At 35.1% G+C, this 72,089-nt stretch overlaps 2 protein-coding genes across 2 annotated transcripts; one reads left to right on the top strand and one right to left on the bottom strand.

Moving 5' to 3' along the window:
- Positions 1–32,437: 32,437 nt before the first annotated feature.
- LOC106131201 (U-scoloptoxin(01)-Cw1a-like) lies at positions 32,438–48,562 on the bottom strand. The gene is made up of 4 exons (XM_060944765.1): positions 48,476–48,562; positions 42,355–42,558; positions 33,388–33,530; positions 32,438–32,540 (listed from the first exon to the last, which is right to left on the bottom strand). Exons 1-4 carry the CDS (start codon positions 48,560–48,562, stop codon positions 32,438–32,440), a joined length of 537 nt encoding a protein of 178 aa, XP_060800748.1.
- Positions 48,563–65,955: 17,393 nt separating this feature from the next.
- Positions 65,956–67,584, top strand: LOC132901860 (uncharacterized). Its single transcript, XM_060944764.1, has 2 exons — positions 65,956–66,046; positions 66,545–67,584. The coding sequence occupies exons 1-2, from the start codon at positions 65,956–65,958 to the stop codon at positions 67,582–67,584; spliced, it is 1,131 nt and encodes a 376-aa protein (XP_060800747.1).
- The last annotated feature ends 4,505 nt before the right edge of the window (positions 67,585–72,089 follow it).

The following is a 72,089-nucleotide window of genomic DNA, read 5'->3' as shown; positions in this document are numbered from 1 at the left end:
GACTGCTCACCCCATGCATAGAAAGTGCTGACCACAATTCATTCCTCTCAACTCTGTCATAGGCCTTTTCCAGATCTACGAATGTGCAATAGACTTTTTGACTCTTGGCCAAAAACTTTTCGGCTATGCACCGCAAGGAAAAGACCTGATCAGTACATCCCATTCCCTTTCGAAATCCCGCTTGAGCATCCCATATTTTGTCATCAGTTTCATTCCTGACTCTATTAATCAATACCTTAGCATACAATTTGCCGACGACGCTAAGCAGGCTTATACCACGATAATTTTTGCAGTCCAGCTGTGACCCTTTTCCTTTGTAAAGTGGCACGATAACAGCCTTACACCAATCTTTTGGTACTCGGCCGCTTCTCCAACACAAATTGAAAAGGCAGTACAACTGACTAGCTACTACGCCTTTTCCTGCTTTAAGCATCTCGACCGACACTCTATCACACCCAGCAGCCTTTCCCGCTTTCATACTCTTAAGTGCTTCCACAATTTCGAACATTTCAATTTCGCCTTCCATCTCATTCTCTTTTTCTTCGCTATAGCAGAAATCTTTCTTATTTCCTTCCTTTTTTTCAAATAAACTTTCAAAATAGTCCTTCCATATCTTTAGTACACATTCTTCTCCTTTCACAACGCTACCATCCTGGCATCTGATCCTAGTCAGCTCTCTGGTTATAGTATTTCCTCGGGCTGACCTTACGGATTTCCAGAATACTTTCAGATTTGACTGAAAGTCTTCTGATAGCCTTTTGATAGCCTTTTAATATAAATGTACTAAAAACCAAAAAATAATAAAATAGATACAGTCGTGGGAATTATAAACATATGCATAGACTAGACTAAAATAAAACCGTGGGGCACGTCAATTGTCTACAAATTATAGACTTAATGTGCGATAGAAGAATCGTTTAATTCGTCGTTAGGCAGTTGGCCCGCAGACGGTGCGCAAATTACTTACTATTTTGCTGGCTAGCGAGGAATCGTTTCACTGCTCGTAGTTTGTCTTTAATCGACAAAACTTATGATAAAAGTACTACTCGCTCAACATTATGAAACCCAAAAACTCGCTTAATCGAGCTTGCTAACTTGTTTCCACATTCTAGCCCTACTTATCACACGTCCATCGTTGTCGGTTGAACAACTGCCTAATTATAGTGTAACATTACAAAACTTTACTTTTTATTTTCTAGTTTTTAGTTTTTTTGTTTTTGTAACGAATAAACTCAAAAACTACTGGACCGATTTGAATGAAATTTGGCACAGGGATAGACTTAACCTTCAGGAGTAACATAGGCTACATTTTATCCCACTGCTTAGATTTTAATTTTGAATAGTAAATTGTATTCTACTTGTTGAGACCTTTCATTTGATACCCATGTTGATGGGATTGATAAAACCTAAGTTATCCGCCATTTTGTAGAGGCCGCCATCTTGGATTTCAATTTTTTATAGTATATTGTATTCTGCTTGTTGAGCCCTTTCATTTGATACCCATATTGATGGGATTAATAAAACCTAAATTATCCGCCATTTTGTAACGGCGGCCATCTTGAATTTATAATGATAATGAATAAACATAATTATATTGTCACCAAAATCCAAAGTGTATACAAAATTTCAGATTAATCGGTTGACAGGAAGAGGGTGAAATTTGAATTACTAAATTTGACCCAAGAATAAATAAAACAAACGGGGTGAGCTAAATAAAACCGTTTAAAATACACTGAAACGTATATAATACTAGAGGCCGCCCGCGACTTCGTCCGCGTGAAATCAATCCCGCGGGAACTCTGGGATAAAAAGTAGCCTATATGTTATTCTGGGTCTTCAGCTACCTACATACCAAATTTCATCGTAATCGGTTTAGTAGTTTTTGCGTGATAGACTAAGAAACATCCATACTGCCATCCTGACATACTCACAAACTTTCGCATTTATAATATTAATAGGATAGGAGGATTGTTTGTTTAAAACTTTTTATTGCACATAAAAAGAAATATAGCAAAATATAAAACAGTCATTGGATTTAGAAGAATGGCGGACTTTTCTAAATCTGTCCAGTAAACCAGAATATAAAGGAAAATTCGGAATCAAAGAGGCAGCACATATTAAAAGCATTGATTTTATACTCATAGTATGAGTACGCACATTGTATAATTTAATTGTAAAAATGTTTTCTCAGTAAGTGAAATACCATTGTATTTTTTATGAGAAATGAAGTACTTTTAAACACTCACTACTACGAATAATTAAAAATACATAATTCGGCAAAAGGCGGTCGGCGTCAAGCCAGTACCGAGCTGACGGAAGATCTCGTTTTGACGGAGGTCGAGTCCAACACGTATCGCTCTGATCACACCTCAGACCGTTATCAAAAAAATAGAAGTAAATAATTTAAATGTTACTTAAAAAAATATGAATGTTAAACAAAATAAATATGTAGCAGTATATTTTGTTTCATTTGTATTTAAAAAAAAACCGGTAACATTTTGCCACATGTTAAATGCCACATTTTAAACTGATGCAGAGCAAGATCTTGGCAAAAACAAACCTGAAGAACGATTGGTGGAAAAAAGAAAATCACCAAATAAAAAAAAATTCTAGGCCGCGATTTCTACACTAATAAGGCTAACAGAAAAAAAAGTAAAAAAAAAAAATATTACCTCATAAAATAATATTGTTTTGATAAATCCATAATAAATTCATAAACCTCACATAATTCCGAGACCGAAATCTTTGTTTGCAACAACTGGTTTACGAGTTCTGAACAAGCAAGGGCCCCTTCACTTAAGTCGGTGGATTATGAAAGTAATAAAAAGCCAGAAATGGGAGCATCTCAAGTCAAGACGGAGATGGCTCGTGTTTTCACTTTGGCTGTTTTTTGCCGCGGAATAAATATTTGGTTGTGTACAAAAGATTCCGCTTGATATGCGGAATATATGTGGATAAGAAAAATATTTGATACGTGTTACCCGACCTGTTAAAGATCAGTATTTCTGTATATAGAAAACATTTTTTTTTTGTATGAACATACACTTGTATACTTTATTGCACTACCAAATATTATTTTTGCATGGTTGTTCTTCTGTTTAACTGGTGGAGAAAGTCTTACTTATTTTGTGCATTCAAGTTTTATATAAATAATTACAACTTTTCAGGGCAAACAAAAGTTTCATGCAGTAATAGGCTTCCGTGTATTATCACATATATTTTATATTTAGTATTCCATGAGATGCTGCGAATGCTATTACCAATATAGTTTGATAGAAAAAACCTAACAAATCAGAAACTTTCTTTTTATCCAGTAAAAAAAATATCAAACAACGTGTGTAAAAGTGCTATGACACATTTTACCCGCTCCAAATCTTACGGGTTATTGAAAGGAAAATCTGTGTACAATCTGGTATTACCCCCATTCCTTATCGAGCGATGCGAAAAAATGTAGTGGCAAGGAATACATGAGCTTCGATTTTTCTCGATAGCATCATTAAGTCTTTTGTAGAGAAATGTTTCTTTAAAATTTGAGCGTTATATTATTTGACTATAAACGTTTTACGATTTTATTGTTGACAAGAAATAATTAAATCTAATCTTCTCTATCTATTTCTCTCTTTGATAACCCTAAGAAACAAAAAAGAAGGAAAGTTACACCACTTAACTGAGAACATGAAATGACAGAACTCAGGTTTTCATTATGAACTTGTGCCATTAAACAACACACAATTTGCAGAAAAGCAAAAAACGAAATACGGTCGATTAAAACCAAAACCACCAACATGAAACCTCCATTAAATGATTAAAATGCTCATCATTCCGGACTTTACTTGTAAAAGGGTGGGAGGAAACCAAAATATAAATCGAGGTATAAAAAATTAAGTTGTTTTGGTGCTTCATATTTTATAGACAGGCTTGATGACCGTACTGCTTATCTCAAAAATATCTTTTTAGATCCCTCCAATGGATACAATAATGTGAAAATAAACGACTAAGGCTCATAACTTCGACTTCTTTTTTAAGGCATTCTAACTCTCAATTCCGTCATTCAGCTAAATTTAACCTATGAGTTCTATCTAATTTATACCGTACATACGGCCGCGACTTCAAAACTAAAACAAAATCCCGTTTACTTTCACTACCTGCGACAATTTCAGCTTATCCTTTCTCAGCTAATTCCTACATAATAGTAATTATCTGCTTACCAAATTTCAGCCCAATGGATACAGTAGTTTAGGCACATTCCGATTCCAATTCTAAGTTTGGATAAATGTGAAGTTGACACTGATGAAGAAAATGCTGCAGTGCAGTTTGACACCCCTTTTTCTACACTGACACTTTGGAAGCGACAGTAAGCTTAGTTATATGTAAGTTATTTGATGCCAACCAATATTGTGAAACCAAAACATATGACCACTATTAAGTGATGTTTGAAATGTCCCAAAATAACGATTTTTTTTTTTAAGCATGTATGAATTCTTGTAGTTATTGTTCACCCAAAACTGAACACATTGTAAAACAATTTGTTTTTTACATTTGAATGCTACTATCTACTCAAACCAAGTATTGTGAATAAATGTGACACCAGTCCATTCCATTCCAGCTTTTAATGGGTATCTAAGCGTTAAATAATTTTATTTTTAATTCGCGGCTTTCAGATAAAAACGGGTAAGTTAAATGGGAAAAGTTCTTTGCGTGAAATGAAAGGATCCCCATCATAGCTAGGGATGTTTGATACAAATGTTGAGTTGCAATAGTGTTGGGTTCAAAAGCTAGACGTTTGTAAGGATTTCATTAATTTAAAGCTGTATTACTTGCTTTTTGTGGAGAAATAAAAAAGAAACACAATTTGCGAATATTGCTTACAAAATGATATACTCGTTCGATATTCTGTGACAGTCAATCGTCATAAAACTTGTAAAGATATAAATATTGAAAATCTGATGGTATTTCCAGAAGATAGAAAAAATATATTTTTAGACCACTCTGTCTTATAAATGCTGTAAAAGGCCACAAAAGTAATTAACCACATTCGTCTTGTGCAAGTTTCCATGCTCCTCTGTCGTATTTAGGTATTATTCATGACCACAGTACCTATCTTAAATATTGACTTTCTAAACCCCAATCAATTTTTTAAGGGAATTTCTGTCAAATAATATCTGAAAACTTTTTTTTAGACACCGCCATTAATAGAAAACGTATAGTAGGTAATGAGCAGATTTTCTGCAAGTCTTAATTGTGGCTGAAGTCATTAGCCCTCTCAATTAGGAACACGCAAACAGTTTTGACCACAAACTGGCGTTGCAAACAGGTGATCTCTAACGAGGTATTGTCACAAGATTAAGCCGTGTCAGCGAATCTATTACCAATAGAAATTGGAATGATTATGAGACAATAGAATGCCATATTCGACTTAAAACTAAAAGCGTAAATGCGCAGTTGTAAGTCCGTCCAATAAATTTTACAATTAGAATGCAATATAAAAATGTTATTGAGCAACCATAAGTTTCGACGACATTCACTAGTATTACCACTTCTATAGTCTTATATTATTCCAAATTCTATGATTCGATTAAATTAATATGAACTCTCCAGTATTTAGCTACTACATACCTATAGAGTTGAGTATTTTGTAACACAAGTTTCGAACTAACTTCGTGGCTACCTCAATCTACATATATAATTTGTCCCGTATACATTTATTTCTTACTCCCTCCTGGCTTTGGTCTCTGTTGCATCTTCACCCCTCTGGAGAGGAGCTCGGGGTATGCCTTAGATCATGGATCCTGGATTGGGTAAGTCAGGTTCTTACACGAAGCGACTCCCATCTGACCTCCGCAACTTTTGCAGGTAAACCTAAGCCGCATTGGATCCATGATTACACATTCTGAATGTGCAGGTTTCCTCACGCATATTTATATATACGTCTTAATATATGCTAATTAATATCACTATCTTCACGCGTTGTCTACTGAACCAAACTTCTTCAAATTTTGCGTATATATATTTAAGAGTCTGGAGAAGGACATAGGAACAAATTTATTTTCTTTTGTAGGTGGCGCTAAATCCGTTGCTAAATAATGAACCCCTGTCACACCTGTCAAAATGAAAAATTTGGTTAAGACCCAGCAGAAGACTATGTGACTGAGATGATAACCAACTACTTGATCGGAGAAGATCTTTTAAAAGAGAAAGTATCCCACTATAAAAAATGCCATCTAGAAAAAAGGGAAAATTTGTAGGAAGTCAAGAGAAACTGTGAAATTAAGTTAAGCAAGAGCGGCATATCTCTTCTGTGAAAGGTTCGCATTACCGAAAGGTTAATGTTAGCAAAGCTATAAATAATAAACTCACCAAACTAAGACTGTCAATACTACACCGTCTTTTAACCTCAAAAATAAAAAAAGAAACAGGAAAAAGTTTCAATCACATATACAACCGTTTACACTTACGCTGAAAAAACATTTCCTTACCCGCGTAATGCGAAGTTTCACTGTCAGGACGAATGAGGGGCGTGGATTTGATTCCTGAAAATCAATGGGTCCATTAGTGGGGATCTCCGACCATTTCCTTTGAGCGGCCAGGAGGCTAATGTGGGGGTTTGCCCCCAAAAGATTGACCCTTGTAATACGATCGTCCGATGGTTAATACCCACTGAAGGATAGGATATTTGGGATTTTTGCCCGAATCATTTCATTGAACATCGTAAATAATATTTCTTTGATAAGTTGACAAAATGGTTTTATTAGTTTAGTGGTAACCTTGAATCTGTGACATTGAGGATTTATAAATAAAATATATGAAAGTGGTTCTTTTTGGTGTTTCCCCAAAATGAATATGAATGTCTGTTAGAAAATAAATTTTATACAATGAGGGAACCGCTTGTTTGCAACAAAATTTGTAAGCAAAAGATATACCAGATGAATCGGTTCACCGAAACATATCTGTCTCCTATCAATCCTTCCGATGCCAGGTTCCATAACCTATGATGGATGGATCAATTATCCCACGATATAAACCTCAAACAAGTTTGCTCTGAATAGGACCTTATTCTCGAGTATTAGGATATATTATCCTGGTGCTAGAAATTCAAGATTGTTGTGTATCGAAAGAGTGTCGCATACTGTATTATTGATTTGGAGAAGGCGAGATTTTGTCACGGATTGACGGGGCTTGATAAATGAGCCACATTTATTGGATTAAGAATAGGATTACTCTTACATTAAGTGATGAGGAAGAAATCGCAGATCGTGTGCACGGATCGTGACGTCACCATTGGTTTAACTACCTAGCACTAGTATCTTTTTTCTCCTGGTTACATTCTTACCTCTGCAAATCCGGGGTGCACTTTTTGACCGTGTTCCTGGATTGTGTTAGTGATGTTTTTACACAAAGCTACTCCCGTCTGACCTCAGCAATTTTCGCTGGTAAACCTAACCCATATTGAATATAGTAAAAGCTCTTATGCAGCTTTTTAGTTTACTTAATGATCATTTACTACATTTATTGTGTAAGAGGTGGAGTGAACATATTCTTTTAAACTGTTGAAAAATTATTAATAGATATAAATCCAGACAAAAGAAAACACTTGTTTGTCACAATAATTGACGGAACCATAAATCTTACCCGCAAAGGACGTTAAAATACTTTAAAAACTTAACACAAACAACGCCATATCATTTATCACTCCTATAAACCAGATAAGACGATTTACAGCAATCATAAAACGACCAACTACTTTTAAAACTCAGTTTATTCAAAGGTACTAAAAAGGGCGGATCATCAAGTACTAAATTTTACGGCACGAGTCCCGGCTCTGATAAAAAAAAAGAATAAGTTGAAATGAGAAAAGTTCCATTCGGTTATGAAATGAAAAGATCACGGTTATCTTGCCGGAGCATACTACTTTTGAGTTATGTTTGAGATCTGCGATTGTCTCGCCGTGCCTATTCTGTATAAACGGTATTAAAATTATTTTCTTTTAATTTATTTTGATTGACCACAATTACAGCTATGATAAGCGTGGCCTTCAAGCCTTGAAGTATTAGCGATTTAGATTTATGTGTGTGTGTGTGTGTGTGATACTTGTCAAAACAGAACACTTATTTAACACACAGTCTGCCGGAAAGATACGCTTTTACTTCAAAAAGCGTATCTTTCTGGCAGACTGTGTGCAATAAAATCGTAATTGGTTTTCATATTATTTTAATTAATATGTACCTATATAATGCGGTAGTACGTACTTAAGTTAGAAATGAATCAGAATTTTAGGTTTGCTATTCATAAGGCTATTTTATTCGATCACCATAACCGACCAATAGAAAAAAGAATAGGACCACTCCATCTCCTTCTTATGGATGGCGTAAAAGGCGAAAGGGATAGGATTATAAACTTGAATTCTTCATTTCATTTAGCCCGCAAGGGATATAGATGTGATTATATGTATGTATGTACCATAACAGACCACTGAACTCTTCAAACTTCTAAACTATTGATCCAGTTTTAATCAAATTCCACAAGTAACAATTAGGCCAAATTTTAAATGAAACAAAGTAAAACATGGGTGTATCAGGAAATATTTTAATTTTGTAATCCAAAGACGACCATTATAATTGTGACCATTGTAATTGTTTTTTTTTATTTTTTAACAAAAATAAAGTATGTCCATCCAGAATAAGGACACGTCACAATTATAATGGTCGCCTTTGCATTACAAAATTAAAATTCGCTGAGCGGTTATTCGCCCCAGTTGCGTATAAATAGGAGATCTCATGCAATTTGCGAACTCTAAAATCCTTTGCTTAATTATATTATCTTCTTGGCGTTAAGTGAGAACATTGGTTTTAATTACAATAGGGAAGTTTAACAATTTGAAAGATTAATGGATTTGTTTGTTTGTTCGTGTTTTATAATAGCAAACAATGTAAACGACGGTAAAATGATGAACGGACTGTCTTGAACTTCAACTCGTAAAAATATAAGATGATATGATTATCGCAGTTTGTTACCGCTTCTTTTGCACTGACACTTTGGAAGCGGCAGTTAACGAAGTTTTAAGTAAATTTATTTGACGTCAACCAATTATATTATGATTATAAAACCAATAGATATGACAATTATTAAGTTATATAAAGTGTCCTATAATAATGAATAAATTTTTTGAATTTTGAATGTGAATTTTTAACATGATGGCTGATATAGCCAAGCTTCCATCTAGTCTGGAATTGCAGAAAAGCCTGATGTGTCCCTCTTCTCATGGAGATTTTAAAAGTCAATCATGGAAATATCTTATAATCTTGGGATTCTTGTTTTAGGCTAACAACTATGTACTGTACCTGAATAACACTTCCATCATTAAACCTTCAAACCATTTCTTTCATTACTGCTTCTATATATGCTTGTGGTATAAAGAATATTTGTGTGTTAAATGTCCAATCTATCTTTTCAGGTATGCGAAACCACGTCCTAAATCCCACGTGCCCCTCATTAAGACTGCAGTCGTCATTCGAGGCAAAAAATCGGATTTGTTCAAGGGCCTCTTTGTAAGTCAAGCTGAAGTCTTGACCCTCGTTAGAACACAAAGAAACCCTTTCTTTTGCTCTGGTTACAGACACCTTAATTCAACCTTTGCGACTTTTGTGATTACGGATCGGATTCTTATTTAAAACACCGGTTTTATCCAAAGGTCTGACTTCGGTTTTTTTAATCCTCACAATACGTCGTGCAAAAGGAATTCGTTTGAATCGTGATGTTTACAAGTATGTTATTTTATTGCAATACTCTTATTCATGTACTTTTAGTGAAATATGAATAATAGATACATATTTTCTTAATCTAAAGAACAAGGGTGACTGACTTATCAACGCCCAGCCTAAACCATAAAAGCTACCTTATTTGGCAGGCATTTTCATTGAGATATATCCAGTGGATATGCACCGAGACCTAATCCCTGCCCCAGGCTTTACAAAAAAGCAAACGCTTCATCAGGTACCCATTAGGACATTTGTGCTCCGCATAATCCATATGTGGGCAACAGCCGTCTTCAAAATCACATATTGGAGGTTTTGTTTTTCCATAATTGACCACATTACCGTGCCATACTTAAAATGGGCAAACATCAAACATTCATACCATCACGCCTTTCTTCCATTGGGATAGACAGAAAATATGGATTTGAAACATTAAAACTGATTATCACTGATTGTACTTTGATGACTGTTGTGATCCATCTATGTATGTATTGGAAAACTTTCCTTAAATATAAAAGAGAACACTGTGTAACTGATGTACATAAATAATGTGATTAGTTTTAATAATTGTTACTTATAACTTAATATGAGTTACTCAACCTGTCATTAGATGGCGTTGTTCACTATTAATCATATTTAGATCGCGTTATGGTTTCTCGTTAATTATTTACCATACTAAAGTATTTTTCCTGCTGCATACTTGTACCGCTGTAACAGTAAATCTCCGTCAGGCAAACTATGTTCTCATAGTTTTTTCTAGGTAAGGTACTGGGAGTAACGCACTCTTATATGTCGTAACCATGAAATTTATTCAAAATAACAAAGAAAGCACTTGAAGGGCCAGCGTCATATGTCGCATGTCCAAGTTTATTTTTTTACATTAACATTTCAGCAGTTCCAAAGTCATGACGAGTGACTGCTTGAAGCAGAAACATTGAATTTTTAACCGCGCGTCGAGTCTTGGCGAAAATTCCTGAAGCTACGTCTGCACGTTTGCGAACGTGACTCCATCACGGTAAGGATGTGTTTACACTGTTCGTAGAATATTCAATTGACAATCCGTATGTTCCTTTAGTTTATTTTGAAATTTTAACAGCGACCTGATCTTATGTCTTTGAATTGGCAAATTTTGTTCTAAACAACGTCTTCGCTTGATTGTATTCTTTTATGAAAACGATTTTGAAAATTCGTTTATATAGGAAATGTTTGATATATTTTGGTTCCACACACATTATAATTATTTTTTTGCTTATCAGGTTCAGCTGTTTGGCTTTATGATGGAATTGAAATTCGAATAGTGACCGGTTACAAGCCCATTGCCTAAAAGAAGAATCCCAAGTTTATAAGCCTATTCATTAGTCGCGTTTTACGACATACATGGGAATGAGATGGAGTGGCCCTATTCTTTTTTTTAATGCCGGAAACCACACGGCGTTTTTTTTTTCTTCTCACGTTTTTCTATTTGAATTTGGAGATTGTGAGTAGGAAAAAGACCTAGGTAAAATACTGGAAACACGTTCTATTCCATTTTCATTTGCGATAATGGCTTAATGATGGAATTGACAATGTAAGTATGCAATGTATAGTATTACTATATAACAATGTAAAGCTTCTGCGAGGCTAAATGTGTTGCCTATAAAAGCCGCTAATGCTCCAATCCACACCTTACAGATATCTTATAAATGAATTGTCCTAATGAATCGAATACAATTTATAAAATAAAAACTACTTTAGACAGGTCCGTGGATGATTCTTTAACATGAATGTGTGATAATGAGCTCAAAGTTTTACGTACTTATCTAACCTAAAAAAACATATGAAAAGGCGAAAGTTTGTATGGATGTATGGATGTTTGTTACTCTTTCACGCAAAAACTACTGAACCGATTACCATGAAATTTGGTATGTAGGTAGCTGAAGACCCAGAATAACACATAGGCTACTTTTTATCCCAGAGTTCCCGCGGGATTGAATGCGGACGAAGTCGCGGGCGGCCTCTAGTGATTTATAAACCAAAGATTTTAAAGGTATTCCACCAAATGGTTAATAAAACAATACATGGTTTCTTTCACCAATGTGCCTACAGCTTACGACGGTCTTGCATCTAGAATTACAGATGCTACGAAACGACGCGGCGTGAATCGCGCAAATTCCCGCGCTTACAAATTGTAAATCTCAATCAGTTGCCATTCAACGTATAGGTGACGCGTTCTATGCAAAACTACACATTTTTAGCGGACTCGTGAAATCCAGGTCAGCAGTGTCCCATTTATTTTAATTGTTCGCTACAAATTCGAAATGCAAGTTGGTGTTGCCAGTATTTTGTTTATTCCTATTTCGAATTTCTTTTTTTCGCTCGTTCTGTACCAAACTGTAATACGATGTTACCCGACGGTATAAAGATTTGTATGACCGTAATAATTGAACAATTAAAATCAGACCAACGGTTTGAAAGCATTACAAACGTATAGATATATATACAACAACGTATTTTTGCCTCAAGTTGATCTGCAGGCATCATATCGCTTACTCGGTCAGTAGTAATAAAAGTAAAAGAAGTAAGTGCAACCTGTCACCAGGTTTACTTCGGAGTCACAATTTCAATTTATTTTATTGCACATTAAAAATTCACTTTTAATTAAATTTGGCAGGCAGCAGCATTTAAAACCTAACGTGGTCATTGAGTCTTGTTACTATTGACCCTGTCTTTCCCGCACGGAATAAAGACGTGACGTATATTGTTAGTATAGTTGTAAAGATTTGGGTCGTAATCAAATAAAATCTGGCAAAAATTTAAAGGTGTCTGTTTGTCAGAGCACTTTAACAGCTCATAAACTTATTTTTCTGGCCAGTGTGTAAAAAATAAATTTATATAGGTATGCTGACTCAAACATTTATATCTAGGTTCTTGTACATGGTATATATGGTTATTCTTTCGTTTAATTTTGGTTTTGGTAGTCTGAAAACAACAAAAACTGTTTGTACATAAAGATATCCGTTATTAGTAATAATTTATGAGTTATATATTTACTTAAATATCTATTGAAACTGTCAGCAACAACAGATGAAATTAATACTGGAAAAAATATCCGCCAGTCAATCTATAGAAAATAAATTAAGTTTAATTTGAAGAAATTTAGCGGCAGCAAAATGCTTTATAGAAAAGATCTTCTGCCAGGCTAAGTGTGTTGCCTAAAAAAGCCGCTAATGCACCAATCCACACTTAACAGATATCTGATAAATGAATTATCGTAATGAATCGAATAAAATTTATAAAATAAAAACTACTTTAGACATTTACGTGGATGATTCTTTAACATGAGTGCGGGATAATAAGCTCAAAGTTTTACTTACTTATCCAACCCAAAAAAAAAATTATAAATGATTTACAAATCAAAGATCCCAAAGGTTTTTCTATTCGACCGAACGGTTAATAAAACAAAAACAATACATGGTTTCTTTCAGAAAACAAACGAATAAAAGCAACACGAGGTTCCACGCAGAAACTCACCTGTATTTGTTGTCTAAACATCAGATATTTCGTCTGCAAATATCAATAGAATATTCATCCCATCCCCTGTAGCAAGCCGAACCTAAATAAATGCTAATAACTGGGCAATCATGCTAATACAATATGGTTTGTTTGGTGTGCAAATTATAGGAGGAAGCGTTTGGCTTTCGTTCGCTTATAGTGAAACAGGCATCCATTATTTGTTCTCTTCTTAATATTTTATTCCTTAATAAGTTCGTCAATGGAAACTATCTTTGTTTTTGTACTACTCCTTCTAAATTTAATTAGTATTATCGCCATAGGTCTTAGTGGTGTCATAGATTCCTTTGAATATTATTGATGCAACATTGAAATCAAAGTACTTATCTACGACAAGTATGCAAACAGTATAAGTACCAGACATATTACCAGGCCAAAAAGCTGAACGTGGCCTATCAGTCTTTTCAAGACTGTTGGCTCGGTCTACCCCGCAAGAGATATAGACGTGACTATATGTACGTATGTATATAAAATAATAACCACAAGCATCTTTTTCGGGTACACAAATTAAAAACTTGAAGCTTTTATTATTACTGAATAAAATGCATTTTTTTAATTCAATTCGTTTTAACTTTATTTTTTACTGATTCTTACTCTCCAAAGTTTCATAACTCGACAGGCATCACCTGTTACACATCAACAGTTAATGACTTAAACCATCTTAAAACTAATGGAACACACGTGCGGAGGGCCCTAGAATTAGTATTCATCGCAGCTCCGTCTCCATGCCGGAACCGACCAAACTATACTAAACACAATTTACATTTAAAACGTATACGAAATTCGGTTATAACGCTTTTAGAGTATGACTTTTTAGTCGACTGATCTTTGATGAGACTTGTTTTTAGTCTTAAGTCTTTTCTTAAGATGATTCTTCATGTGTAACTTGAAGAAGAAAATCAGATTTTTCAGCAAGTTGATATAAAGAATGCCATATAATATTAAGTCCGCTTTTTTACATTGTTTTTGTAATTAAATAAATTATATTTCATAAATAAATTAAAAAAAATGATTTATTATCATGCCCGGTCCTCAAAAGACCATCCACCAGAGCTTGGGAAGAAATTCGGTAAGAACTTATATTGAATAATTTTTAATTCATAAATTAAATTGATCATAGGTTGCCAATATTAAATTAACTTCATAGATTCACTTAGTTAATACCGAATTTCAATTCCTAAATCAAAACATCAAAGTTTATTCGCTACAAGGTAAATTTACCTTGCCTCTTGAACTAAATACACTTCTCGCGTGAGGCAAATTTCATGCATAAAATTATTGACGGCACCTGTACAAGACACAGCTACCTGTCAAAGTAGTTGTGTCACAAGTGATAAGCTTCAGCGTTTAGGATATATTGTTTTTTTTTTTCAAGAACATATTAATTATATGTAAACTATTAAATGTAGTTCTATTTACCTATTTTACATATTTACATTATTATATATTTAACTGTTATCGCACCAACTGTAAACACATTTCAGTTTGGTCCAAAGGTTCGACTAGCAGTGAATGCCTTATGGCATTAAGTCCACCTGTTGCACATTTTAGGTGCAATAAGTTTAATAATTAAATAAATAAATTTGTTTCGAAAAGCATAACAATTCACAAACATTTTAAGGTTAACAATGGAATTATTTACTACATTTGTTATGCAAACCATGTTTACAAACAATTTTATACTTTGCTAATACCTTTAATAAGTAAATGTTCTAGAAATAAACATATTATATTAAAAAACAATTTTTTAAGGTTCAATTTATTTCAGTATCTAAACCTTACCATATCGTAACTTGTACATTTTTTTTTGTTGCCATCTATTAGTTACAGAAATTTTAATTATATTCTCCCTTTTTTTACATAAGCTTCAATGAGTTTACAACTTGGACCATCCGCTTAGAATCGTGCGCGCCCCGTCTCCTACAGCGTTTGACTCCTGTTGATATTGAAATGAAGCTGAAATTAATATGTGCGCGACGTGACGCGATACATACGTGTTGTTTGCAGTTTCTGTAACACGCGCCGCGGGTGGCGTGGAGGATTACATTGTTAGGTTGTAGCAAAATAACCGTAAACTCTATAATCCATACATACATACATACATATGGTCACGTTTTTATCCGCGGGGTAGACAGAGACAACAGACTTGAAAAGACTGAATGGCCACGTTCATCTATTTGGCTTAATGATAGAATTGAGATTCAAATAATGACAGGTTGCTAGCCCATCGCCACATCCATGGGAAAGTGTACGAGTGGTACTATTCTTTTTTGTATTGGTGCCGGGAACCACACGGCACTACCAGAAACCACACGGCACTATAATCCATATGTACTACTAAATCTTCATAAGTAAAGAAAGAAGGATGTGAATTTTAGATTCTCATGATCAATATATGTGATGCTTACAGTTACTGTAACAAGTACCGCGGGTGGTGTGATGGATTAAATTTTTGGGTGTAGCAAAACAACCGAAAATTATGTAATTCTCATTTGCGAAAATTCGCCAAGCTTCTGAATACTTATTCGCTAATCTCATCCAGTTGGTATCAGTAATAACATTTTAGAAATCCAGATCATCGTTGGTTTTTTTTTGTCATCTCCAGTGAGGACGCAACAAACGCTAGGAAGAATGACATTTGAGGATTGATTTGATTTGAGAATGAGGATTGAATTGAGATATAACTTGATGCTATTTTTTTAACAAATTTCTGGGTCAGTTAAAGTGCGGCCAAGTGCGATTGGGACGCGCGCACAAAGGGTTTCATCATCACGTTTATAACTTACATAATTATTTTTTTTATTAACGTTTTAAATGTTTTTTTTTTTAAATTGACCAATGAATTGTTTATAAATTACATGTATTGTACGAGTTAATATTTATTTTGTCAATGTCTAGTATTTGTTGTTTTAGCGACAACAAAAATAAAATTTCAGCTTTCTTGTTGTCATGGTTGATATACAGCCTGGTGGAAAGCAGACGGATAGACAGCGGTGGTTTTTACTTCTTAGGTACGAAATCCTAAAAAGCAACATCTTTTGCCACTCCGTTACCGCAACGCGGGGTAAATAATTGTCGTAACGGATATTAGAAAATGACAGTTGGAGCAGTGGAAATAGACTTTCTTTTAAGTTTGTTGATACATGTAATAAAATTTTGCCCGGGAAATGAGCGGGAAAGTCAGATCCTTTTGAGTCTTCTGTGATAGATCCAATAAACTAACATTAAAATATATTAAATACAAACCGTTGCCAAACGTAAACTGTAACATACGATAGTCACCATCTTGTTGCATATTTTTCTAAATGAACATATTTATGCCTCATATTTATTTTCTGTCTGGATTAAAGTCAGGTATGTAACAGTATTTATTATTATACTGGATAACATTTATGGCAACACTGGCAAACAGTACTATTGAAACGTATTTTATAAATAATTCAGTACGTATATTTTATCGTCCATTTGTTTGATGGATTTAAAAATGTGCAGGCATTTTTTCAGGAATTGAAATTTCCGATAGGCATTTACGACTCCGGCTGGCAAAATTGTGTTATATTAAATTTTAATAAAGTTTGAAATCTCTTTTTTGTAAATAATGTTCCGCTGCAGCACTAAATCATAATTTGACAAAAACACGTTAAGTTAGATCCTCAATATTTAAAAATAGAACCTAATTGAAAACTAACAAATCTTGATCTTGCTACAAACAAGGTTCCAAGGAATTAGTACCAATGGGAGAACATATTCGAATAGATTCGTCTTCCTTATTATGATTGGCGTAAGTAATCGGATGTGGGGTTGAGGAATGCCTCCGAAGGTCATGTCCGACCGATTGATGGATTGGGTGAAAAACAGGTAATGGGAAAGTCGATGTAAAACTGTGTTTATTTGGCAAGTGAAATTTCTTATAAAACATCTTGTCTTTGTCATATGTATGGTACATAAGGGAAATAAAATGTAGGTATAGGTTAAGTTGTTAACCTATCAAAAATCAGGACGGATTTTTTTATGATCTTTATCCGAGACACGGATAAAGTTGTATGGTCTGTGCCAAGATGGAATCACGGAATTCCGAAAGGGTTTAAAAACCGTGTGTTTTCCGACACTTTAGAATAGAACCACTCTCTATCTTTCCCATGAATGTCGTAAAAGGCGACTAACGGATAGGCTTATAAACTTGGAAATCCTCTTGTAGGCGATGGGCTGGCAACCTGTCACTATTTTAATCTCAATTCCATCATGAAACCATACAGCTGAACTTGGCATTTCAGTCTTTGCGAGATTGTTGGCTCTGTCAACCTCGCAAGGTATGATGAGAGGTGATGATGAATAAGAATATGTGTGTGCAAAAATACACATAGCATTACTGAAGTAAACGCTAGCCAATATAACATCACTTGAATTCCTTCACAAACCATTGACCCCACTACACCTGAGATTGGCTGTCACGTCAAAAATCCACGTCACATCCCCGGGACGACGTTTGACTGATGTTTGAGGTTATTCATGCCAACAGATTCGGTATTTCTAACCAACTTTCGATGACTAGAGGATTTTGTTTCACGTATGTGTATATGTTATTGTGATTTCTTTGCACCTCTCTAATATCCACGCATACACGCAACAAAACCAATTCTTTCCATTAGTTTATCTACACACGTGTGGTTCAATGTATTATTTTGGAGCGAAATCTGGCTGTTGCGTGGCCCTTCACTCCCGTAGGAATTTTTAAAAAAGGTAACCCATGTCACTCCTGAGATTTCTGATATATATTATCAAAATCAGACAATATCAAATCAAATATTTGTGTTTTTTTAGAAAAATAATATATAAAAAATTTAGTCGTCGTAAAAGGCGACTAATAAACTTGGGATTCTTCTTTTAGGCGATGGGCTAGCAACCTGTCACTATTTGAATCTCAATTCTATCATTAAGCTGAATGTGGCCTATCAGTCTTTTAAAGACTGTTGGCTCTGTCTACCCCGAAAGGGATATAGACGTGATAAAATGTATGTATGTATGTATGTAATTTAAATTTATACGGAGTCTTGATATGGAGCATAAACGATAAATGCAGATAAATTTACAAGCAGCAACAAGAATAACTTTGTACCTGTACATCCCGAATAACTACAAGTGAAATTTTACTTACTTTAACTTTAACAGACCAACTTTGAACAGTTGAATTTCTTCGAGTTATTTTCAATGTAAAGTCCGATGACAGACCGAGGACCGGTCCCGTACAAAATTCTGCAATTTAATACTCAACAATTATATCTTAATTAATTCCTTTTGCCACGTCACAAGTTACAACTGCTGAATCCAATTTCATTTCCACAGCGAGAACGTTAAACACTTTTTAGCAGTTTTGTGTAACGCATTTAATTAAAAACTGGTCAAGTACGAGTTGCAAAAACGAATGGTTCAGTATGATTTTCTAAAATGATTTCTTACTTTTTTATATTTCATATGCAATGCACATACTCGTACAAGTTGATTTTCATGATTATTTTGATGACACGCGAAAAGTTCAACTTTCATAATTCATTTCTTAATGGATTTCAATGAGATTATGTTAAAATAGAAATAGATTTATTTTCAAAATTAGATACAAGGTACCTACCGCTTATTATTATCGTCAACACAACTTAAGTATAATTAAAGCTAGAAAATAAATTTAATTGTGTACTTTTAATAATAGTACCTACATTATTATGGATCTTAAATTATTTCCAAAATATTTCTGGTGATTAAGTGTATCTTAATATCTTTACTGCAGCTATCATTCTCCATCATGATCATCAGCCGTAGGACGTCCACTGATGAACATAGCCGCCCCCCTAATTATTTCCACCACGTTCTCTTGAAAACAGCCTGCATCTTAGCATTCTATTCCTAAACATAAAATTCTATAACTGATAAAAGTTCATGTACTGTTTCAAGTATATTCTACAAGGGAACCCTATTACGATATCTACTTCCATTTTATAATGTGCCATTACTTTTATTTAACTCATCTTAGTGGTATAAAAGGAATAGGGTAACTTATCTCAAAGCTCTTTGTATTTGTTATCAAGTTGAACATTAATTATTATAACGTAATTAATTTAAATAATTATCCGTGTGGTTACCGGCACCAATAGGAAAAAGAATAGGACCACTCCATCTCTCTCCCATGGATGTCGTAAAAGGCGACTAAGGGATAGGCTTATAAATTTGGGATTCCTCCTTTAGGCGATGTCGTAAAAGGCGACTAAGTGATAGGCTTATAAACTTGGGATTCCTCCTTTAGGCGATGGGCTAGCAACCTGTCACTATTTAAATCTCGATTCTATCCTTAAGCCAAGTAGCTGAGCTGAGCCATTCTACCCCGCTCTGTCTACCCCGTAAGGGATATAGACGTGACCATATGTATGTATGTATGTATGTATTTTTCAAAACATACTTAGATCACTTTTTCCTAAAGTGACTACATATTTCCACTTCGTTTCGGGTAAACTTGAACTGACCTTTTGGAGAACTTCTCCGAATAGATCATGTACTTAGATGGACTTAAATATCTTTATATTAGGAAAAATATATTAGAAAATATTCAGAAAAATAAAATCCTAAAAAAGAATCCCAAGTTTATAAGCCTATCCCTTAGTCGCCTTTTACAAAATCCATGGGAAAGAGATGGAGTGGTCCTATTCTTTTTTATATTGATACCGGGAACCACACGGCAAAGGCACGGTTTTGAAAAATACATTCAGTCAGAAAAGTATCGGGAATGGATTATTTATTTATGGTTCCAAATTCAAATTTTTGTTTTTTTTGTTGTTGTTAGATTGGCACAACTGTTTTCCATTTTGGCGCGGAGTTTGAGTTGCATCTGTTTTTTACACTAAATACAGTGCTATTTTTAGTTATATCATATCTAGTGTGTATTGCTAATTTCATAATGGATAAAAACATCGAACAAAGAGTTTGTCTTAAATTTTGCATTGCCAATGGAATATCGTGTTCGGAGTCACTGAAAATGTTACAGAAGGCTTACGGTGAATCGACTTTATCAAAAACTCGTGCTTATGAGTGGTACAAAGCGTTCAAAAGCGGTCGAGATGTGATGGAAGATTTGCCTCGCTCTGGTAGGCCATCAACGTCTGCAACTGAAGTTAACATCGCAAAAGTGAAGGAAATAGTGACTGAAAATCCTCATTTGAGAGAGATAGCCACCGAACTTTCTGTATCTCACGAGTCGATCCGTAACCATTTTAACTAATAATTTGGGTATGAAACATGTTGCCGCTCGGCTAGTCCCAAATGACCTGAATTTTTTTCAAAAACTCAATCGCATGAGAGTCGCTGAGGACATGCTAGAACGAGTCAATTCCGACCCAACATTCATGAAACGCATTGTTGCTGGTGACGAGACGTGGGTTTACGAGTTTGACATGCAAACTAGTCAACAAGCTTCGGAGTGGCGCCTTCCAACTGAACCGAAACCGAAAAAACCACGCCAAAGTCGTTCCAAAGTCAAAGTCATGTTGACTGTTTTCTTTGACTATCGCGGTGTTGTGCACTCGGAATTCTTGCCGGAAGGTCAAACGGTAAATAAGGAATATTATTTGAGTGTTATGCGGCGTTTAAGAGAGCAAATCCGACGAAAAAGGCCAGATTTGTGGAAAGAAAATTCTTGGATTTTGCACCATGATAATGCACCTTCGCACAAGGCCATCATTGTGAACGAATTTTTAACCAAACACTCAACAAATACCATCGAGGAACCACCATATTCACCAGATATGGCTCCAGCCGACTTTTTTCTTTTTCCTAAACTCAAATTACCACTTCGTGGCACCCGTTTTCAATCGGTAGAAGACATAAAAGAGAATTCGCGGCGAGAACTGACCTCAATTCCGGAAAAAGCGTTTAAAAAATGTTTTGATGATTGGATTATTCGTTGGCGTAAGTGTATCGTTTCTAAAGGAGCATATTTTGAAGGTGATAAAATAAATTTGGATGAATAACAAACAGTTTGTGTATTATTGATCTTTTCCTGCTACTTTCTTGACAGAGTAGTATTTGTAGGGAAATCTGTGATATGTATGCACCAACTTGCCTCCTTTAAATTAGTTGCTTCATATTTACAAACTTTTGATGCACTCAATAATTAACTTGCTGGAATTTGCATATCCATCGAGAAAGTTCGAGACGCTCCGTTGCTGAGTAAATTGCACTATTTCGTAATTAACGTTTTAAGTGCCTCGTATTTTTTAAGGAATAAAAAGGAAAGTTAATTCATTTGATTATAGAAAGAAGCAATTTTTGTGTTACATCGAAAATTTTAAGACTCTTTTCAAATCAATAGGTATGATAAAAATATAAGGGGAATTTTCCAGAAAAAAATTACAGGTAGCCTTTGATAATGAACTATATATATTCATGTGAAATTTCATTAACATAGTTTGAACGGCTCGGCCATGTCAGTGTTAAAGATTTTTTTCAGACAAGTGAAATACCTGCCTATAGATTTTGTATACTTAGTTAGTATTTTTTGACACCAATACTTCTTCTTTTTTCTTAAAAAAAAATCGATTTTACATTAATACAGGCTGAAAAATGTAATCATTAAAATAAAATCTACGCAGGATGATTTCCACACGCTGTTATATTGGGATTTGCGATAGAAATTTGTATCGGATTAAAAGGATTATAATTTTCTGCGAATATATTTCAATTTATTTATTACAATGGAATTTAAATGTCAATCAATCGACTAATTAAAAACACTTTATGGATTAAATTGTTGGACGGATTTGGATCATTAATGGCAACTCGATTGAAACATGAACAAAGGTGAATGCGTAATTATTATTAAATTTACTGTAAACCAAAATCATATCTCAGATTTGGAATACTTTTATTTTTATAATAAACTGTTTGTCACATAAACGGTAATACAAATAACCAAAGAAAATAATACTTTTGTCGCATCTTTTCAGGCGTTCAGTGCGCGCGGAGAAAAGTCAATTCGTTGGTTCATATTGTCATTATCCGCCTGTCACCTAATAAATAATTAGTCATCACCCACCTGGCGTTGCTCTCTCTAGAGAGGAGCCTGGGCTGTGGAACACCTAAGAGTACGACCCTGAATTGGGTTTTATCAATTTTCAGGGAATTATCAGGTTTTTACACGAAGCGACATCTGTCTACAACATTTGCCATTTTGAATTCGTAGTTAGACAAAGAGCTGCCTGAATCTTGACGTTTTCCAACATTTTTTTATGATAACAGCATCGGTTTGCAATCCAATCTACAAATCAGAATAAAGTCATAAGATTTGAACCTGTGCATAAGTACACTTTTATGCCGGATACCTTAACCGTTCGACAACAATTACTCTACAAAATTACATTTAAATTACGTGGTATTACGTCAATAAACTCACTGAAAAAATAAAATTCAACAAATATTTTGTTGTGACTGTGATCGAAAAATCCAGACTTAATACATCTAACTACAATCGCTATTCGGAAAAACAAACTCAATCAAAATTTGATCCCCAGAAGCCAAACATTTATGTCAACAATAACTCAAATCCAACAGCAGCCGGGAAAAACGATTCGATTCCAAAAAACATAAGAAAACTACACATAAATGAAAATTGCGAAGCTGTCACGCCCCAAACCATGATCAAACAAAATATAAAAGTAACTAAATCAATCGAGTCTCAACTTTATAATTTAGTGGACAAGGAATGTTATAAATGCAAAGTTAAGTTAGTTGGAGTATTTACCGAAGCGCCTTGTTTTCAAGTTGCAAATTGATTGAAACACCGACATCTGATAATTGCTAATAGTTTTCTTGTTAGTGTTGGAAGTGGGAAGTTTCCAGACAGCTTGATTTCTTTGCAAGTTCCACTGTCTTTGAAGAATTAAGTGGTTGTTTGCGATTATTTCCTGTTTCCGTTAGTGTTCTATCTCTCGATGTTTTGCTCTTGATGAATTTCCGTTATCCGCCTTTTATTGGCAAGTTTTTGTTCTTGAGATTGTTGTATCATAAATAAGTGATGAGCAAGTTGTTTACCAATAAAGATGAGTAACGAAATGGCAAATTTGGCGGAAATATCTTGAAACAAAGAAGTGGCTTTGTCATGTATTTTTAAGGATTTTCGAAGTATTTTTTCACACGAAGCTGAAAAAGTATATTCTTACGAGTACCTACATAATATATGCGAGTTCCTACAAATAATGTAATACTCAATAAGAATAATAAAAAATGTTGATAAATTCAACTCTTTTGAGAGTTGATCGTTGGAGATCGGACTATAAAAATAGCAGATTATTAAATTGGCAAAATTGAAAAATTGTTTAGAATGATGTCAATATGCCAAGAGTAAAAGTATGAGCTACTCGCCTCCAATGATATATGAGAGAGATGCAAGAACATATGACATTTTGTTTCCACTTTTCCGAAAATCACATGTGTATATAAAAAATTATTACAAAAAGTTATACGCATAATTTGAATAACAAACTATTGAAATGAGATTTCCAGTCAAATTACCAACATTGCAACAATTTTGTTAGTGATGTTAATGTAATTAATTGTTAACAATATATTTGTTCAGAACATAAAATTAATGTTATTGTTTGCGTGCATTAAATTCAACGTTCATTTTGTGTTTGTTACGATGTTCAACAATAATTATGCATAATATGCTTGTTTGTTGTCATAATTCGTGCTGTATGTTATTCTAGGATCCAAGTTCTTGATTAAATGTCTTGTCTAGGAATTTACACGTACGAAGTGATGTGAATGTTGCTTTAAGGAGGAAAGATAGAAAGAGTCATTGACTTTGGTAATGTAATTTTTTTGTGATTAAATCAACTGTTCCCTTTCGATTATTTTTGTGGCAATAAAGTTAAATAATACCTACAAATCATCGTCTTCTGACATGGCATCGTATTTGTGAATAACATAATTAAGTTTTTAATAGTTATTATTACTTCTCAACAATATTGATTAAACTAAAATACTCTTATTTTTCTATTTTTTTATTTATTTATAGTACTTTGACTGTGTAATAGTTAAGACATTCTACATTGTTCTGCTACATGATTTTTCTATTAAAAACATCAACAATTTCTTTCTAAAAAGTCAGAAAAATAAAAAAAAATTTCTACAGTTTACTATGACAATAATAATAGCCTGAAACATTTTAAAATATAACAAAAATAATTTGTCTGCCAACGGGAGTCTTATTGGAGAAAAATCTAATTTAAGTAGGAGCCGACTGCTCAATCTCGATTCTAAATAAAATGGCAGAACCTTGAACGAAAAAACAAATTAACTGCTGCAGTGCCGTTTATTGACAGTATTATATTATTATTTTCTATCACGAGAAGTTACACTTTACTAACTTATGTGTTAGTAAATTCGTGTGTTAGTAAATTCGTGAATAAATTGTAATATATTCATTTATTTTGTAAGTACTTTTACCATCTCCGTCCGCCAGGAAATAAAAAAATCCATTCTTAGTCAATGCTTGACCAATTTAAACAACATAGAGGTGGGCTAACTTGATATGCAGTTTTTGTTTATAACATGCGAATTAAAATTTTAATTAACTAAGTAAGAAAATGTAATTATTTGATCGAAGCATAAATGGCATTCTTACCAAAAATATTTTGTAATTTCCCAGGACAAACCTACGGCAAACACTCTAACTAGTGTCTGCCGTTGTTGTTGAAGAAAAGGGTAATTACAACAAGCTTACTTGTAAGTCCGAAACTCCAAATTTGGGCATTCCGATGCGAAATCGAGAGAAAAGTTAGTTGCTTTGTAATCGATGTTCTACAAACAAATTAACAAATTCTTCCCTTTAATGAATCAAATTTCGATTTTGGACTTGAATTTTTAAGTAAAAGTTTCGAAGACGAGAAGTTGTCCTAAATTTCTAAACAAAAGAAGACACATTCACGCCACTTCATTTTTCACTATAAATTATGTTTTTTTTTTATATTTTTCCACTGGTGCATGATAAAATCATTTTGACGGCCTCTGTGGCGCAGCTGTAGTACGCTTGTCTGTGACACCACAGGTCCCGGGTTCGAATCCTGGCCAGGGCATGATGAGAAAAGAACTTTTTCTGATTGGCCTGGATCTTGGATGTTTATCTATATAACTATTTATTATAAAATATAGTATCGTTGAGTTAGTCTCTCGTAACACAAGCCTCCAACTTACTTCGAGGCTAACTCAATCTGTGTAATTTGTCCCGTATATATTTATTTATTTATTTAAATCCCACAACGAGATTTTACCATGTACATACTTACATGTGTTCGTGGTCCTACTGCATTGCTTGTTAGGTTCCCCTGCAAAGGTAACAAAGGTTAGATGGGAGTTACTTCGTGTTAAAACTTGGCCTACTCAATCCAGGGTTACGCTCAGAAGGCGAGCCTTGGGCTTCTCTCTGGAGGGAAGAAGATGTACCCAGGATTAACGCTGGGCGATGTGCCAAGTCATATGGGGCTGAAATATAAACACAATGAAAGCCCTCCAAAAAAAGGATATATAATGCCTGGTGCTAGAAGATTCCCGCTTGACCGCCTTTCCTCATAATGTTTTTCCTAACCATAAGAACATGAACATTCAGCGGCTAGATGTGTTGATGATGTTAAGTACAATGCTTACAAAAACTGGATTGCGGTGGCCCAGGATTGGCATTGACATCATGGAGGGTCGTTGATGATGATAACATGAATGAATGAAAGATTTATTATGCATTGAATAAGTCATAAGTGCCGTGTGGTTCCCGGCACCAATGTAAAAAGAATAGGACCACTCCATCCCTTTCCCATGGATGTCGTTAAAGACGACTAAGGAATAGGCTTACAAACTTGGGATTCTTTTTTTTAGGCGATAGGCTAGCAACCTGTCACTATTTGAATCTCAATTCTATCATTAAGCCAAATAAATAGCTGAACGTGGCCATTCAGTCTTTTCAAGACTGTTGGCTCTACCTACCCCGCAAGGGATACAGACGTGACCATATGTATGTATGTATGTATGTATGTATTGAATAAGTCATAATACAGTTGTTACATTTGTTTTAAGCACTTATCATTCAGTCGCAGTTGGCATGCAAAAATATAGTCTGTAGTATGGGTTTGCACTGAAACTAATCGCATAAACCTCATTGGTACTTATAAACGTAATATATGTTTGTAGTATAATAATGATAGTTAACCTGTAACCTGCAACTAACTACGCCTGTACCAGGGGATTACCTGGGATTCGGAGTCCCGAGGTGCTCACAAACTAATTTTCGAGTTGGCATTAGGGTTAAACGACGTGGAACTGTGTGTAAGCCATATTAATGATAACATAAACTATTGTATTACTACCAGTTTACTTAACTTCTTTTCCGCCAAAGCAATAAACTTGGGATTTTAGGCAATGGGCTGTCACTATTTGAATCTCAATCCTATCATCAAGCTAAACAGCTGAACGTGGATTATTAGTCTTTTCAAGATTGTTGGCTCTGTCTACCCCGCAAGGGATATAAACGTGATAATATATATGCATTTACGCATAAAGAAATTACCCAGAAATATAATGTTAAAAAATGCAATGCTAAACAGTTTTGCAATTAGTTTCGGTTATTTCGTTTTGTTATGTAAATTTTAGGCTTTGTTTACATACAGGTACAGTCTATATAAAAATATATAATCTTAAACTCTTTCCCACTTCTTAATATATAGAATGTAAGCCTCTTGTGCGTCTTATATAAAATTACATTTCATTTTTTAAACAAAAGCACAACGATGTAACTATGTACTTACTTTTTTCTAGTTACTGTATAATTTCTATGCAATAAAGATATTACAAACAAACAAACAAACAAACGATGCATGCTCCACACCACCAACAAGGGAAACATTCTTAAATATAATAAGAAGATACTTTATTTCGTACTTTTGTGCAAATCCATTCAATTCGTACATTCTACCAACGTTTCTTACACTGTCTGTTTTCAATGTGCATAGCTAATTACCACAGATCATCCCCTTAGAGGCATCCTACGAAATTAATACGCTTTACTTCTGTTGTCGTTTGGAGTTTGTCATAAGAGGAAGCGAGTTGAAAAATTAAGAAAAAAACCCCACAGAAAGTCACTGCATCGTCATTTGAAAATGGAACGTTGTTGGTATATTTTTTTTTTCTTTACACTTGTTCATAAATTATTGATCCTGTCAAAAACTTGTCTAAATTAAATGCAGTCTACAACGCATAACTGATAACACTTACAACTATACTACAACGAACAGTTAGTTAAAATTAAGTTTATACTTAAATAAAGAAAATGTCAAAAGAATGAGCCAAATACGTTACGTTATAGAAATAGATATATCTTACGCAAAAAAAATCCTTAAGACACATATTAAACAGTTCATCCATGACATGACAATAACAAAACTTTAACGCTTCTGCTATAGTATAAACAATAAGGTATTACAACTCACTAACAAATTACTTGGACCACACCTTAATCTGCGGGATTAAGCGTCTCTATTAATATACGTATTGTACACACCGAAGCCTCTTCAATTCAGCGCAGTATATTGTGCTTAATTTGAAACGGCCTGAATCATAGTAATGTACGCCAAATGGAACAATGCATTCAGTTCTATTGCATCCATTATACTTTAAATATATGAACTCATTGTTCAAGAAACCAGCGCATTTGTGAAAACGTCTCGTTTCACGCTTTTCATTTTAAGGTATCGCGTTTTTTACTCATAACTAAGTTAGTTTATATATTATGTTTATTTTAAAGCTAAAATTCCGTTAATTTTCATTTCCCCGGGATTCGCCTAGACGATTATAAAGAATCCCCTCGTGCCTTATAGCGGTTTTGACAATACGTAAGTAGGTCAGTTTTTTTTATTTTATTACATGGGTTTTTGTACTTTTGAACCAAAAACAGTTTTATCATCAAACTAATAAGGTACAGATATGCTTGTACTTTGATATACCACAAACATTATTGAATACACACGAAGCTAACTCTATCACAAGTCTATAGCAACACGAAGCACGGAGCAGGCATACTTTATCTTCAATCCATAAAAATGGAGGGAGCAAACAACTATATGCCGTCTTACCAAATGAATGGTCTCTGGAGGGCCGTAAATAAGGTCTGCGCACACCGCTGTAGATAAGCGAGGATCTATTGAGCTTATAAACCACTTGGTGGAGCGCTGCCCTTATGTCTAGAATTTATGTTGCACCTGTGGGAACAATGCAGTTTAAGGATCCAGCTAAGTAAGGGATAGTGTTAGGTCAGGGTAACATTCTGAGTGGATATAGCGAAATTTATGTACAGTGAACATGGCTATGTATGCCTTCGGTAAATATGCTTTAGGTGGCGTGCCTTGCAAACCTTTATATGAATATAAAGATAAAGTATATTGATAAACAGACATTCTTTATTACAATATTTGGTAGCGTAAAATGCTTTTGATTTCAAGAGTTACAGTAATAATTTATAGTTGTATTTGTTACAGTTCAACAACCGTGTCATTCCACCTACAATGTGCCGTGTTATAATAATCGACATTGTTAAAAACTTTATTCGAAACATTTTATTCGAAAGGTAAAACTAACAAACAAACTGCAGCATGGTAACTTTAAAAAAAGCACCAAAAAAGCAACCAATTTTACTTTTACGAATGTAAGTTATTTTAAATCGCTCGCTGCAAACCCAGGAACTTTATCCGCCCGAAACTTATATTCTACAGTAAAATATTAACATAAAAAAACAACTTGAACACAAAACTACATTCCGATTCAGAACTATTCGTAAGCAAAAGTTGCATTTACCGCAACCACAATACAGTTCGGGACACCATATATTGTTTTAGTTTTAACAAATTTCGTTGTTTGCGTTCCGTTAAACGCAACAGCTTCTCACGATCGCACATAATTTTCACAAAAATGAGAATTGCATTGGGACTGCGGGGAATACAAAATGAATTTTACGTAAATAAAAGCATTTTAAGGATTTTCGGTTAAAGTTAATACGGCATGAATTTCAAAATGGACAATTTCAGAATGTGGAATAATAAAAATGTATGTGCTTCGATGAAAACGCCGCAAAAGGCGACGACACTTATAACTTGTGTAGAAAGTATTTAACGTATATGTAATCACATTGATTGTCACTCTTTATAATTTTGAGACCTACCATTTCCAAGTAGAAACAAATTAAAATGTGTTAAGGAATTTGTCTTCTCTTCTTTCTCCTGGCGTTAATCCTTACCTTTTTGGAGACAAACCCGGGATGCGCCATTTTATCATAATCCAGAACTGGCTTGATTTAGTTAAATAAACATTTTTACTTGCCCCGAACCGTGTGCACTACTTTTTTTATACTCACTTTAATCAATCTTTTCATACAAGCTGATCGGTTTTCTCTTGAACTGACCTTTCACAGGGCTAAACACATAATGTAATATTAAGTAAGAACCCAAATTCATGACTTCAAGCCTTCAAAAATAAAATAATCTACTTCAGGTTACAAGCACTACAAAGAGCGTTTGGAAAGTAAAATAATGTAGTGTAGGTTGTTCAGAAAAATGGCCCTCCGGCAAAACATGTTCCTTACTTTTCTGCCTTAGAGAAGTCACAGAAATGGCCTCAGGGGGACCTCTGGGCGTCTACGGTTTTTCATACACAGAAAGTGTTTCACATCCGTCATACAATGTGCTGTGTAATGAGTGTTTTAGAAGTGAAATGAAGGACGGTTTCCCAAGAGACTGCAGCATGAGGTGTGCAGTCAAATGAATGTTTTAAATCTTAGATTTAGTTATATTGAATATTCTATTAAGAAATATCATCTATACTAATATAAAGCTGAAGAGTTTGTTTGTTTCTTTGTTTGTTTGAATACGCTAATCTCAGGAACTACTGGTTCAAATTGAAAAGTTATTTTTGTGTTGAATACACCATTTACCGAGAAAGCCTTTAGGCTATATAACATTATTAGGAGCAAAGAAATAATGGAAAATGTGAAAAAAAAACGGGGGAAATTATTCATACTTAAGGGCTACAATGATGCCCAAAAAAACTATTCCACGCGGACGGAGTCACGGGCACAGCTAGTAATTCATAAACTTATTTTGTAAGCGGCGATGGTACAAACCGATGCTTATACTTGTAATACTCGCAATAAATTGTACAATCCTGAACGTTATATGAACATTGTAGCTGTAGTTTATTTTCATACACAAGTAAAATCACTCCTCTCTCCCGTTGTCGTAGACAGAGACTAGATCTTTCTACTTGCCGCGATCACTGCATACCTTTTCGCGCCCCGGCAACTAACGCCAAAAGGAAGCTTATAAAATTTTTTTCCGTTACCCAAATCCTAACTCCCCAAAATAACATTCGCAAATCATCCACAACCTAATCTCAGGAGAGGTAATAAAACCAACCAAAATTGTTGTTCAGCTCATCATGTACCTAATTCAGGATTTCATATTTAATTTAGTCGGCATTATCTGGCGGATTTGAGACCGCGTTACGGTTTTACAACACCCTGTAGCGTCGTTTTGCCGGACGAGTACAGCCTGTATCATTTATATCTAATTTCAACCAGTGCCGTATTAAGAATTGATGCCAGGGGTGGATTAGGTGACAGAGGGGATTTAGAACGCATTTATTTCGCTGTTTTTCGTAACTTCAAAATGATTTCTGTGTGCCGCGTGGTTTCCGGCACTGTAGGATATCGCTCCATCTCTTTTTCTCGGATTTTATGAGATTGCAACAATAGCTATTCTTCTGTCTGTTAACATAATAGTCATTGAATATCTTAACTCGCTTACTTAGACAATGGTTATAACCACACCGTGATCTTCCTTGAAAAGGACGCCCCTAGAAAAATACCAATAACGTCTTTTGAATTTTTAAGAAAAGTACTTCCAAGATTCACGTTCAACTTTTTGGCTTGATTATAGAATTGAAATTTAAATAGTGACAGTTGACAGGTTTCTAGCCCATCAGTCCTATCAGTATTTTTAAGACTGTTGGCTCTGCCTACCCCGCAAGGGATATAAACGTGACTATATGTATGTATGTACTTTCAAGATAAGGGATGATTCTTATTAGACCATGGCGTCTATGGGGCGGGCATCATAACAGAGCAGGAAAATTTCATACATATTTTATTGTATAAAAATACAAATAATATTACACTATCACTACAACCAATCCATCAATTAATTTTAATCTTAAGTGGCACACAAATATATAGAAAATCAGAAGAGTATTGGACTAAAACTTAAGACTAAATTAATAAGGCTAAGAATCTTCGGCAAGGTACCAATCAACTGAATCAATTAATTACAAGTATTATCTTTACTCTATTTTAACTGTGAAAATATTTAAATGAACGTAAAATTTATTTACAAATTAAAATTCTGTGAAAGATAATAAAAAAGTATTTAAAAAAATATGCAAGTAAGCAAAAATATGTTTTTACAAAAAATTAAAAAAAAGAAATAATAACAATATTCCCAACACATCGTTTACATCAATGAAAAATTAATTCAAGCTAAGTATAACATTTATAAACAGTTTTTTTTATATAATACAGTGGTCATCAAAGTAAACCACCTCAGTAGCGGTAGGACATCACGACTTGGTAAACCTACTTTTATGTGTAGTCCATTACCATTATTACTGTACGTAAACTGGTCACAATGTTTTTCTGACCTTTTTAAATTTTGATCCTCATTCATTTATAGTTTCAGATAATACGAAAATATTTTCCCTATTTTTAAACTTATTTCATAGATTTTTTCGAGAACATAAGGAAATTAATTAAGTCATAATTACAATACACATTTGAACATTAAACATTTTGTGGTTTTCGAAGATGTTTTGCAATTTTTTTACGATTGCCAAATACAATAATGTTTTGAAACAAAACAAAATTGATTGAAATAAAAAAGGAATTCTACAAGAAAAAAAAACAATCTAGGAAACTGGCTTAGAATTTTTGAAATTTTCTTTTACCGTTCCTCATAAAATTGAAGGAGATAATAATTTACTGGTGACAAGAAAAACCAATTAACTGACGCTTAAAGTTTCTTGTAGTAGATCCCGTGGGGCAATCCCTGGTGTTCCAGTTCCTCGGGTTTGGGTTTTGGCACGTAAGGGTTTTTCAGTGGGTCAGCGTTCAATCTGAAAGAAAAGTGTAATTTTAGCTGTTGATTAAATCACTACATTTTATAAAGTCATTCAGTTATTGTCTTTGTTTGTATGTATGGGCTAATCTCGAAAAGTTGTAGATGGAGTTTGTTCCTGTTTGCAATTTTGAAAAGACAGTTTTCTGAGAAATGTTTAAATCTATAAATGTTTCCCATGCGAAGTCAAGTGTATGATAATTTGAAATTTATGTGGGTCAAGTATGTGGATATTTGATTAGCGGTATTAGCATCTGTCCGCGACTTCATTTCCGTTGAATCCTTTGTGTTATACTGATGTACTAAAATTAAATTACTGTTACGTTTTATCCGAATCCATTCAGTAGTAAGATGATGTTAGGATGAAACCTTTTCTTATTAAGTTGAGATACACTTTGTGCTGGGAAGGTCTCGATAATTTGTTTTTCAAAGTTAGCTAGCTGCCTGTGACTTAAAACTCTGATTGGTTGTTGGTAAGATGAGTTTCTTACATACTCAGAAGGTGTACAAGACTTGAGGAATTTTACGTAAAAGCAAAAAGAATAGGACCACTGCGTCTCTTTCCCATGGATGTCGTAAAAGGCTACTAAGGGATATAGGCTTATAAACTTTGGATTCTTTTAGGAGATGGGCTTGCAACCTGTCACTATGTGAATCTCAAGTCTATCATCAAGCCAAACAGCTGAGCGTGGCCTATCAGTCTTTTACAGACTGTTCACTCCGTCTACCCTGCAAGGTATATAGACATGATTATATGTATGTATATAAAAAAATCTTAAATTGATTTCTTGGGCGTCCTTTAAACCCTTTCACAGTCAGCTCAGTGTTTATTTTGTAAATCTCACTTGTAATGTTCGATAGCCTGCGAGCAGTCGACGTTGTACCACCAGTCGCAGGCGAACTTGGCCTGGTCGAAGAGAGTCCCGTTGGTGCACAGGAATGACGCCCCCTGGTGACCCTCGCGCCCGTCGTGGCACACGTGGTAAGCCTACAAAATAATACAAAGCTTGAAGGATGTATGACACAGATTGAACTTACCCTGAAGTTAGTTCGAGACTGGTTTGAAGGATATTACGCTAGTAATTACTACGCTTTCTAAGTAACATATTGTTTGTCAGTATACATTTAGGAAGAAAAATAGATAACTAGGTTTTTTTAATAAAAAAATTTAATACGGCAAAGCAAAATTTTACAAGACTATAAAAAAAATTTGGTTAATATTTGCAATAAAACGCATGTAATATTATCCTGTAATTTTATGTAAAAAAATTTTAATTTTTGTCTTTGTTTTTGATAAAATTATTTCTTTCAAATGATGGCCTCATTGGAATAACATAATTTAGCAACGTGCCAAATATGAAATGTCTTTTATGGCGTATTAAAATCATTTTTTTATCACTAATAAGTTAAACTTAATTTTTCTACCGTCATAATAAATAGCTTTTAGTACTATTGATTGAGGCGTGCCTTATCTCTCATAATTATTACCATAACATTTAAACGTGACTGCGAATTATTTGTACAAATTATGAAAATGTTTATACGTCCTGGCAAAGGGTCAAGTCAAGAGTACCTGAAACCGCCGAGCTTACATGAAGAGAGTTATGAATGTGGATGAAGAGTGGGAAGTATGCAGAGATCTTGGCAAGTGGAAAGATGTAGTCTCTGCCTACCCCTCCGGGAAAAAGGCGTGATTTTATGTATGTACATATGTATGTTTATACGTGTTTATTATCCCTGCACTATATTCGATTACTTAAATATACAATTTATTTTAAATTTGTGTGAAATCACTGCCACTACATGTTAAAAAGTCCCCTATTTTCTCTGTATGTATGTTTGCGCTAATCTCGGAAAGTTGTGGACGGATTTTGTTCCCGTTTAAAACGTTGTAAAGAGGGTGTTCTTAGCAAAGTTGGTATCTATAAATACTTCCCGTGTGAATGGGTTGCGAGAATAAAATAATGAAAAGTTATACTCACAAGACTCAAAGATATGATGGAGATATAATTCAGAATACAGTGATCGAAAAATTTTGAATACAGGATGATCTAAAACGAGGGTGGGAAAAGAGGCCAAAGTTTTAAGCATTTGCCTTATCCCTTACGGGGTAGACAGAGTCAAGACTTGGAAACACTGAAAGGCTACGTCGAGTGAAACAAATTCAGAATTTCCTTGATTTATTGTATTACTTAGTCAGCAATAATTATTATAAATAACCTGTCAGTAGAATTTGAGTATCAATATAATGCTTTCACTTAGTTTGTAAGCAGGTATCAAATTCCCCGCAAACAGTTCAGCTCTAAGCCCCAAGTGCAACAGGCGCTAAGCTCAAGCTGGGTGGAGACCGTAAGCCGGCTTAGCTGCACTGAGCCAGCATAAAATTGACCTCAAACCTTCACGCGAATCTATAAGCAAATTTGTGCATTCAGCGATAATAAAGCATTAATAAAAACAATCAATAAGGTCATATGGGTCAGGTCAAAAGTACCCGAAACCGCCGAGTTTGCATGAGGAGTTATGAATGGAGTGGAGTGGAAAGAGGCGTGATTTTAGGTATGTATGTATAATAAGGGGTCATAAGTAGTTCAATGTTGTATTTGTTACGAGTTGTTGATACAATGACAATTATATAAACATTTTTCACCTATATAATAAAAATGTATTCTTTTATATACTGTTAGGCCTCGTTCAGTTGTTAGGCTTAATGATAGAATTGAGATTCAAATAGTGACAGGTTGCTAGCCCATCGCCTATAAGAAGAATCCCAAGTTTTTAAGCATATCCCTCAGTCACCTTTTACGACATCCATGGCAGAGAGATGAAGTGGTTTATTATATTGTACTGATAGTTTTTAGGTTTCAGTGCTTTCTGTCCCACGTAATGTTACAATAGTTTTACAGCAGTATAAAAATTTAAAGCCGTCATTACTCCAAAAAAAAAATACTTTACAATATAAATAATGTATTGTTATGTTCTGGAAAGAAAACTATTCCAACTCTTTTGAAATAAAATCGGAAGGATTGCAACAAACTAACTGAATTTCTGGTAAGAAATTTGCAATTTTATTCAATTATCTGTTTACAAGATTCGCACTGAACCATACCTACTAGCATAATTGTAAACTAAAATAGATACGATTATATTCACGTATTGATCAAAACTATGTTTTACACGAGCAGTGTTCGCAGAAATCGGAATAGTCATGGCTATGTTCCGAAATCGAAGCGGTAATATTACGATTGCTTTGACAATAGAACACCTTGACAAAGTTATATTAACATCAAGGAAATAATAACGTGACGGAAATAATAACTAGGGATTAGATTCCTACGCGGAGGTTCTTTGAGGTTAGTCACGCTCCCTCAACAATGTCTACGAACTTATTCAATTTGTGGAAATTGGCCGGCCATAACAAACGCAGATAAACACCTACTGGATGTGGTCATGTTTTGGTTCAAAACTTACGTGCAATCGAAACGGACATACTTGTAAAGTAAGTATGATATTGATTGATTGAGAAAAAAAACCGCTCTCATATTTCTAAATTCCCGATCCAATTTGATTTGTGAATAAATAATTCACATTTATTTAAAGTTGAATCAGTACAAAATGCTTTGAGCGTTAGGTTTGTTTAAGCATTTCCCCAGTTGTAGCTTCTAAAAGGCCAAAAAAGTTTTCAATTAAATATTTCCACAAAATTATTTAATCTGTGATAAGAACTTTATATGCATGCATTAAATTCTTATCTACTCCGCTCTTGGTTTTCAATCAATTGTCAATATTTATTTTTGAAAAAGATCCCTATCATTATGGATTATTTCTGAGATCTCCTATAATCTCCATTTAGACAGCAATTTTTATTTAGATGGTATAAAAATATATCAACATTTATATCAAATTCGAAATCAATACAAATAACAAAAACTCATCTAGTATCCTTGAGCAGTGCAAAGTTCCAATTCGGTGCATTTCTTAACTTATGAAGGATCCATGATATCGATCTAGATTAGCTTCTGTCCGCGTAACTTCTGTTTATCTAGGGCTAAGCCAAAGTTATGTTCTGTTTGAACATTGGATGCACTCGCCAGATAAAAATTATGGTTATTGTCGAGGGGAGAACTGAGGAAATTTATGACTAGAAAAAGCTAGCCCTACTCTAGTTTATCACAAAATATGACATAGCATTGTCCACTCGCAAAAGCTTTTGGACTAGAAAAGTAAATGTGCCACAAACTCAAAATTGTTTTATTTAAAACCGGTCAAATTGCAGAGAAATATGTGTTAAATATGTGTTAACACTCTTGTTTCAAAGCTGAGTATGAAAAATAGAGAAAATACTTGAAAATTTTAGTAATTATTAATAGTTAATTTTTTTTTAAAGCAGCCCGTTATCAGCACAACATGCTTCGTCAAAAAGAAACAAAGAATTATCGACGAAATGATTCATAAAATTGGCAGAGTCTCATCCACAATATGTTTTTTCAAAACAGATTTGAAAATAGGGAGAAAATTGCGCGTTCATAGCTTACAAATCTGTATGACCACTAAGAAATTTAGCAAACATGGCCAATAAGTCGGAGGCAACGTAAATATGCAATTAGGGAACCTTTCGAAACAACGCTTTCCTCCCGGCGTTGTCCGACCCCTTTGTTACCACTTGCCGCCCGAATAATTATTTAGTGGCCCTCGGGGTCCACAGAAGACAATCACATAGAGCCAAAGGTTTTGTATATTACCTTATAGAATATATGTATGTACTATGAAATACGAGTATATTTATCCAATTCTTACTTTATATCAATTACATTTTCCTGCTTCAAAAGTTAGTTCAAATAAAAACAAGTATTAAATAGATCTTAAATTTACTAATGCCTGAACAATCTTATCCATAACCGACTTCTTCACCTCGTGTACTTTAAATTCATTTGCTAATACACTTTTGTTAAATTTCAAATTAATAGTAGAATAATAGTTCTATCATCTTATGTTTCCATCACAACAACAGTGGTATACTACAACGACTTGGTCTCTAGCTACTCTATGCTGGGTCACTACAATGAATCGCCATGTACCCCATGGGGTTTGTCGACAACCAACGTAAATTAATTGTTGATTATTTATTTAGAACACAACTGTTTGTTTGTCATAATTTTCAGCACAAGTATGGTTACTGAGTTTTTTTGATTTTTAGTAACATTTTATTTTGGGGTAAGCGAGTAAATAAGATTGTTGCCTTCACAAATATACAACTGAACAAGTGTCAAAAATTTACAAACTTAAAACTGAATTCTTTGTTATATTTTATGTAGGCGCCTTCTACTCTCTTCTTATCTCTTTTACTTAATTTAAACTTATTTATCTTATAAAAAATTAATAATATTACTAGATTCATTCTTTATATAACTTTTGGACAAAACGTCTGAACGACGAAAGAAAACAATAAAGGATATGATATTTTTTAAACCATCGTGCGTGTGTAGTTCGTTCACATAATGTATGAACATATGTCTTTATTTTTGAATATATTAGATGATTATCACTAGTTACTTATGAAAAGCTTGATAATCTCATAACTATAAATGGAAATTTACCGAATAAAAAAAGTGCACTATGCGAAATGTATGTATACTGTATAAGAAATACACTTGCAATTTCTTGCACTCAGGTAATCTACTTTAAAATTTCTAACAGACAACTAACGTAAGTCAGGTGTTGTCCTGTTACCGAGATGGACTTTAAAGCAGTTCGCGTTTAGTTTTCAAAGCGGTTTATTGTAAAACGTCTCGTTTTCAATGCTTCGCCGTATTTAAAATTAATATTTGTATTCATTCATTTCGATAGAGTTGTGTTTTCTTGCGATTTGTTTACGCGGAATCTTCGACTATGATCTTGTAATCATTATCGGTAATTATATTATGGAAAATATATATTATTTAATTCATTTATTCATTCATATAATCACGTCTATATATCCCTTGTGGGGTAGACAGAGCCAGCGAGAAACTGACAGACCACGTTTAGCTCAGTTGAGAATTGAAATTCAAATAGTGACACGTTATTAGGATTCTTCTTTAAGGCAATGGGCTAGTAATACTACTCGTATTTGAATCTCAATTCCATCATCAAGCCATACACCTGTGAATGATCTTTTAGTCTTCTCAGGACTGTTAGCGCTGTCTACCCGTAAAGGATAACGGAGTGATTGTATGTATGTTTATTAAATTATTGTCTGAATGAGTAAATTACTGAGGGACCACGACAGTTAAAACACAGCATAATTTAAAGATTCCTACTTAGCATGGTAGTCTTTGAGAAGAAAGTTCGTAAGAGAGCACTAACGGGTTACATTCCTAAAATTCCGAAAAATAAATAGAATCAGGTATAACACAGACAGAGATGCAGACAAAATCCAGTTTAAACTAAAATTCTAGCCTGTTTACCTATTAACAATAAAATCATACTGGAAATAACACTGACAATACGTTCACCGAAAGTTATATCTGACAAACAGCTGTACATTAAAAATGCCAAACCTTTTCAAAATATATAAAAAAACTGTGTTTTTTTTTTTCAAAAAACAAAGACACGAAATGTCTATTATCAGACTATAAAAATGACTATTTGAAGTTAGCATCGACGGCCAACAATAAACTGTCCATTAGTCCAAAATTGTTCATTTAATTAATTAATCATCCAATATTGCTCATTTCAATAAACTTCACGCTAAAAGTGGAATTGAATGCTTTATTAGCATTCAATTGAACTACGGTCAGGGTATTAAATGAATTAGTGCTTGTAGCTTTTGTCCAAATCCACTTTTAACCTTAATCAAATCGATGACGTTCTAGAAAATAAAAGAACAGATTACCTCAAACCGACAAACTCAGATAAAAGATAATAATTGAAGTTTAATTAAAGCTGTTTACATAAACGTTGTAAGTCAAAAGAACGAAGTCTCTGCCTACTACTTGAAAAGAGGCATGATCATGTGTACAAGATCACGCCGCCGGTTCCACCCGCGTAAAAGAAAAATCCTATTCATTTCCGATAAATCCCCTCCTAGACCACATTATAAAAAACTTACATGCGTAATTCAAAATATCTAGGACCCTATATGATTTGGACTGTGGGTTGATGTATCAGACAATCACAAGGCAAGGCACGCACGACGCCGTTTTCATCGCTTGAAAAACAATTGCGTTTTTCGCGCGATAAAAACTGCTTCGCGCGTGCCACGATATAGAACGGGGATTCCCGCCTACGGCTTCCTATTTTTGTTTACATAGATAGAAGTCTAAAACTGTTTTATAAAGGCTCAAAAATGAGTCGTGAAAACACAAAACCAACGTTTCTCGCAACAATGCCTCACCACTGAAACTCCTTCATTACTTAATGTCTTATGCATTGTGCCGGAGTCACTAATTACTCCCCCAGTCTATGGTTATGATAAATAATTCCACTTTAAATGAGAGGACAGATTAAATTCACGAATGGCAGTCACGACTAGGTACGTTTCACAATCGCGTTTACATCACAAAGCTTGAGATTGTGGCTAGGAAATCAGCGATTTCATTTATATACTCTTGATAAGGCTTATATCTTAACGTCTTTCCCGTCATTTGGTCAAGTCATTTATGGTCAGCCAGTCACATAACATAGAGAAGGAGGATAAGACATTTAGTGTGTTAACAAAGTTAACTTTTTCTAACTTTTTTTTTTTGGATAGATCATATTAAATCGATCCTATATTTTCCAGTGATAAGGATTTTTTTTTATTCACAAGCTGATATTAGTTATTGTGTTTTCCTATGACATAGCAGAATGATTCAAGAAATATGAGGAAAATCTAAGTGGAACATCATCTCAATAAATAGTTAATGAAAAGTTAGTGGTGATAAAACACACAAGGCAATGTTAATAAAGTTAATAATTATTCTACTATACTATATTAAAAACATGAATGAAAACATAAAAAAAATACTGAAAAAATAGGAAAGGTCGCGCTAAAACACAAACTGCATAATAAAAAAAAAATGTTTAAAGCAAAGTAGCATTGAATTCGCGTTTTATAGCCAGACCTTAAGGAATATTATCGGTAAACAAGGTAAAAGTCCATTCCTCCCGAAAATATCGTAATTTAATGTGGGCTTAGTAGTTTATTTTTAATTTCGCAAAACGTTTTCTTTAGCGGAATATTTTCCTTTCTTATTCCAATAATGTTGTTTATGCAAATTTTTCGTAGAAGTCCATAACTACTAGTGTGGAGTGGTTCCATAACTTAATGGTTAGAATAATACTCAATAACGATCAAATATTCACTTCTTCCAATACTCTTTTTGTATTTGACCCTCTAATAAATCAAACCACGTCGTTTTATGGAAAACTATTTATCGATGTTCCGCCCTCGTTTACATATTTTCCGTTTCAGAGTAAATTTCGAAAAAAACAGTAGTCCATACAAAATTCCATCATAATAAGACCGATTATGATGGAATTTTGTGTTTACCATGTTAGCCACAAAAAGTACAAACCTACTTAAGCAGTATATTGGATTTTAAATGCCTGAAAATGTGAGTTTTTATGAAGCACCTTTTCAGATATAGTAATACAGATTTCCTAATGGCTCCGGAACAATTCTACCAACTTTTCGCCCTCGCTGGGTCCCGCCATAATTTCCCATAACAGTTACCATTAAAGCAAAAAGGACTAAATACAGACCCATTACAGCGACGCTTGTTTCAAAATGGCGTATGAAGTTGTATTAATTTATATATTGTTAAATATTGAATAAATTATTTTTTGTTTCTCAAATACCAATATTTATTTTGAATTTATAATTCACCTGAGAAAATTAAGATGCGTATTGTTTGTTTTAGAACACAAATTTATAGTGACATAAATGAACTGGTAGATAATTTATTACTATTAAGTTTACCCTTTTGTCTACAGTATTTAATTGGTGAGCAATAAACTTAAATACAATATTGTATTACAAATACCAATACATTCTCATTATAATTTTGGTTTAAATGAATTTATGATACTTCTGTCTGCAATCGTATTTATTTATTTATTAATCGTAATTTAGCTTGCTTTAGGTATCTAAAAAACAAAATCATAGTTATCTTATGCTACGCTATATACAATTTATAGACATCATGAGAACTGAAGGAATGCGCGTGTAAATTGCGCTTAATATCTCTATTATTAATAAATAGTACAATGAAATGTACATTAATTATTAAGTAGTAAAATAATCATAAACATTTTTAATAAAGATAAGATAAATGAATAGATGCTGGGTGCAGATATATTCAAATAGTATAACTAACATTTTGGAACGAGTATTAAAAGGCGGATTACCGTGAGAATTGGCTCTCTGCCGAATTGTGCTACGACAGACTTAAATGCAGCAAATTATAACATGACTGATGGACTTTTAAGCGGATTAAAAGGAATTTTATACTTACTACTTACTTTTATGTCACTGCGTTGAGCATGGACATATTTCGGTGAAGTAGGCCTTTTTAACAATAGTCTGTCGCTTAGTGCCAAATTGTGAGTTTATCAGTATTATTTATAATTAATTGTTGAATATTGCCCCGTAAATGAGGAAAAATTTAATGTTTACATTCAAAATATCATATCTCTATATCTAACGAGGTAGGTTGAGACAACAGTCTCAAAAAGACATTGCAATAGATTGATTGCTTTTCTATCTAGAATTTCTTGTAACTGTGTAAATTTCTGGGATATTACGAACAAACTAACAAAAAGACTAAATATGAAAATATATTGTTTTTTATCACCTGGCATCCAGTCTCGACGTTGGCGTACATGCCAGGATGGACTGGCACGTGGGCACAGGAGAACCTGGTTTCCGGCACCTCATGGTAGATCGGGTAGTCCACCCCGGGTATGCCAGGCACGTTCCGAAGGTCCTGGGGCTTCTCGTGTTCTCTCAATGGCTTGCGGTAGACTTGAGGCTCATATTGTTGGTAAGGGTCGTATTGCTGGGAGGAGAAAAAAAATTAAGTGTTTGTATTTGGTTACTACATTATACCTCTCTGAGAAAGAGATGTAATTATATTAAAAATAAAAATGAACTTTATTTTTTTATTTATTTAACATGAATAATTACATCTCTTTCTCAGAGAGGCAGAAATTAGACAGAATAGATATTAAAGAAATGTAAAAAAAAAATCTAGGTTCTTTCGACGCATTTTTGATATTCTAATATATACAGTATTTTTAATCGACCTACACTAACCATCTGCGTATCATACATAATACACTTTGGTGTCACATATATAATTAAGTCACTTAGATGACTACAATAATGCATTGCCACTGATTTACGTAGTCATTACACTTAAACCTGTTCATTCTAATTTAATTCCAAAGTTTCGTTCATGATGAGTGTGTAAAAACGAAATATGAAATCAGTTAAATTTTATTCTAATTAAAAAAATTTAATTGTACTTAAAATTTTGAATTAATCAGTTGTTCCACAAGGAAAACTTGGTATATCAGTCATTTACACTGAAGCTCATACAAAACATTAAATCTTATTGCACTCATAAATATTTATGTGCATTGTAAACCTAATTGGTCAAAGACTCAAGTATAATTCGCCATAAAGTGCAGTTTTACATAAGCTTTATATATAAGGAGTACCTATGTACCTACAAATAAACAAAATATAGACACCAAAAATATTGAAACATAATCTTAGGGCATCTACAATATGCCAAAACTAGTTTACCATTGGTACCAGTAATACAACTTTCCATTCTCGCAATACTTACAGAGTAAGACAAACAGATTATGTGCTTATATAACAAGTGAACTTGACCTAGTTATTACGTAATGACACACAAACTGGTGCAGACTGTATGTTACAAAATGTGGTATGATGTTGGACGAAAAACCGTTTTAAAATTTGTGGGTCAGAAAATAGGCCAACACTTATCATGAAAAAGGGATCTTCTGGCAATTGTTTTAGAGACAAATAATCTTATAGTTTTAGAGACAAAGACTCTAATACAAATACTCTTTATTATAGCCCTTTTCTTAATTGGTGGTAAGCAGATCCGATTCAGATGTCAGTGGCATAGGGACAGTGACAATATATTTTGGAGTAACTAAGATATATCACTTCTTTTTCTGGTAATTCCCACGGGAGTAAAGCCCTGCGTAAAAGCAACTTTTTAAAAGCAGTATAACATAGGCGCCAAACAAAACTACAGGTATGAGAACTATCTCAATCGCACTAACTTGCGCACATTACGAAATGCAAGTGAGAGGGGGCAATGCTCGGCAGTCACGGCCGCCCGGCGATTGCGCAGACGCAGCGGCTAAGTGCAAGTTCCGATCGGCAAGACTCGCCCAATGTGATCGGAAGGAACTTTCTGTAGGGCTCGCTTGTTTGGCCATATAAAAATGCAACTTTTTTTTTTCAGGACACTTTGAAAGAAAATTCTTAAGCCTTTATTCTTCGTATCAGCTCTAATTATAATGGTTAAAGTCAGAATTGTCAAATATAAAGTAGATTGGTTTTTTATAAATAGCTTTATACTTTGTAAAACATAATTAATTGTCATTTACTTCTGTCCATTGTTGTATCTCACGTTACTTTTAAAATGTGTGTGATACTGTAAAATGAATGTTCCAACTAAAATTATTGGTATAAGCTGAAGTACCATGGTTTACCTTAAACTTTATGATATCTTAACTTTATGGTCATAATGAGAAACGAATTTTTTCTAACTGGCCTGGGCCTTGGATGTTTATCTATATAGGTAGGTATTTATTGTTAAATATATTATCGTTGAGTTAGTATATCGTAACTCAAGTTTCGAACTTACTTCGAGGTTAACTCAATTTGTGTAATTTGTCCCGCATATATTTATTTAATAGTTATTTATCAAAATGTATATCAAAATTTACCTATATATTTCGTTATAATTTTGATAGACGAATGAAGAGATATAATTACGAATGTAAATATTTAATCACTTTCGAATAATGCGACAACTGAAAAGCTCTAAATCAATCAAATGCTGTTTAGTGTTTACTTCGTTCATGACCTATGAAAATCATTATTTGGAAACTATTATTTGTTGTTGTTTAACTATTTGTCTTTATCTAACTTTTGACTAACTCTTGTCGGTGGAGTTAAGGAATTCTAATTTATCGTTAATATTTTTTTATATTAAAAAACCTATGTAGATAAACATCCAGACGCAGGATAATGAGAAAACTTGCCACTACCTACCAAACAGGCCGTCAAAGGTATGTACGCACAATAAATCTATTTAGATAAGAGTATAATTACCTTCCTAAAATCACTCACCTTAATAAATACCTATGAGAGGCGAGTTCGAATGAACACCTAAAACTATAGCAATAATACCGTTCGAACTATTTCTAATATTACACGTAGTTTATTGGAAAAGCTTCGACGTAGGTACCGCCCGCCGTAACTTTTTGATACAAAATTAAAATTCTCAACGTTGTAATAAAAAAGTTGAACGAACGAAAGTTTCTCAAGCGTTATTAATTACGCATACAGTATGATCAGACTATAGCCAGATTAAATTACGTTCAAATAATTTGACGGCAAACTCAGTCAGGGATACTGAATTTTTTTCCAGAACAAAGTTTTGTAAATTGAGAATTAACCTTTCTTCCAAGGTACTTGACACATGCGCGCACAAAACTACGAAAATACTTAGCTACCCTTTTTTATTTTTTTTATTTTTATTACTAACTTTAATACTTTTCCATCATAATTTACACGCAGTATACAAACAAGTTTATTTATTCCCTTGATATTTTTTTTATATATGGAATTTCTTTTCAAAGTGGAACTAAATCTTCTAAAATGTTTATGTTTACAAGAAACATTAAGGTAAAAGACAAGATCAGCTTGTTTGGAACCTAAGAATGTTTGATCGTTAGATAGGTACAAATATTTTGAGAGAGCGAGATCTAAGCCGGGGTTGAGCATACAAACTGCCAAAGGAAATATTAGGCAAAAAAGGTGCCGGGCGCAAGGTGCGAATTTGTGAAATTACTACTGAATACCAATTTGGTGCCAGGGCCAAGTTTCAAACAATTTCCACTTTGAGGATTTTGATCAAAGAAATAAAACTAAAAAACAGGCCTCTCCGACGAAAATGAGAGTAAATTTAACCAACAGTAATTCGCCTTTGAAGGGCCCAAGGGAAACTCTGGAGAAAGGAAAATTGCAAAAGTTAGTGTTCCCTTATGAGGGGGAGTTATAGCTACTAGATATTGCAAGGTCGCCGGCCCTTTTATTGCAATAATTCTAGTTTAAATACCAATTATATCAAAACTTGGCGCTTTGTGAATTATGGATTGGCGGGAAGTTCAAAATTATGGCGGCCTTTGTTTTAGCGGAATTTCTCTATTTGTTTGCTAATAGGACGTTTCACTCGGTACCGAAGACCTCTAAGATATAATAGAATAATTACAATCAATTAGAAAAAAATATATTTTATGATTAATTAATGTATCAATGTTTTTTTCCTGATATGAGACCTTCTAAGTTGATTATGAATACATTTATTTAATTGCTAACTGATGAGGGAAAACAATATATAGGCGAATGGTTGTGTTATCATGATTCATTATGGGTTAGGTTCCCCTGCAAATTTTGCGGAAGTCAGACGAAAGTCGCTTGATTTACCCATTGCAAGATCGTGGTCATAGGCGCTATCCAGAGAGGTAAGGTCACACTAGGATGATGATCATTACTACATACATACATACATATGGTCACGTCTATATCCCTTGCGGGGTAGACAGAGCCAACAGTCTTGAAAAGACTGAATGGCCACGTTCAGCTTTTTGGCTTAATGATAGAATTGAGATTCAAATAGTGACAGGTTGCCAGCCCATCGCCTAGAGAAGAATCCCAAGTTTGTAAGCCTATCCCTTAGTCGCCTTTAGAGATGGAGTGGTCCTATTCTTTTTTGTATTATAGCTATAACTAGCTGCCTAATGTTAGCTGTCCCCTTGCGGGGCGTTACTTGTATTTATCTTACTACCTTCATAACTACTTCAAACTTGTGACTTGCAATACATACATATATAAAATCACGCCTTTTTCCCGGAGGGGTGGGCAGAGACTACATCTTTCAACTTGCCACGATCTCTGCATACTTCCTTCGCTTAATCCACATTCTTAATATGACTTGCAATATTGGAATCTAAATCTGATATATGAGCCCCGTCCATTCATTAGAAGTGTATGCTTCAAATTTGTCCTGTTTGAATATAACTCGATGAGAGTGGACGTTTGTGAAATTTTAATACATAATATTAATTGAGTTTCATGCGTCAACGAACTTTTTGAGCAAACACTGATATTTTGACTGTGCGATTTTAAATTTTTGACAAATGTGTGTTTTTTTTGTTCTAACCCGAAGCCGACATGCTGCAAATTAATGTTTATTCATTCACTACACTGGCATTTGATTGAAAACCTTTGTAGAAACTATTATATCCCCGTAAAATTTGAACGAATTGTATAACAGCTAGTGAAATGAATTTTGGAATAGTTACAACAGAAACTCATAATGTAGGTACCAAAGCATACAGTACAGTAAACCGCATATCAAGTAACCCTGCATAGCACTCTATGACGTGGTGAAAGCGAATTTTCAGTGAATCGAGTAAGTTGATGTACTGTTGACTGTAACAAGGTTTGCCTCTTCCTATCCTATCTATTATTATTCTTGATTGGTATTATGTAGTTATAAAATATAGTAAGGATGGCATTGAAATAAACAGTTATTGACATGAACTCGCGGTGTTTCATTCAATTCTTTCATGCCGACAGCGGTGGGATACGAACCCACGCATTCTAAAAGTAACCTCACCCCTATGTACTTTAAGTACGAGTTGCATTAACAAAGTTGATATAATAAATGTTAACAGTAAGCAATCAATAAAAATTATCCAGGTAAACGAGGCATTCGAGTCTCATGTCAATGGACTCCGTCTACCCTGTAAAGAAATAAGAGGTGTGTGTGGTTGTTTGGCACCAAATCTTTATAGAAATCTTAAATCTCAATTTCTTAGCAAAAAAAAATATTTTGTTTTTTTATTGGCAATTTATCAATAAAAATACGTCTTACTTTTAACACCATTCTATTTGACGAGGAGACATTAATAGTTAAACTAACTATGAAAATTCTAAAAACTTTCTTCCATTTTAACATCGTCCCAACTTATTGTATATTTATACGTGAACCGTGACTACTTTTTACGAATTTAATTAACAACTTACAATATTTTTATTCAGAAATACAGTCATAAAACCGAGTCAAGATTAAATGAATTCTCCGCTGTTGAGGAAAGTTCTTAGATTTTTTATTTCTTTAAACTTCTTATTTTAGCGCTCGCTCTGTTTAGGATTCCTTATTTGAAAGGGCAAAAGCCAATCCTGTGAAGGCTTGAGGTTTATTTTTTATATTAAGGAGCACTATTTTGCTATTATATATTTTGTTAACTCCACTTAGCTCTAATTAGCTTAGCATAATCGTATATTTAAATTTTGGCAAATTAAATCAAATAGACTTATTTTTTCGTGACGAAAAGCACTTATGTCCTTATTTGACTCCTGATAAATGATTTGATGGATTTTATATTGCCACTAGAGGACGCCCGTTACTCCGCCCGCGTAAAGGAAAATATCACCATAATCCCGCGGGAATTTTGGAAAATCCTCTCTTAGTGCACCCCTAGACAACATTATATAAACAATGAAATTTCGCGAGTAGGACGCTAAATTTCTAGTCTGGGACTACAATAATAATTTCGGTTCGGGTTTCCGGTCATTACTAAAAAATGCTACAGAAGTGAAGCCAGGGCAATAAACTAGTTAATTACAATAGGTACCTGTAAATAGGCTGCGTCGGATACCAAGCCACAGAGTAGCGCACCGGTGAGCGCCCTCAGCACCGCTTTTCCCATTTCACCACACATTTTTTTAGACTGTGCACACCGCGGCTGGTCGAAAGCAAAAGTAAAGATACACTGCGCGCACGCACGCCGCCCCACTTAAAGTGGAAGGGTTGCCTTCATTTGGTGGTAATGAATTGATACGCAATAAAATTAAGACTAACTAAGCATAAAGCTACATTCATACATATAGCCACGTCTTTATCCCTTGCGGAATAGACAGAGCTAACAGTCTCGAAATGACTAAAAGGCTACGTTCAACTGTATGGCTTTATGATGGAATTGAGATTCAAATACGAGCGCTTATAGTAATTAGTGTATGGTCTATGCTCGTCGCGTAATGAAGAAAAAAAATTATGTGGGCCAGCTGCTTTTTTTCCAATAGGTCAATAGATAGGAGAAGCCAGTCAAGGGAACAGCTATCTGTCACCACCTAATTTTTAATTCCATCATCCAGCATCAAGCGAAAGAAGTATGCAGAGATCGTGGTAAGTGGAAAGAGGTAGTCTCTGCCTGCCCCTCCGGGAAAGAGGCGTGATTTTATGTATGTATGTATGTATCATCAAGCCATCCAGCTGAACGTGGACTTTGAGTCTTTTGCAGAATGTTGGCTCTGTCCACCTAGTAAGAGAAAAAGACGCGATGTATTCATTAACCTTCACCAGTCAATCGTCGAACCGGGATATTTCAGCAACTCGACAATTACGTGCGCTTGCGCAACACGCACCGGACAACGCTAATGAACGTTGCATGTGTTCGTGTACTTGTACATTGTTATTATGCTTCGGTGACACTTTAAAGTGATACTTAAGTCGAGGTTTTTGATACAAAATGCCAATTAAGTTTGTTTTTTATTTAAATACGCGAAGTACGCCCATGAAAAATCCCTTTTAAATTTGTTCCCGCGGGAATCCCGGGAAAACCGTTCTTAGTGTTTTTTCTAGACCCAGCAGTTTGGATTGTGGGTGGAATTGCCAGTCAGCGTCCTCTTTAATGGCTTTGATATTTAAACTAAAAATATTTCAGTTTTTTTTTCTTCATCAATTAAACAGCTTATATTTTCCATAATTAATAAAGATTTTCATTGATAAAGAAACCTTGTAGTATTATAATTAAGTCACAATATCGCCTTTCCCTTATTGCAATACGGTCTTTATGGATTACAAGCACTGCCACACACTACGTTTTCCATACCACGAACTTCCATACTGGTCTTTTAGCTAAGATAAAGACATAATCCGTGCTATTTGCTTTCCCATGCCGTAAAGCAGTAGTAAAAGTCAATCAAGGGAAAGACTAATAAACTTCGAACTTTTCTTTAACGGACTGGCAACTTATGACTGTTTACATACATATAATCACGTCTATATCCCTTGCGGGGTAGACATAGCCAACAGTCTTGAAAAAACTGACAGGCTACGGTGAGCTGTTTGGCTTAATGTAAGAATTGATATTTAAATAGTGACAGGTTGCTAGCCCAACATTTACAAGATGTATCACAAGTTTGCAACCCTATTCTATAGTGGCCTTTTACGATATCCATGGGAACGAGATAGAGTGATCCTATTCTCTTTTAATTGATTCCAGGAACCACACGGCAACTGTTCGAATATCAATAAGCCATATAGCTGGGCGTAGCATTTAAATTTTTTCAAGACTGTTAGTTCTTGTATGTACGAGTATTAATATGACACTGTTTTCTCTGCGTGGATTAAATATAATTTCAATTAATCTAAAGAGAAACTTAATCAGTAACGGAATCCATTTAATACGAACTAATTGGTGTACTAACATAACCCGACATAACTATTACCACTTATGATACAATCAGTAATTAAATACTTACCGCACGCTTTCAAATTAGGGGTTAATGGCCGCCTCATTGTTGCATTGTTTTTTTTTTCAAAGTACAGTCAAGTGCATAGCGAACTGATTTGAATGTAATTTTATACAGGACTTTGAATTCAAGAATGAAGAAAGAAAAAGGAAAATAAACAAAAAGTATAATTTCGTATTCATATTTATTTTTCCTATTATAATGAAGTGCATGGTGTTTCCCGGCACCAATAGAAAAAAAATAGAACCATTCTTTCTCATGGATGTCGTAAAAGACGACTAAGGGATATGACTTTACACTTGGAATTCTTTTTTTAGGCGTTGGGAGAGGAACCTATATCATAAAGCCAAACAGCTGAACGTGGCCTATCAGTCTTTACAAGACTGGCTCTGTCTACCCCGCAAGGGATATACACGTGATAATGTGTATATATGCTTCTCTATCAAGTCGGTGACGTGGTTGTGAGCATTTCTAATAGGTGAAAATCACGATGTTTTATTTCGCGAGGTTTAAATAATCATGGACACAGTCTAAATAAAAAGGAGGCTAAAAATCTTAAAACGGAGATGATCGTTAAGACACCTGCAAATGACTTAGATAACTGGGTTTGTGGGTCTGTAAATATGATCCAAGCTGAGTTAGGTTCCCCTTAGGTGACCGGAGTCATACTGGAGTCGCTTTGTGGTCCGTAGCAATCGTGCATGGACATTGGAATGTAACTCTCTCCACACGTCCTCTGCTTCCTTCTGGCTATAGTCCTGGTTGCATCCTCACCACTCTGGAGAAGAGCCCTGGATATGAACCTTTGCAGGTAAACCTAACCCGTATTGGATCGGTCATGGTTACACATCCAGTTGCCTGAATGCGCAGGTTTCCTCACGATGTTTTCCACTTACCGTAAGAGCATCGGTTAATATTCAAACTAAAGTACATAACTTCGACGTCTTTTAGATAAATTTTTAGATAATATAATTTCTTGCACTAATTAATATAAGAAACCAGCATATGAACAGCAAAGTAAAGTTCGTTCACCGGAATGTTGCAAAGGGCTTGAGTTTCGAAACAGTCTTCAATTTCGCATTTACTTACTGGATAGCCTTGCAGCGATACTGTTAACATAGATAACCAAGTTGTATTTTAAAATAATTATTTTACTAACAGACCAACGAAATGACGTACATCGGCCCTCTTAGATTCTGCGAAATGAATGTGGGACGAACCTGCAAAAATTGCAGCTTGTGTAAAAAAAATATATTAAAAGAATGGGACTAGCATGATTTGAATGACCACGATGACAAAGATCGGCTAAATAAAACCGGTCAAATGTATAAATTTACATACATAACATCACGCCTCTTTCCCGGAGGGGTAGGCAGAGACTACCTCTTTCCACTTGCCACGATCTCTGCATACTTCCTTCGCTTCATCCACGTTCATTACTCTCTTCATGCAAGCTCAGCGGTTTCGGGTACTTTTGACCTGACCCTTAACCAGGATGTCCTTAATTTGATCAAGATACGTTCGTCTAGGTCTTCCCACTCCGACCTTTCCCTCCACACTCTCCTTGTATATCTGCTTAGTCAACCTGTTTTCATTCATCGTATAAATTTATTTATTTATTTAAACTTTATGGACGTAAAATGTACAAGAGGTGGACTTAATGCCACAAGGCAGTCTCTGCCAGTCCAACCTTTGGACCAAATCTTAATAATTGGTCTTTGAGCGCCTGGCGTCCCGATTGCATCGTCACCTCGCTGAAGTGGACTCAGAAGTTCGCCAATGACCACGATATCGCCCCTGTAGCACGGCTGCGGCGGGATTTTATCGCGCGATAAAAACGGCGTCGCGCGTGCCATGCTGTGACAAGTCAGGCTTTTTACATGTAGCGACTCATGTAAAAAGCCGCCGCTATCTTTGCAAGAAAAACAAACCCATATTGGATCATGGTTATAAGATGTTTTAGTTAAACATAGTTCAGTAATAAAATTTATGTGTAAATTAGAACAATATAACATAATTCATCTACATTTAACAAATTAATCTTTCCCAAAATTTTTACTACATTGATGTTCACTCCGATCTTCCGTATTACCATAAAGTTAATTTAAACTTGTAACATCTGACTTGAGGTTTAATCCACTGTACATAGCTTGACCAATATGGTACCGTATCAACGCGGGTCAAAGTCGGCCGCATTACGAGCACATGTGAATGTTCCTTCAAATTTGTAATAAAATAGACACTGGCCCTTTGGTCTACAATGAAAAATAAATAGACACTACAAAATACAATTCTATGACAATGATGGATTTATTTTATTACAGACTTTATCCGCAGCTTCGTCCACGTGAATTTAGCGCCATATACAAAAAGCGACGAATCTAAATTTAACACGACCTAAACAAAAAAGCGACGAAATTAGCATAACCTACAAAAAGCATCGAACTCAACGTAGCCTACAAAAAGCAACAAATTTAGCATTCAGTTATTTACAAAAACACTAAAACTATATAAAAAATCGTCAATATAAATTCATAGAATAAAATTCGTAAGAATGTCAATACATACTTTCAATTCATCAAACAGCTTGTTAGTCTTAAAATTGTACAAGAGATTTGAGTGTGCAATCATGATCATCATTATGCAATAAAAATTTTGTATTAGCAGCATTGTGTGATTGTGTATATTTCGTCATAGATTTGTTATTGCAGACGATACAATGTACTTCTCTCACGTTAAAATGGTAAAGGTAGTACGTTCATCAAGTTCAAGTGTGAAATTTAGGGAATATAAAATTAACGAAAAATTAAGAGTTTAATTTTTTTAAATCAGAGTACATGTGCTAAAGTACTTACTTATCAATTTGCTGCTACTAAGAACTTTGAATATTTATAGTCTATTATTAATGTGGAGCATATGAATAAATTTTAAAAAAATTGGTGCCCCTTACTGAGTCCCTATTCCCCACAATAAAATTATTTATTTATTTATTAATAGTCACTACACCGCAATGACAATATGAAATATAAATAAATAAATACGGGACAAATTATTCAGATTGGGTAAGCCTCGAAATAACTCTCGTAGGATTCGAACCCAGGACCTCCGGTTTCACAGACAAGTGCACTACTGCTGCGCCACAGAAGCCTTCGGCCGTCGAGAAAAGTCTGATTGCAAAGATTATACTGTGGCGACATCTCTACGCCACTCGTCACAACATCCAATCAAACAACTACTTTCAATCATCGCGAAGAAATTGACGCGCTCAACCAATAGCAGCGAAGAATCTAAGACGCGATTTTAAAAGATTTCAAGGATTGGAGCTATATATACAACCTCCGACACAACATCGTTGGAGCCGCGGTTCCCCAGGCATAACACCTAGCCTGGCGGAAGATCTTCCAATTGGTGGCGGTCGAGCCGAATCATCGCTACCGCTACAATACTTTACAGTTATAATAATTAATACCTTTTCAACTCTCAGTCAAACATTGAAAACATAGAAACCTGAACATATTAAACCACAATAATGAACGGAACATATCGATATACAAGTTATACAAGCACTCAGAGCAGAAAGTCAAACAAAATCTAATATCGCTCAACGCAACAAGTTTGGAAAATAGATAAAACTTTGCAGAATGTAATTAAATGCAACTAACGTCGTGAGCGTATCGGAAATGTGTCTGTTCGTCTGTACTGTAGTTTGTTGTGGACATATGTTTACGGAATCGCGTTCATCGCTACGGGGTAGACAAAGTTTTTTTGCAATAATATAGTTATTATCCGGTTGGAATTGTATCAAATCGCGTACTTAATATAATTATTATTTGGTAAATAATTTTAACTCACCTTCTGGTAAGGCAAAGCGGAGAATAACTAGGTTCTAGTATTACCTATGGAAAAACATACATACATATAGTCACGTTTGTATCTCTTGTGGAGTAGACAGGTTCTGAATTGAGATTCAAATATTGCAGTGACGAGTTGCAAGGCCATCGACTACAAAAGGAATCACAAGTTTATATCTAAAGCCTATCCCTTAGTCGCCTTTTACGAAATCCATGGGAAAGATATCGAGTGGTTCCATTTTATTGTGCCGGAAACGACGCTGTGTGGAAACTCGAACTTAAAATATAAATTCGCAGATAACTACTACTATAATAATTTCTGTGTTCAAAAGTGTTTGTGCCTCTTAACAATACATACATACATACATATGATCACGTCTATATCCCTTGCGGGGTAGACAGAGCCAACAGTCTTGAAAAGACTGAATGGCCACGTTCAGCTATTTGGCTTAATGATAGAACCGAGATTCAAATAGTGACAGGTTGCTAGCCCATCGCCTAAAGGAGGAATCCTAAGTTTATAAGCCTATCCCTTAGTCGCCTTTTACGACATCCATGGGAAAGAGATGGAGTGGTCCTATTCTTTTTTGTAATAGTGCCGGGAACCACACGGCACCTTAACAATACATTGAAACATATATAAACCACGCACTTTTGCCGAAAGGGTAGGCAGAGACCGATCTTTTCATTCGCCACGATGTCTGCAAAATTCTTTCGCTTGATCACTATCTTGATGCTAGCTTGCCGGTTCGAGATACTTTCGACCTTTCATTTAACAAAAAATAACATACATACATATATTCACGTCTATATCCCATGCGGGGTAAACACAGCCGTTCCGTAGTGCCGTGTAGTTCCCGATACCAATGGAAAAATGAATATGACAACTCCTATCTCTTTTCCATGGATGTCGTAAAAGGCGACTAAGGGATAGGCTTATAAACTTGGGATTCTTCTTCTAACATTCATGGAAATGAGAGGGAGTGGTCCTATTCTTTTTTTTTATTAGTGCCGGGAACAACAAAAAACAGAAAACATTCTTCTAAAACTAATGCACCTTATAAATTCTCTCCGTAAACAATATAGTCTCTGCATAGTTCCACAGTTTTAATTTCCTCACTGACAGCGGTGACACTTTATTAGAATCTGCCATCGGTCTCATATCCGATATTCATTGTGTAACTTTATGACATCGCCCGCCGGTAACCATTACAAGTACACTCCAAGTTTTATGTGGTTAGACACCCGTCGCTGGCAATTTTGTATTGTACGAAGCACCCAGTATTGCTTATTTGTTCACAAAAACCTATCCCTTTCTCCTCTTTGCGTTTAATTCAGAATGAATTTTTTTCATCTAGTCACGTCTATATCCCTTGCGGGGTAGACAGAGCCAACAGTTTTGAAGAGATTGAAAGGCCACGTTCAACTGTTTGGCTTAATGACAGGATTCAGATTCAAATAGTGACAAGTTGCTAGCCCATCGCCTAAAAGACGAATCCCAAGTTTAGAAGCCTATCCCTTTATGTGTTTCGTGCTTCAACATAGGGTTAACAAAACCATCCAAACTTAGAATCTCTTATACACATAATACAACATTGTATGAAGACGTTAATGCAACTAGTGTCATGATAGATGGATCGATGAAAGTTCACAAACTAGGTACACTGTCGCTAACAACATAACTGCCCCGAAACAACGCATGCTCAGTCAAGTATATAACCAACTTGATAGTATAACATCGTTACTGGATGGACTACACATTATGACTACACATTATGAATATGGAACAATGTTATCGAAAATTTTGACGAAAAGCAGTTTTAACTCAGCTTAAAGTCATAGTAATGTGATTTGGTATGACAAAAAAAGGAAAGGAATAATATTTAAAGTCGGGAATTCGGTGTTGTGCAGAAATTTCTACCTATTTGATTACCTATACAACCGATGCCGTGTGGCTCCCGGCACATTACAATGGAACCAGTATATTTCTTTTCCATACCAGACGTAAAAGGCGACTAAGGGAAAAGCTTATAAATTTGGGATTATTATTGTAGTCAAAAGGCTAGAAACCTGTCACTATTGGAATCTCAATTCTTTTAAGCCGAACAGCTGAACGTGGACTTTAAGTCTTTCCGAGACAGTTGGCTCTGTCTATCCCGTAAGAATATAGACGTGATTATGTGTATATTCTTACGGGTATCAGAGTTTGATAGCTGTTAGTGATATGGTACAGAGTGCCGGATGCCACTAAACGCGTTTCATGGCTATTCGGTTTCTTGTTCAGCCGGCGGAACTAACCGACAACTTACTTGCACAAGTCTAGCTTTTGTCAGCGACACCTATTATTTGTACCTACAATTATTTTTATGAATATACTTGAGAGAGTCCGTGAGTCCTCTTACTTCTTCTTCTTCTTTATCGTTACTTTTTCCCACTTACTACATGGGGTTGGCACAGTATGTTAGTTTTTTTCAATTACTTTGACAATTGCCATCTCACTGGCCACTCCCTTTCTACTCATATTATCCTTTTCGCCGTCCATCCATCTCTTTTTCGGTCTTCCCCTATTTCTTAAACCTTTCACTTCCATACCAGTCCTCCCATGTAAAACGAAAAAAATTGTTAACTTCGTTCCTGTCCCCGCAGAATTCCACGCGCGACGCCGTTTTCATCGCGCGAAAAACTATTGCTGTTTCGCTTTTTATTATAACGTAAAACGGGACAACGATAGTTTTTCGCGTCACGCTACGAGGTCGCGGGCTGGTTCCGTTAACTGGTAATTTAGAAATCCTCACTACCTAGAACGCTAATGGAACCTACATGCCTTATCTTATCATAAAAGATACATGCCTTAAGTTTTGAACCGTCACTCAGTAATAATAAAGGTATTGATACACTGTAATCATTTGAATGTTGCGAGGTATCTCATCTAGGGGTTTAGTATCCATAATTCATATTACTATCAATAATATTGTTGCCTTACTCTATTGGACTACCATTACCACACGGCTTTACATTAATGCCAGTACTATTAATAATTGTGTAGTTCTACCCTGTCACACGCCACATGGCTAAATGTTACGTTGAATTTTAATACATATGTGTATATTGATGATATTATTATTACGGTGTCAGTCACCTCATTTAGCAATTCCCAGTCATTCGGACTGAACACAGCCGTTGTCTGTTTGTTTATTACATCGTATTTCCGACGTACGATCAACAATGTTAATTAAGTTTTTGTCGTATGATATGAATTTGTGTTATTTGTTGCATGATAACTTTTTCAGGATATATTTACATACATATAATCACGTTTATGTTTGGTTCCCGGCACTAATACAAAAAAGAATAGGACCACTCCATCTCTTTACCATGGATCGCCTTTTACGACATCCATGGGAGAGAGATGGAGTGGTCCTATTCTTTTTTCTTCTCGTTTTTTCTTCTGTTCTTTTCGTGTGATTCCTGGCACCAATAGAAAAAGGAATCAGACTACTTAATCTCTTTCCCATAGATGTCGTAAAAGTGACTAAGGGATAGGCTTCTAAACTTGGGATCCTCCTTTTAGGCGACGGGCTAGCGACCTATCACTTTATATGAATATCAAATCTATCAGTAAGCCAAACAGCTGATCGTGGCCTATCAATATTTGGCTCTGTCTACCCCGCAAGGAATATAGACGTGATTATATGTATGTATAATAAATAAAACTTCAACCAAACAAATATGTATCACCAAAATTAGCATTAACAAAATCTCGCAGCCTGTAACTGAATACTTAAAATCGTGTAACCGAACACCTCAGTTTAATAAAACACGGAGAGCCATATGTTTCTGGGCTAATATTGAAAGGCGTGTTTACTTAGGGGAATACGTAATGAACGCACGTTCTTCACTCTACGGATATACACGTAAGGTATAATGTACACGGCAAAAAAAACTGTTACCGCATCACGCAACCGTATAAGCAAGTGAAGGAACTGTGCGAAAATGATAATCAAACATAAATTAGTATATTTCTAAGAGGTTTATATTCTTAGAAACTTTTTGAATTTTATACCTGTTTCCCTAAGTAAGTTTGTTGTAAGCCTTTTACACATACACACATAAATCTCGCCTCTTTCCCGGAGGGGGAGGCAGAGACTTCATCTTTCCACTTACCACGATCCTTGCATACTTTTTTCACTCCATCCATTTCAATTAATTTATAAATCGATTGCGAAAATAAATTAATTTAAATTCTTAGAAATCAGTTACAAAAATTATATAAGTAGGTTGTCAAATGATACAATAGCCCAACATGTAAATTTCTGTGCATCACGATTCATCATGACTTCTATTCCAACACGTTATGTTTGTCACCAGCAAGGCTAGCAAAGCACGCGCGACGCCGTTTTTACCGCGCGATAGACTTTCACTATACACTTTCAGGTAATAATAAAAAGCGAAACATTGATAGTTTACCTCGCAATTTATAACCGGCGTCACACGAGCCATGAAACATTACCTGTTCAGTACCCAGGGTTATTTAAGTCTGCATTTGTATTAACTTGCATTTCAAAACTTAAAAATAATTGTAAAAATAGTAACATAACGGTCAGATTAAAAAAAACAAATAAAATATTTTAGGATTCCTACCGGCAACTAAAAGTTGCTTCATCTACAAGTAACCTTAACTTGTTCAAGTCACTGAAGAATTTCCGCGGAAAATGGTTAAAGTTCAAACACGTGTCAAATTAAATGTTGTACAAATGTGGCAAAAATAGCGGAATGTTATTTAACTAACTGTATCGTTGTAAAAAGTTTCAGATTTTTGTCTATACAAGCTTTTGCCGGCTAGGTTACTCGCGTAGCACCATATCACAATTCCTCCTTTTTTACATACATACATACATATCACGTTCAGCTATTTGGCTTAATGATAGAATTGAGATTCAAATAGTGACAGGTTGCTAGCCCATCGCCTAAAGAAAAATCCCAAGTTTGTAAGCCTATCCCTTAGTCGCCTTTTACGACATCCGTGGGAAAGAGATGGAGTGGTCCTATTCTTTTTTGTATTGGTGCCGGGAACCACACGGCTCTTCTCCTCCTCCTTTTTTATTTCGCTTATTGTACATTAAGTCCACTTATTGAACTAAACATATATTTTTTGTTCAAATGATGTGCAAAAAAAATAGAGTAAAATCTATTGGGGGTAAGAATCTGCCTTTTTCCATGAATAAGCCATACAGCTGCACGTGACCGTGACCAAATCAGGTCTTCTTACCTCGTATAGGATGAAGACGTGATTACTTATATGTATATGAGCCGAGCGACTACAACATATGCCAGTTAATACAGTCGCCTGGTCAAGTTTATCTGAAGGCTGTACATAGGTTTCTTGCATCAACATTATAACCATAACTGTTCACATAACGGCCAGCTATTCGGCGTATATCCGCCATCACAATATTAATATAGGTCTGAGCTCCATGGAGATTTGCCCATTTGCATACAGCGATACGGTAATTACGTGTGACTTAGCGCGTGAGTAAATACCGAATAGAGATTAAACTTGGATTTTGATCGGTTAGTAAATATTCAAGGATGAGTTACGTATAATTGTGAATACTGATGTGTCAGCGAAGAAAAGAAGTGTGCCATCCCTACGACTACGTGGTTATAACAATCAAAAGAAGTGTTTTTTTAGTGTTGATTTATAATTTAATTATTGATCATCAAATCTACGTTACTGAAGAGAAAACGTTCATTAATAACACAACATAACACAACCATATAATTTTTCTTCTACTTGTCATTTAACATTACTATGCTAATAAAAATTATTTAAAACTGTCAAACGATCCTTGAAATATCGTTTTACATCAATGCAGACTAGCTGCTATGAGAAGCTGAACTTCATAATTTGATATTTACTCATGTAGTAACAGCTTAGAAGGGTGCGTTATGATTTAAACGCATTGCTCTTAAGAGATAAGAGTAGCCAAATTAGTATTTTGTATTCCAAATTTTGTGCATGTTTACTGAGGGAGCTAGGGTGCAACTTATGTCATTTTAACAGGGGTTGATATGGATTAATGGGGATTAGTCGGGATAATGACTAGGGTTAAAGTTTCGTGTTAATTTGTACTGAGTAGACTTAGTAGCCCTGCGATGTATTCTTTATCGCAAAATTCTGAAATAAGATATAGTAATGTGAAAGAAGATATAGTAGCAGAAATAGAAAAGGGTATGTAAAGAATGTTTGGTCATGTGAAGAGGATGAATGATACCAAATATACAAGGAGAGTGTGGATGGAGAGGTCGGAGTGGGACGGCTTAGACCGTACCTTGATTAAATTAAGGACGTACTGGCATACTAAGTACCCGAAACCGCCGAGCTTGCATGAAAAGAGTTATGAATGTGGACGAAGCGAAAGCAGAACGAGTATGCAGAGATCGTAGCAAGTAGAAAGATTTAGTCTCTGTCTACCCTTCCCGAAAAAAGGCGTGCTTTTATTATGTACATATACTTTTTAGAAAATTTTCCATCCATATCATTCCATTGACATGGTACGAGCATATGACCTTTCTTTATATTTTTGTTGTTTACCAAAGTGATTAGAAGTATAACAGAAGATTTAAGAGAAGTCTATTCAAGAGAATAGACACCGCATTGTATATAGGTGGAATCGCAGGTGCATTCAGAGCCCATAATTCGTACTTGACTACAAGGCAATGACAGTTTGTGAAGAACTTTTATGTCGTTGAAACATACACGATTACATGACTTTTCCTAATAGAATGTTTCAATTCGAAACTGTACACTGTATCATATTCCATGCAATTGGAGTTCATTCAACCGGCGTCTGTTGCAGTTTGCCAATACTGACACTGAAGTTATGTGACTAGAAGAAACATAAAAAAAAATTGTAAAATGAAATCAAAAAGTGTTTTTTTGAAGATGATCCACTAAGGTTCATAAAAAATTTGGAATTCTAGCAGCCGATGGACTAGCAACCAGTCACTATTTGAATCTCCGTTCCATTGTTATGTCATAATATATGTATGTATTTCAGTCCTTTTTAAAACTTTAGGCTATGTCTGCCCTCTGAGGTGTATCACGTAATTGATAAAGACATTATTTTGTGTACCTGTTCGTACACATGAATTAAATTCGTAACACATGAACTTGGCTCAATGTTTTACAATTGCAACGTAATTTTTACCGATCAAAGTTAATTAAAGCCGTGTGGTTCCCGGCACCAATATAAAAAGGAATAGGACCAATCCATCTCTTTCCCATGGATGTCGTAAAAGGCGACTAAGGGATAGGCTTACCCATCGCCTAAAAACTTGGGATTCTTTTTTAGGCGATGGGCTAGCAACCTGTCACTATTTGAATTTCAATTCTATCATTAAGCCAAATAGCTGAACGTGGCCAATCAGTCTTTTCAAGACTGTTGGCTCTGTCTACCCCGCAAAGAATATAGACGTGGCCATATGTATGTATGCAATAAACGTGTGTCATATCTTGGCAGTAAGTGCTCATCACGCATTTAAACCTTACGATTTTTACCGATTCGGCCACCGACGCTCAGTTAGTTAGTTCGTCGAGTAAATTCTTGTCATTTAATTCAATGGACATAAGTGTAGGTTTGTTTTCATGTCACGAAGAATCCGTGACGGGTGACGAGTGGCAACATCATTGCGGGGTGGCGAAACCCGATAGCTGTCAATGGAACCTTAAAAACTTCCGTATTTTGAAACAAGATGACACAGACCATAGCTAGCGCTTCTGAATATGGCTGCATAGTATATGTTTTTGCAACTTTCTTATAAAAAAACACAGACCAAAGCTAGCCACCCAAAAGTTGACTGGAAGAGATTGCATTAACGATAAGTCCGCCTTTGTACCATCTATGTCTGTTTCGTGCTATTTTGTATATTTTACCCTTATGGTGCAATAAAGAGTTTTATCTATCTATCTCTTTCTATCTAAATAAATAAAGAGGACACTGACTAATTGTCTAACATATCAACGCTAAGCCCACACAACTGGGTAAGAGAGAATTTCCCTAAAATTCCCGCGGGATTCGTAGTTAACTTGCACTAGATGAATGTAAATGTGTATTTCCTTAAAATAATAAAAAATAAATCAAATCGCTCGTAAAATAATCGTTGTGCGAAATGAAACGTACGGCGGATCAGATGAAAAATTGGAGTGTTTTCACGAATGTGAACACAGCTTAACATTTCACTTTTATCTCTGAACATCTGATCGGTTGCCCTGTATTGAATGCGACACCCTTCTGTTCGCACCCTATTGAAGATTTTTACTCTTCAAGACACGACTCCGGTATGTACTTTTTTATATTTTTACATAATTAATCAATTTTAATTGCTCTAGTGTCATGTGGTTCCCGGCACAAATAAAATAATAGGACCACTCCATCTCATTCCCATGGATGTCGTAAAAGGCGCCTAAGGGATAGGCTTATAAACTTAGGATTCGTCTTTTAGGTGATGGGCTAGCAACCTGTCACTATTTGATTCTCAATTCAATCATTAAGCCAAATAGCTGAACGTAGACCACGTTCATATCAATCTTTTCAAGACTGTTGGCTCTGTCTACCCTGCAAGGGATATAGACGTTATTATATTTATGTAGGTATGTTATTTCTAGGTACGAGATTGGACGTCAAGTTTGAAATATTGTTTATTCATTGGTGTGAGTATAGTGAGACAAACAAACACAAAATGATTCCCTTGGAACGGTGTCTAACATTTGGACTTGGTATTCAAATAAAACGTTTACAACATCCACGGGAAAGAAGAGGAATTCAAATAGAATATAAATTATTTTATAAAATCTAATTCATTTAGATGATAAAGACACAATACTAATACAAAATACTAAAAAATATATCACGCGAAACTTTATTTTATCGATACACAGAACAAAGAAAAAGAACACTGTAAATGTCTTCTTTAAAAAATAGGCACATGCCAAAGACGGTACGTGTAATTTCACTCCATTCTCTATGTTTTACATTCCCTCCCATCCCTAGGGAACGCTTCGACTGAAAGCCAGTTATTTCTTGCATTCTGTACTAAATTCACAGTTAGGAAATTGAATTTTTCGAATTCCACCTCTCAAGATCCCCGGCCAGTCTATTTTGGCCTGCCTCAACTCACTTTCTCTGCAATAAATGGTTAAAAAAGGGTTGTTTCTTAGTAAAATTGGGGGTCTATGTATTTTGGGCGTATAACATGTTGTGCTTGCCTAAAGAAGGAACGGGGAGGTGAAAATCGCCTAAGGTGTTATTTTTTGGTCGTCATAGAAAATCAATAAGCCGATACACGTGATACTAGGGTAACGGTTTTCACTTCATTTGCATTCGGTATCGTATTAGTTCACCGAATTCTTCAGGCATGTAAGAATTTCCCAAGTGAGAGAAGAGATAAAAAGGTTGCTCCTCTACTTTATTAATTATTTTATATTACTTTTTTGCCCCAAAACAAAAATCCTCAATCGTCTGGCAAGACCTCTGAAACGCGTAAAGATACAGAAAGAAATGACCTACTACTACGATATTTGATATGGGCCTCCGGTATGACACATATCTTCGGGGTTACCCTATTCATAGTTCTAAGGTTAAAAAAAAATAGTCACTTCATTTAGAGTCTGAAGCTTAACTTATAATCGAGGAACACCGCAGAAAGTCCAAAAATCTTATTACTATCACCCCATACCTAAGACCACGCCTCTGTCCCGGAAGAGAGGCCGCTGTTAATTATTTCTATTACAAATTTAGTTTATTCCCAAAGTTTAAGGTCTCAATCTTAAATGATTGCTACAAACTGAACATCATTTACTTCTATTCCATTCAATCTCTTCACAATTTTAGACTTTAAATAATTCTAGTTCTTAACGGATCTGCTACACTAACGTTTTCAAACATAATTCAACACTCTGAGCACTTAAAATAACTACTATTTATGACTTAGAAAATTCTTGAGAATTTCTATCTCATTTTCTGTAGCATACATCATACTTCAGTAGACATTATATTATGGGCCCACAGTATTCATCATAAGTCTAGACGTTATACAGATTATATTTCTCTATAGTGAATAGGTAATATTAGTAGAATAAATAAAATATAGCCAATATTTTGCGGACGAGACTATTATGGCCGCATAAATTAGGAAGAAATAGCTTAGTTCACTCTTCATAAATTCATAAATCACAATTCATAAAATATTAAAAATAACAGAAAGGTTTTTACAAATTCTGAATACTGATTATGATGCAAAAGTTTGGTAATATGAAGAGAATGAATGAAAATAAGTTGACAAAGCACATATAAAAGTATCAACGTTGAAGTGGAAAGGCATAGAGAAACGTACCTTGATCGAATCGAGGACGTTTTGGCAAAGGCCAGGTCAAGGGTACCCAAAATCGACGAGCTTGCATAAATAGCTTGCATGAATGTAGATAAAGCAAAAGATGTTACCGGAGATTATGGCAAGGAGAAAAATGATATGATAATCTCCGCCTTCACCTCCAGATTCAGCTATTTGGCTTAATGATGGAATTGAGATTCAAATAGTGACAGGTTGCTAGCCCATCGCCTAAAAAAGAATACCAAGTTTGTAAGCCTATCCCTTAGTCGCCTTTTACGACATCCATGGGAAAGAGATGAAGTGGTCCTATTCTTTTTTGTATTGGTGTCGGGAACCACACGGCATTTTTCCTTGATCTACATAAATGTATAAAGAATTAAAATAAATGGGCACTATATGCAAACTCCAATCTGAAATGAAGCACCCGCAAGCGGAAATGCATAGCTGCGGTTGCGTGTCGCGCGGCGCCGGCAGCGCTGTAATTGAGTGATTTGCAGACGAAGTGTTCCGTTTCTTTGTGCTATAAATACAATGTTTCTTTATCTGATTTGAATTATGTTATTTTTTCTACAAGAGATGATAAGTATGTTTGAATATGATTTGAATCTTTCTTGTAGGAGTAGGTAGAGACATCTTTATACTTGCCACAATTACCTACTTAGCTTGCCACATAGAAATAGATGTTTTTAAATCTGACAAAAAGTTTCCAAAATGCTATCTCTAAAAATATCTTATATCAAAAAGTTCCAGGCTTTATTCCTTCCATCTTAGCAAGAATACAATTGCGTACATAAAAAATAAAACACGGAGAAACAAATCCCAAAAAACACGCACCTCCGTAGTTCGGCTACAAGTAGGACGCCATAAACGTACTGTCCCAAATCTCATATTCATACGTCGTGCCGCACGACCTAAGAAGTTTATTGCTCGAATTCTAGCAATAGGCGACGTGCCTTAGCATTTTTTTCTGAATTTCATTCTCGCTTACATATTTTTTTGCGGGTACACAGAATTTAATTTACTACTTGGATGGAATATCAGCGAATTATATTACGACGTTGCATCCTCGAGATTTATTTATTCACTAGGTAGTACACTTCTCATTGTACTAGGCATCGCGCACAAATAGTTCAGATATAAAAAAAAAAATCTGAAATAAAAGGTAATGAAATGATTAATATCGCCCCACCCCTAGCTCCCGAGCCGTTGCGCCCGATTGTGTCAAACTTCATTCGCTTTCTTTGTGCGGGCATCGCAACATCGTATCCGTTATTTTTTATGAAAAAATAAATAAAGGTATTTTATCTCGTGGAAGTGTATTAGAAGTGAAGTGAAAGATGGGAAAGAGAAAACACAAGGATTGCCACTCAAGGAAAAGGCGAGAGAAGCGTCGACGGTATTCGGATTCGTCGACATCGTCAACCGAAGGTCAGGAATTTAAATTTTTTCTACCTTGTTTGCAATGGATTACTATTATCATAACAAAATAAATACACATGTCCATAACAGACTCTAATTGGATCATGAATACATTTAATTTTTTTCTTCTACCGTCAAATTAGAAACATTTTTTCTATTGTTCCTTATCTATTGCTCACGCGATGAAACTTCGTTACGTAAACAAGTAACGTTTGTAAGATGCATGCATAGGAAACTAACCTTTATTTCAAGGACAAGAAATCACCTCATACAACTATTTTAAATTATTACGGGTTATGATACCTCGTGACGCGCGCACGAGTATAACTCTAACATAGTCTAGCGACGTAACGGGCTTACGTTCCATGACTTTAAAAAATATCATAATTATTTTTTTTAGCTAATATGGTTACACATCATGTCGTGCACATGGCATATACCATTCAGTCCAGCGTCATAACGTGCTTATGATCAGAGACTTAAAATATATTTTCTGTATTATTACAGATGAGCGTGGTCAAAACCATCATAATTCATATCACTACGAAAACCCGCCACGATACTATTCTGAACGGGAACCACCACGGTCCCCTAATATAGATTATGAGTACCCTAATGTAGACGACTCCGACGCTTCATCTGGGGTAGCTCATGAGCCCGTCGTGGACACTGTGCCCACAACCAGCAACGAGCTGTCAATGCACGTCTCTGGAGAGCCTCAACCAGGCCCCAGTTCTACCTTGGTCAGTACAACTCCTGGCGGAAATACAGACACTGGTCCGCTACCAACGGAAATTTTAGAAGCGCTCGGAGATCCCAAAAGCAAAGAGGAAGTATTTGGACCAAAAATCCCAAAAGATATTTCTATACGTTGGGGACGGATCTTGGTAGACGGCCTCACCAAAGACCAAAAACAAAGTATCCTAGAGAAGTCGTTAATACCTGATAACTTTCGATTAGCAAAGGCACCGATATTAAATCCGGAACTAACTCCCGTGCTAAATGAACAAGCTCGCAATCGGGACAAAGCCTTAGAAAAATCGCAAAAACAACTAGGTGTCGGTATATCTCGTCTAACAAACCTCGCATCCAGTATCATCGAAGGAAATAGTGATAAAATAGAATTATTACGACAAGTTTCGGAAGCAAGTCAAATATTTTTAGACTTGCACTACGAAGATACTAAGAGAAGAAGAAAATTAGTGGCGTCGTCGCTCGACAAAAAATTTCTTAACATGATTACTGACGTTAAAAGGGACACGTTTCTGTTCGGAACCAACTTGGGTGAAAAAATAAAAGCTTCAAAAACAGCGGAAAGATCTGGGCTGCAAATCAAGCGCAATGATGCTCCCACAACATCCTATAAGAGGTACAATAACCAGGGAAATGCGAGGGGCCCACCCCGCTCGATGATTCAACGCGCATACAGGCAGGGTGGGCAGAAGAACCGTTACCAGACATCGAACCGGCGAGCCCTGCCGCCAGCCCGCGATCGGCAACCGCGAGCTCCGGCCAAACCAACCGACAAGAACTCCAAGGCTCAGTAGAGGTACTACACCTTGAACTACCCCATGCAGGTAGATTACGTCATTTTTATAAAAAATGGGTTTCCATTACAGATGACCCTATTATTTTAAGCTATATATCAGAAGGTTACATCATACACTTTGACGGTCCTGTTGTCCAAAAAACTACACCAATAAATAACAATTTTAGCTTAACTGAAATTAGTCGGCTAAACACAGAAATACATAAATTAAAAGAATTGGGAGCTATTGTTGAATGCCAACCACATCCGAAACAGTTCTTATCAAAAATATTCCTTACTCCAAAACCGGATGGCTCATATCGCTTTATTCTTAATCTAAAAAACCTCAACAAGTTTATTCCTCATACACATTTTAAAATGGAGGATATACGAACAGTTACAAAATTAATGACCCCGCAGTGTTTTATGGCTACAGTTGACCTCAAAGACGCCTATTTTTTGGTACCTATGAATAACTACTGCAAAATTTTTTTTCGATTTAAATTTGACAAATTATACGAGTTTCAATGTCTCCCGTTTGGTCTATCTACAGCACCGCTGGTTTTCACAAAGCTGTTAAAACCAGTAGTTACTCATTTGCGATCTCAAGGTCTAATAATAGCTATATATATAGACGATATATTATGTATAGGATCTACATACAATGAATGCGTTAACTGTGTCACAAAAACAGTAGAATTACTTGAATCGTTAGGATTTATTATAAATCTTAAAAAGAGTAAACTGAAACCGTCACAATTACAAACGTATTTAGGTTTCGATCTAGATTCTACAAAAATGAGTTTATTATTACCCCAGAAAAAACGCCAAAAAATTAGAGACCTAGTACTTAAAGTACAATATCAAAAATCAATTGTAATTAGAGATTTCTCTAAACTGTTGGGATTACTATGCTCGGCCTGCCCAGCTGTTACATATGGATGGCTGTATACAAAGTGCCTCGAAAGAGAAAAATTTCTTGCACTGCTTAAATGTGATAATGATTATGACAGGGTCATGTCATTAAAACCTCACTTAAATAATGACCTCTCTTGGTGGATCAGTAACATAATGAATGCTAGTAATCCTATTCGCGAGGGAAAATATGCCATCGAAATTTATTCTGACGCTTCATTGACAGGTTGGGGAGCTGTTTGTAATAATGAGAAAACTAGTGGTTTTTGGGACACAGACGAAGCTAAACAACACATCAATTGTTTAGAATTATTAGCCGCTTTTAACGGTCTTAAATGTTTTGCGAATTCCTTAAGTAATTCAGAAATATTATTACGCATTGATAATACAACCGCTATATCATACATTAACAGATACGGTGGCGTTCAACATGAACACTTGAGTAATATTACGCGAAAGATTTGGCGGTGGTGCGAAAAACGCCAACTATTCATCTTTGCTTCGTATGTCAAGTCAAAAGATAACGAAGCAGACGAAGAGTCTCGACGAAGTAACATTGATACAGAGTGGAGTTTGTCCCACTCGGCGTTCAATAAAATCACACGTAGTTTAGGCTGTCCAGAAATAGATTTATTTGCGACTAGATTAAACGCAAAGCACTATAAATATATTTCATGGAAACGAGATCCAGATGCATTTAATATAGATGCGTTTACAATTAACTGGGGTGAATATTTTTTCTACGCGTTCCCACCTTTTTCTCTTATATTAAAAAGCCTACGAAAAATAGAGAATGAGAAAGCTGTGGGCATCATGGTTGTCCCGTACTGGCCCAGTCAACCATGGTACCCTTTGTTTTTAAAACTTTCATGTTCCCAATTGGTATATTTGGGCCCAAATTCTGAGCTACTCACCTCTCCTTTCAGGACACAACACCCTCTATGGAAGCGTCTTACCCTGGTGTCATCAATATTATCAGGGGCGCCTTCATAAAAGAATCCCTCTCAGAGTCTACAATAGACGTTATAGTTTCTTCCCTTGCGGAAAGTTCGATCAAGCAGTATAACGTCGCTTACAAAAAATGGTGGCTTTATTGTTCAACACACAATTGTGATTGTTATAATAATAATATTCCATTTATCTTAGATTGTCTTACCGACCAATTTAAAAATGGAGCTAGTTATTCTACTCTGAATACATTTAGATCTGCGTTGGGCCTTATTTTGGGTAAAAAAGTAAGCGAACATGACCGCATTACTAGATTTATGAAGGGTGTTTTTAGAATAAAACCATGTTTACCTAAATATCAATCAACATGGAACCCTAATTTAGTCTTCGATCAAGTCAGCGATTGGTTTCCCAATGAGAATTTGAGCTTAACTCAAATAACAAAGAAGCTGGTAGCTCTCTTAGCGTTGTCGACCGCACAACGCGTCCAGACGCTATCCCTAATACGGTTGTCTAATATAAGGATCAACGCAGAACTAAATAATATTGAAATTGTAATTAATGATCTCATTAAAACATCAGGTCTCGGTAGACCAATGCCGCGACTAATTATTCCTTTTTTCTCACAAAAAGAATCAATTTGCCCCGCAAAAACTTTAGTCTCGTATATCGAAATGACACATCAGTTTAGACAATTACCTCAAACTGATAGACTCATTTTAACCACAAAAAAGCCCATCCATAATGCTAGTGCTTCAACTATAAGCAGGTGGATAAAGGCAGTGCTCTCTGACAGTGGCGTAGATGTAACTACCTTTTCTGCCCATAGCACGCGCCACGCATCGACGTCGGCGGCAGAAAGAAAAGGCGTGTCTATAGATTTAATAAAAAGAACAGCCGGATGGACCGGACATTCGTTAGTTTTTGCAAAATTCTATAATCAACCGGTCATTGAAGACGAGGCTAACGATTTCGCGGTGGCAGTGTATGAATAAATAATAATTATATACAAGTGTATTCATATATAATGACAATGTCGCTTAAGTTTACTTGTTAATCATTGGAAAAAATAAAAATAAAAAATAAATTGATTAAAAATACAATCTGGTTAAATTACATCAACCATATAATTCCCTCTGTTAATAACCTATTTCGCGTTTAGCGCTAAACATCTACCTAGTGAATAAATAAATCTCGAGGATGCAACGTCGTAATATAATTAATGGTTAAACAAACTTACCTTAAGTGACGTTTGACCATAATTATATGAGACGTTGCATCCGAAGAGATTTATCACCCGCCCTACCCGAAGATTCTTTAAATTACTATTAGAAGAATCTCGCCCTATTATATGTATACGCGAAATAGCCTGGCTCTGAAAATAATGAAGTTTGACACAATCGGGCGCAACGGCTCGGGAGCTAGGGGTGGGGCGATATTAATCATTTCATTACCTTTTATTTCAGATTTTTTTTTTTATATCTGAACTATTTGTGCGCGATGCCTAGTACAATGAGAAGTGTACTACCTAGTGAATAAATAAATCTCTTCGGATGCAACGTCTCATATAATTATGGTCAAACGTCACTTAAGGTAAGTTTGTTTAACCATTAATTCTGTGGAAAATATTCGAAGCTTTTATCAAGATTCCCAGTAATCCTCAGAAAGAGATTTTTCACAGAATTATTTATGAGTCAGTCATAGTTTGCTGAATTAGATCTTCCTTAAAAGTTGGGATGGTAACACATTGAAATAAAATTCAATTTATCATTCAAAACATAAATCAACCCGCTTTTGTGGTATGGAAGCTGAACATGCTATATAAACTGTAACATGAATTGAAACAATTAAAAAACACGTACATTTGAAAGATCCAATCGTCTTTCGCTTCTTTATAAAACTTATTTCATTGGACAGTATTGTCTCCCACAAGTAATTCCACATACACCCATCTATAAATATAATTTCGCCTACGTAATGTCCCGTTTAGGAAACAACAAAGCCCAAAGCCGGCAAGTTCGTGGCCAGATGTTTTCAAATCTAAGATTTAATTAAACTTCCAACTGGCTGTATTTCGTCTGCGCAGCCTGCTTCTAATGTGATTTGTATGACAGTTCCATTCCCATTCAAGTAACAATGACATTGATTTTACCAAAATAACCCTCGAAAACTTTTTGCATGTTTAAATTAAACAATTAATTTTCTTTAATTTTTTAATTTACAACGGATTCTAGTTAACATTGTTTGCAGTTCCATTGTTGCCAGTTTAGTAGGATGACTCCATTTATTTCTATAAATGTTTTAGAAGACAATTGAAAAACAAAAGCAAAAACAATTTTATGCTGAAATTCCCAAAGCGCGTTGTTGTCATGAAGACAACTGTAGGTAAAAGTTTTTACAAGTATTACGGAGATTTCTCTTGTAAACGTCGTTTCATCGTATTACAAGTTTCCTCAATATGTTTTAATTAATATAAAAGTATCGCTAATTATTGAACTAGTGTACCGTAACAGAGAAATTGATTGATAAATCCGTAGAAAAACTCAAATCACCATGGGACATTTGGCAGTTATACATACATATACACAATAGTGACGTCTAAATCCCTTGCGGGGCAAACCGAGCCAACAGCTGACAAACAACAAAAATACTGAAAGGCCA

Source organism: Amyelois transitella, chromosome 6 (assembly GCF_032362555.1).
Source record: "Amyelois transitella isolate CPQ chromosome 6, ilAmyTran1.1, whole genome shotgun sequence".
NCBI classification, from domain to species: Eukaryota; Metazoa; Arthropoda; class Insecta; order Lepidoptera; family Pyralidae; genus Amyelois; species Amyelois transitella.
Note: the sequence above shows the minus strand (reverse complement) of the source record. Positions and strands in the feature narration are given on the sequence as shown.

Coding starts and splice junctions, on each gene's coding strand:
- LOC132901860 (XM_060944764.1), top strand. CDS start 65,956: ATGGGAAAGAGAAAACACAAGGATTGCCACTCAAGGAAAAGGCGAGAG. Junction 66,047..66,544: donor GTCGACATCGTCAACCGAAG/GTCAGGAATTTA, acceptor GTATTATTACAG/ATGAGCGTGGTCAAAACCAT.
- LOC106131201 (XM_060944765.1), bottom strand. CDS start 48,562: ATGTGTGGTGAAATGGGAAAAGCGGTGCTGAGGGCGCTCACCGGTGCG. Junction 33,531..42,354: donor ACGTCGAGACTGGATGCCAG/GTGATAAAAAAC, acceptor ATTATTTTGTAG/GCTTACCACGTGTGCCACGA. Junction 32,541..33,387: donor CAGGCTATCGAACATTACAA/GTGAGATTTACA, acceptor CTTTTCTTTCAG/ATTGAACGCTGACCCACTGA.